At 44.1% G+C, this 72,089-nt stretch overlaps 1 protein-coding gene and 2 pseudogenes across 1 annotated transcript; 1 reads left to right on the top strand and 2 right to left on the bottom strand.

The window, feature by feature from the left end:
* Positions 1-8,875: 8,875 nt before the first annotated feature.
* On the bottom strand, positions 8,876-12,370 carry LOC112900509 (the record flags this gene model as incomplete). The annotated part of the gene is made up of 5 exons (XM_025969369.1): positions 12,049-12,370; positions 11,621-11,709; positions 9,940-10,525; positions 9,677-9,777; positions 8,876-9,259 (listed from the first exon to the last, which is right to left on the bottom strand). Coding segments are annotated over exons 1-5 (1,482 nt in total), but the record flags the coding sequence as incomplete, so codon positions are not given.
* A 7,142-nt stretch (positions 12,371-19,512) lies between these two features.
* Positions 19,513-21,332, top strand: LOC112900510 (annotated as a pseudogene).
* A 3,032-nt stretch (positions 21,333-24,364) lies between these two features.
* LOC112900511 lies at positions 24,365-26,962 on the bottom strand (annotated as a pseudogene).
* Positions 26,963-72,089: the final 45,127 nt, after the last annotated feature.

Here is a 72,089-nt window from a genome sequence, read left to right on the forward strand (position 1 = left end):
GATGATCGATGAAAGCATCGATTACTTTGGCAGAAGGATGATTCCTAAAGCAGTTGTCTTAACTGAGATGTGCTTAAGTGTTATCCTGGTTATCTAGGTGTGGTTCTATCGGCTTGATTACGTCAGCACATCAATTGAGTGACGTACCACCAATTGGAGTGTGGTTAAGGGTATGTGACCAATAGATATATAGCCGATTTCTCAGTCGATAAATCGGTTGATAGAAGTATGTGGATAAAGATAGGAAGACTAAGGATTGATCGGCTATATTTGACTGATATAGAAAACAACTAGAATCGGTTTGGATTGGCCGATAGCAAGAATCCTAAGATTGTGTGTGCATCTCCGATATATTGACTATGTGCAGCTGACGTAGGCCAGAATAACAGAACTGTATCGACAGTAGTTGATACTAGAAAGGTAACAATCGTATCAGCTAACTAGCCGATGGTAGAAGCATCGACTGATAGCTGTTACACAGGGACATCATCGACTCAAGGAAACGGATGCTTAGCGGCTGAACCAAAAGCTGATGTTGAAACGCAGCTGCAGAAATGTATAAGCTAAGCAACATATGCACATGAATTAACAAAGACCTTTACACGAAGAGAAACTTAAGGAAACGGCAATCAAGACAAGAATAACGTCTTGACGGCAAGGATATGAGCACCAGGAGGATAAGATCAACTAGATATCACACTCTATAATTTACCTTCCAGCTATATCACATGCATACAATATAAGGTACAAACAAAGCATTCATTCCCTAACATTTAACCTAGACCACACATCAAAGACTTTCACTCAAGATCACAATATAAAACTTGTAGATTTTGACCTAGGGTTTCAAACAAAACTGATTTTATACTTTTATGAACTTCTTACGAAAATCTATGAAATGTAGAAGTTCACAGATTTGAAATAAAGAAAGCTCTGGAAATCTTATAGAACATACCCTAGAACTTTTCTAAAACAAAGCAATTAAGTCCCTGGTCCGGGAGAATAGGTAACAGAATGTTAACGATGATATCCCGGCAAAGGAATCGCCGGCATTAAGAAGATTCAGAGAATCAGGGCAAACCTTGGGGTAGCCTTGGTCGTGCAGAAGAACACGCGGAAAGTAAATTCCCGCGGTGAATAGGATCGGCGATAAGATGAGCTCAACGACGACGAGATTCCGTGGTCGACGAAGAAGTTTGCCGGGAAGGGTTGCTGTGGGTGGAAGATGGCCGAAAGAGTAGTCTCCATGGTGACTCGTGATGATGGCGGTTGAGTAATCCACGAGGGTAAGAACTGTTGAATGTCGTGGATCATGGGACGAGACGATGGAGCCGAACAGGTTCGCTATACCGACTTTTCCTCGAACCCCCAGGATTTTCCTGCTCACGAGTTGAGCCGGCCACTGGTAGAACGCTTCCGCTCGTACTCGCGAACGCGCCGGTTCAGTTCCACTCGGACCTCTGGGTCCTGTAACTTTGCCGTCCTCTCCACATGTTGTGACGCTATCAGGGTTGACTTACCACCGCCGCCGGTCTTGCGCTGCGCGTCGAACCCGCGTCGCATTGCTTCTGCCCTGATCACCTTGCCGCTGTACAGCTACTCCTTCCGAATTCGCCGCGCTAAAACCGTCGCCTTTGCTTCACCATCTTTCCTTCCGACTCGTCGCTCCTCGTGCATCTCACGAGTAAGCGAGCTCGTGTCCTCCCTTCCAATCCGTCGGCCTTCGTCGTGCGTGTTCCATTTGTGGCGGTGCCCCAGACTGGCGGCCGTTTCCTTCTTGTGCCCGCCCGCGTCGGCGCCGGTCTGAAGATCGGGTTCCCGTCCCTGAACAGCAGCCGCCAGTGCCACCGCGGGCGTCACCTTGCCTTGTTTCGCGTGTCACTGCGGTGTCGCCGGGCGCCCTCGGCCCTTGCCGCGTTGCATCTACACATGCCCGATCCGCGTGCGCCTCAGCTCCACGCCGGCCGCGCCACCACGTGCTCGGGGCCGCCAACTCCAGCTTCTGCGTTTACGCCGCGCGCTGCTCCGCGTCGCCGCCGCACGCACGTTCACTGCTTGCTCGCGCCGCCAGCTCGCGCTTGCGTCCGCGCCTCGCGTGCCTGGCCAGTGCTCTAGCTCCCCTGTGCCGCACCTCACTTGGGCACGCACGTCACCAGCCTTCACGCCCGCTCACGCTGTCCGCTCGGCCTCCGCCTGCCACGAGCCGCCGCGCCGTCCAAGCCGCTTGCACACGCTCCAGCGCCGCTGCCAGCAGCTCACCCCCGCTTGCTTCCGCGCGTGCTCGCGCCCATGCGCTCGCTCCTGCGCCTCACGCCGCTCGGGCCGAGCCGCGCCGCCGCCAGGGCCGCGCCACCGCTCGCCCCGCGAGCCGACCGAGCCCGCGCCGAGCCACTGCCGCCCGCGCGCTGCTCCCGCCAGCCGCGCCGCCGGGGGCCGCTCGCGCCGCTGGCTCCCCTGCGCCCTGCGCGCGCCAGCTCGCCAGCGCCTCCTGCCGTGGGCCGCCGCCCCGCCCGGGCCTGCGCCGCCTGGGCCCGCTCGCTGCCCCTGTGCACCTGCTGCGCGCACACGCCGCCTGCCGTCTGCTTGCGCGCGCTAGAGCCGCTGGGCACCGCCAGCCGCCCGCTGCCACGCACCTGATCCGGCCCCGCCCCGCGCGCCTCCTCCCCCGTTTGCTCTGCCGTCTGGAACCGCCCTGTACCAGTGGAGGAAGGAGAAAAGGGGGGGGGAAGAAAAGAGAGATGTTGCTACCCGTGAATGAAGGAAGAGGCCAAATTGGAGAAGAACAGAGAGAAAAGAAGGAGGATTAGATTTCCCCAAGGACCTATGCATAAATACAGAAAACTGCAAGGGTCTGTCTGTAAAACAAAATTTCCCGTCAATCTAAAACCCGAATGAAGAAATGCCCAAAACGAAAGTTGGAGAGTTTTTCAAACTCTACAATATTGCTTTAGGGCCCAAGTTCAAAAACTCAACACTTATATTTTTACACGTGAATTTTTGAACAAAAGTCGGATTTGAATTGTTTTTGTCCTAAAGAATGAAACTTTATAAAATCTAGAATCTAAATGCAAGCATTTATGACACGTCATAATGACGGGATAGACTCGTCATAATGATTGGATAGACATGTCATGATGACTTGCACTTTTTACACTTTAGCCCTAAGTAATTTTGAAAGTTACTTTTGTAAATCAAATATTTGCATAAAAGGACTTGTACTTTTATAAAATTACATAAATACCCTTAATTTTACCATTTTACCTAAAATTTTTACACACTTCAACACATGCATTTCTAATGCAACTTTTGGATAAATATATATATCTTTTTACAGAGAATGAAATAAGAAAAACATGTTTACAAAACCACTTTTCACTTATTTTGAAATTACCCTAATCCAAATACATTTTACAAAAACAACCCTAGATTTTTCTGTAATTACAAAAATACCCCTTTTTACTTGCACTTTAAATTTTTAAAAACTTCACACAAACACACATAAGCTTTATACAAACAAACACATATTTCACACTAACAAAATATATCTAGTATTGCAAATACACGAACTGTCACAAATTAGGAACCCGATGCACCTATCAATCGGCTACACAGGCCAAAGTACACAACCCTAGATCAGTAAGATAGCACAGTAGATATGCCTCTGTTAGGCACGATCAAAGCATATCAATCAGCTAAACCTGATACATCCTCATCGAGTAAGGCCAAAACCAATGCACCAACCAATTAGATAGCTCAGAAACATGCTGATAATCCAATCGGCAAGATCCTTTCTTGTTCTATCCTTGAAGCACTATACCTTTAACATTCCTATCCATATCAGCTGATTTGACCCCAGGTGAACTCAAATCGGCTAATCTCTTCTGCTTATATACCGAAACCGTTTCTGCCAATTTCTCTTTCAAACAGAAATCAGCCGATTTCCTAAGGCAAAGTAGATAGCTCCTTCCTTTGCCAATTCTATCGGCTAAACCCCTGTTATTCCAATCGGCTCTGTTGTAATCTTCAACAAATAGCCGGTTCTAATTGGTTGTCCACCTAAAGCTCTATCTAAGTTTAGCTATAGATCTTTTTGAATGTTATGTATGTAGTATGTTAAATAAGTGTTAGATTGCAACTTTATTGTCAAGTAAGATAGTTTTATGTGCACACTTTGAATGTAATGTCGCATTGCATGTAGATACGTCTACTTCTGCAAACAGTACCTACAAGATCTCCTAGGAGTCTGCAGAGGATGTTTTTGAAGACCAAGGGAACGTCACCAAGGGATTATCTGAAGCCCCGAACCAAAGTTCGGAAGATCTTAACCTTACTGACTTTAGCCCCACCAGTAAAGGCAAGCCCCGGTGCACATCCCATTATTTCCAATTATTACAATTTCATTATTATAGTATATATATCTTGCATTACGTCTAGGAGTTGCAATGAAACCCTAGTTGCATGAGATCTTAGGAATCCAATGTATTGTACCCGAGTCCTTACCGTTTAGATGCTCTGCTAAGTAGGACCGGTAAAAGTCGGATGATTTCCTGTCACTCGCGCGATATAGGAGTTGCTTGTTTATAATTCTGCAACCACTATAAGGATGACGGACAGGGTCATGTGTTGTATCATGACCTGAAAGTTTACCCTGTCTGTTTTGTTAAAAGTGGTTAAGGTCGCAGCATGTGGTAGTGGTGGCTAAGCGTTTGAAAGTACTAACCACATACCGCAAAATATGGTAAGCGGTAAGCCTAGTACCCGAATGGCCCGGCAAATGGACACGTCTCCACCACTCGACTTTTATTTTATGTTTGCACGCACCGACGTGTGGGAGTACGTTCTGCATGGCAAACAGGATTACGGGTTTTGTAGTCGCGCTACAGATGTATGTCCTGCACAATTGGTGTATGTACGGTCCTGCAGTCGCTTGTGGTGGCCCTGATCCATAACCCGGAATATGAGGGAAACGGTTGCTTCGGAACGCCCTGTTGGTATTCCAAGCGTGTGTGTTAGGTTTACCTTGCAAGGTTTGAATTCGATTCAGAATCGTCCGCTTCCCATGAAGATTGGGACTGCTTATCCATTCTGCCACATCAAGTAAAAAGTGTGATTATCTAATGGAATGATTTTGATGGATGAGAATACCAAACTTGCTTGCTTAGTATAAGTGCTTACCTAGATGTCTACTCAAACTAGAATCTGAAAGCTAAAACTTGAAAGTAAGTTATACTCTTAGTTGCTTTTCAGCTAAAATAACCCAGAACCCTCGCAATACCTTCATGAGTCTAGTTACGGGCTAAAGTATACCCAATCCCGGGTAAGCCTTGCTGAGTATTAGTATACTCAGCCTTGCTAGTTTTATATTTTTCAGGTGATGTCTTTGAAGACCCTACTCTTCCTTTGCCTTGGCCCTGTGCTCTACCGGATGGTTGGTCCATGGAATGGGATCCATCCCCGACCAACGCTGATGGTCTCGAGTGATGTCGTGCCAGGGCTTAGCATGACATCCGTCTTGACGACGTATTGTAAATCATCACGCATGTTTTCCGCTGCCAAAAACCATAGCTTTAACGGTTTATACTGTACTGCTTTTGAAAACTCTTGTAATGTAATTCCCTGTGATGTAAATTATGGTGGTGACTGTATCTCTGGACTCACCTTCATGTGAGGTAACTCTATTTGATCCTATATCGGTGGTTTATCGGGACGCTACCCGACAGGCCAAGGGATTATACCGTTTGAGGCACGTTGGAGCCCTCTGGATTGGACTCGCGTACTTGGGCCGGTATAATTCATGTTGGTTCTGCCACAAAGAATTTGTTAAGGCATATAGAATTGGCAAGAGTCAAATCACGCTTGGTAACTTAACAACAATGAAATCAAAATTAGGGTATGGGTCCAGGGACTACATGTACTACAAGCAGAAGAGAAGTGCTGATGATCCTGTGGCAGCAACACTAAATGATATCGACTACGATGTTGATGCATTAAGAATGATAGATAGTAACAAGGCAGAGAGGGAGCTCAGATTACTTTTATCGAAGAATCCAGTAGCAGACCGATGTGTGGCCATAACACCAATTAAATCCAAAAGAGTTTGCTCAGATCATTATGAAGAAGAAGAAGTCGAAGAATCTGAATTAGATGCATACAAAGATTGGCTAGCTTATACGCATACAAGGAACCAAGCCATGGGTGAGTTATGATGAAGCCCAATATATACATGGATTTTGCAATGCGCTCATGACTGATATAATCGTTCCTTTTCAGAGTTTCAAGATATATACAGGGAGGACACAATCAAGACATACGAAGAATGGTTGGGGGTTGAAGGAAAACTTGATGACATCAGTAATATCCCTCTCCTAATTGTCAAACAAATTATCATTCTCTATCAAACTTCAAATTATGCTAGCTCATCATGTGACAATATTGTCTGCAGATGCATTTTTGGATTCTAGCAGTCACATACATTCCAGTCAAGATAGCAACCCAACACCTCCAGTGCAGCCACCATCTCATGCTCACCGTTGGAGAAACGGAAATGGTAAGTAGTGTTTATTAGAAATTAATTGTGTTTCAGTTTTTTGTGTCTGTATATCCATATATATTATGTCGTTTAATATCTATTATTACATTTTGTTCCCATGGAATAGGCTCAGAAAATGGGAAGAAAAGAGGATGTGGTCCCCTAAAGGCTTGAAGGCAATCTCCAAGAGATTCAAGGCGGGCAATCAGAAGATGAAAGTTGAGTTCTCTAGACTTGGAGGACCGGTAGGTGAGAACTACCGCACGTTCACTGATGAAATAGTAACATTTACAAGGAAAAGGGCGCCACCCATTGGAGTGAGATCGTGGAAAGATATCCATCAAGATGTAAAAGAGTCAATAGCATCTGATATATTGGTAATAATTGATATGAACGGGGGTGCCCGATCTTCTGTCAGGTGATGGAAAACTCGTTTTGGTCGGAATGCGACACACCGATCCGGCTTCAAGTCAGCAACTCAAACCCCGCAATCTTAGCACCACAACTCCTCTGGTTATCAACCATAGTCACAATCCGGTTGACCTCACCGAGAAGGCTAATCCCTGCCTGCGAAACGAAGAACACAAGCAAGAACTCGAAAGAAACGCAGCACTCAAATTGAAGTGACAACTGCAGATGATTGATTAAGCTCGAAAGTTACGGTTCTACAAACCAAAGGACGGCGATTGTTCAAAGATAGATTGATCTAAAGCAAAACCCAAACCCTAATGAGGGTGGCGGCTACTGAGATATAGGGAATAGGGCGTGGCTTCCCCCTGGATGCGCCCCTAATGGGCTCAACGAAGATACACGGCCCAAAGGCCAAAATACGATGTCGCAGCACCGGGACAGAATCTGGACGCCACCTTCCTCGGACAATTTCCGACGACTCAGATGGAGATTGGACCTGAAACCAATGCCAATAGAAGCTCCATGAAATTATCTTTCCGTCCATATGTGGATCATCGAATTCGGACTTCGGATGTGGCCTGGGCGTCCAATTTACATCAGGCTGCTCCTGGACTCCGAGGTGGACTCGAAGTTAAATTGGATTGGGTCTCCATGTGGCTTGGCGGCCCTTGCTGTTCCTCCAGACCTCCATGCTCCTCTCCATGTGCTCCCTGGACCTCTCCTTGGTTCCTAATCACATTGTAAAAATTAGGTAGCAAACCATTTTCACAATTATTAACAGAAACGCTTAGGAGCGAGCTCACCTCTAAATTTAACTGTCGCGCGCGAGCTCTTGTGAGTGGAGCTTGAATGGTTTGAATGTCCAGCGAAGAAACCTCTTGTATATCTATAGGAGTGATGTCCTCATCATCCTCCCCCTCTTGAATCGGAGTCGTCCTCGACTCAAGCACATCCTCTTCTCCCAAGTAAGGTTTCAAATCTGAAATGTTAAAGGTGGAACTAACCCCGAACTCGGGAGGCAACTCAAGTTTGTATGCATTATCATTAATTTTCTCAAGTATTTTGAATGGACCATCAGCTCTTGGCATTAACTTAGACTTCCGCAAATCTAGAAAATGTTCTTTTCTCAAGTGCAACCACACAAGATCACCCGGTTCGAGCTTTAATTCTTTCTTACCTTTGCTTAGTTGTTTCAGTCATCTTTTCAATATTTTGCTTAGTTGTTTCATGTATTTTCAATATAAATTCAGCACATTCTTTAGCCTCAGTATGAATTCGCTCACTAGTAGGCAAAGGTAAAATATCAATAGGAGCACGGGGGTTAAAACCATACACTACCAGAAAAGGACTTACCTTGGTGGTAGAATGTGTTGCTCGATTGTATGCAAACTCCACATGAGGCAAACATTCCTCCCACATCTTCAAATTCTTCTTTAAAACAGCCCTCAACATGGTCCCCAAGGTATGATTCACCACCTCCGTTTGTTCATCAGTTTGCGGATGACAAGTGGTAGAAAATAACAATTTTGTACCCAACTTGTTCCACAAAGTACGCCAAAAGTGACTCAAAAACTTCGCATCATGATCTGAAACAATAGTAGAAGGCATACCATGCAAGCGTACAATCTCTTGGAAAAAGAGGTCAGCAATATGAACAGCATCATCACTTTTATGACATGGTATAAAATGTGCCATTTTAGAAAACCGATCCACGACAACAAAAACGCTATCTCTCCCCCTCTTAGTCCTAGGCAATCCTAACACAAAATCCATAGAAATATCCGCCCAAGGAATAGAAGGAACAGGAAGAGGCATATACAAACCATGTGGATTCAAGTGTGATTTAGCCTTTTGACATGTAGTGCAGTGACTCACGAACCTCTGAACATCTCGCCTCATCTGTGGCCAAAAGAAATGGTTGGCCAACACATCCAACGTCTTTGTGGCCCCAAAGTGGCCCATCAAACCTCCACCATGTGCTTCCTGCAACAAGAGAAGATGAACGGATCCAACTGGAATGCATAGGCGGTTAGCTCTAAACAAATACCCATCATTCAGCACATATTTATTCCAAGCACGACCCTCTTTACAATTCAAGATCACATCTTTAAAAGCAGCATCAAGTTCATACTGCCCCTTAATCGACTCAAGGCCAAAAATGCGACAATCAAGTTGAGACAACATGGTGTAACGACGAGACAAGGCATCAGCAATAACATTATCTTTTCCTTTCTTGTGTTTAATGATGTATGGAAAAGATTCAATAAATTCAACCCACTTGGCATGTCTACGGTTCAGTTTATTTTGCATGCGAAGGTACTTAAGTGATTCATGATCAGAATGAATAATGAATTCCTTAGGCCATAAATAATGTTGCCATGTCTCTAAAGAACGAACAAGAGCATAAAATTCTTTATCATACGTGGAATAATTCAGAGTAGGCCCATTCAATTTCTCACTAAAATAAGCAACAGGTTTACCTCCTTGCATCAACAAGCCACCAATGCCAACGCCACTGGCATCACATTCAAGCTCAAAAGTCTTACCAAAGTCAGGAAGTTGCAGCAAGGGTGCCAAAGTAAGCCGCGCTTGCAAAGTATCAAAAGCTTGATCTTGTGCTGGGCCCCAATGGAAAGAAACACCTTTCTTCGTCAACTCATGTAGTGGGGCGGCAATGGTGCTGAAATCTCTCACAAAACACCGATAGAACCCTGCAAGACCAAGAAAACTTCGCACCTGTGTAATAGTCTGAGGAGTAGGCCAGCTCCTAATGGCATCAATCTTTGCACCATCCACTTCAATGCCCTGAGGAGTCACAACATAGCCAAGAAAAGCAACTCGAACGGTGCAAAAAATACACTTCTCAAGGTTAGCATACAAGCTTGCCGCTCTCAAGGCGTCAAAAACAGCACGTAGATGATCCAAATGTTCCGCAAGTGACTTGCTATATATCAAGATATCATCAAAATAAACCACCACAAATTTACCAATGAAAGCACATAAAACCTCATTCATCAAACGCATGAAAGTGCTAGGTGCATTAGTTAAACCAAAAGGCATCACTAACCACTCATATAAACCAAATTTTGTCTTAAAAGCAGTTTTCCATTCATCACCCAACTTCATGCGAATCTGGTGGTATCCACTACGCAAATCAATCTTTGTAAAAATTATAGCGCCACTTAACTCATCAAGCATATCATCTAACCGAGGTATAGGATGACGGTATCGAATAGTTATGTTGTTAATGGCTCTACAATCTACACACATGCGCCATGTACCATCTTTCTTAGGAACCAAAAGCACAGGTATAGAACAAGGACTAAGGCTCTCACGCACGTACCCGCGGTCCAAAAGCTCTTGGACTTGTCGCTGAATCTCTTTAGTCTCCTCGGGATTGGTCCTGTATGCTGCTCGGTTGGGCAAAGACGCTCCCAGAATCAAATCAATTTGGTGCTCAATACCTCGCAAAGGTGGCAACCCCGGTGGGAGCTCATTTGGAAACACATCCTCATATGCCTGCAAAATGTCAGCGACCGCAGGAGGCAAGGTGCTAGCTATATCACGAATAGGACATAAAGCATCCTTACATATCAAAGCATAGCACACAGTAGAAACATCCATATCATATAAATCAGATTTGGTGACAAGTATATTATGATTTTTCAATTTAATAGCGGCCTAGGTTGCAAGTGGGGCAGCAACATCAGGTGAAGCAAGTCGATCTTTATCAGCTTGTACAATTTCAGCAGGGGTCATTGGGTGCAAAGTGATTTTCTGGCCCTTATACATAAGTTTGTATGTGTTACTTCTACCATGGTGGACAGCATCATTATCAAATTCCCATGGACGACCCAACAAAAGCGAACATGCGTCCATGGGTACCACATCACAATCTGCATAATCAGAATATGGACCAAGAGAAAAATGCACCCGTGCAGTTTGATTTACCTTAACCTTACCCGAGTCGTTTAGCCACTGAACATGGTAAGGATGTTTATGAGGACGTGTGGCTAAACCCAACTTCTGGACCAAATCAGCACTAACCAGGTTGTTGCAGCTGCCTCCATCAATGATTACACGTGCACGCCGATCGTGGATCACAAATAAAATCTGGAACAAATTATGACGTTGCATCTTGTCTACTTGTCCCAATTGTGTACTGAGGACACGGTGGACAATACAAATCCGCTGAGAGCCCGCATCACCGGCACGCAATGAGAGACCCTCATTAGAAGGTGGGTCATCCTCAGTGTCGTCCTCAGCATCCGAAGTACTAACGTAGCCACCATCAGCAGTGGCAATGTATGTCCGCTTGCTTGGGCATTCTCGAATCACATGGCCAAAGCCCTGACAACGATGGCACTGAATGCCAGAGGAAGAGCGCACTGCTGGTGAGGCACTCTTGGTCGGTTCCTGCACACGAGACTTACCATCGGCGGGCGTGGTTGCTGGAGCTGGTGACGCCACCGTGGAAGCACCTTTGGGAGTAAAAGACTTAGGCATGTAGGATCTGTTGGAGGTGCTCCTGCTCTGAAGTGGTTGCTGTTGTTGGTGTCATCCCTGCAATTCTTTTTCTGCAAGCATAGCAAGCTGGAACAACTAGTTGGTGGTAGTAAAAGATTTATAGTCAACAATGTCCTGAATTTCACGTTTCAAACCACCATAAAAATGACACACTTTATCCTCAGCATCCTCAACTACACCACACCGAACCATGCCCTTTTGAAGCTCTGCGTAATACTCTTGAACAGACATATCACCCTGATCTAAACGTTGTAATTTCTTACGCATATCACATTTATAAGATGCAGGAACAAAGCGATCACGCGTTGCTATCTTAAGCGCGTCCCATGAATCAGGTTGGATATTTAATTGAGCACATTCTTGCCACCAGATTATAGCAAAATCTTTAAATTCACTAGTGGCTTGTCTAACCCTATGTTGGTCAGGAACAAGATGGGAAGCAAAATTTTGTTCAACAGTCATCTCCCAATCTAAGTATTCCTCTGCATCATAACGACCATGGAAAGAAGGTATGGTAAATTTGACTTTGACATAAGGATCATCATTACCTGTAGTGCGCCGATGTTTGGGTCCTCCCATACCTGTTTTATTCTTGCGAAGACGTTGACGATGGACCTTCTCCGCACGAGTCTTAGCCATATCAGGCTCGCCATCAGACCAAAAAATGATGTCATCATCATCCTCTAGCCAGTCATCATCGTCGTCTTTGCTCTTGGAAGGGTTGACTTCAAGACGTTGAACCCTGTCAGTCAGTGTAGAGAGGCGTTTGTTGACACCCTCAATCGTATGGCTGGCCCCTTGGACGTCTTGCGCCACCTTATTTATCTCCTTAGCAAAAAACTCCTTGAGTTCGTCCTTCATGGCCTGCAATTCACTAGACAAAACAGGCCTGTCGTCCGGCATGGTTAGTGAAACAAAAGGACCCTATGAAAGAGGTGGGTTTGTTGGTGGAATCACACCCTCACACGCGTCTTACCAAGTTCTTACCAAGTTCTTACCAACACAAGCAGTGGGATGGTACAACCGGTGGATGGTGAAAACCCTGTGAGAAGAGGTACCAAGATTGCAAGGGTCCTTCGCTGCACTGAGATGAAGTGTATGTATATGGAGCTGAAGGACAAGCACAATATGTATGTGTATGTGGAACAAAATCGAGTGCAGATGAGCAAAGTTCAATAAATATCCAAAGTACAAGTCACAGTTGCTGGCTAAGACGTGTCCTAGGTGTAGCACAACAAGTTGGAACAAAGAACAATGGAAGAAACTCACAGAACAATCAGAATGGCAGTACCGTAAATATTGTACTAGCAATGCCAAAAAGGCACTAGTGCAAAGCCTAGTTGATTTCGTTTTTCTTTTTTCAATGATTTTTTTGATATTTTTCGCAGCACAAGCAACACCAGAATAGGAACCACACCAAGTTGCACCCGAAACAGAGAGCAGATGTGGTCTACAGAAAATCAAATAGGTATGCCGAAAAGCGTGCTGGACAGAAACTGAATTTTTTAATTATCTTCCTGATTTTTTTTGAATTTTTTGAGATCGTCCTGACCGGAGAACCGCAAAATCATAGGTGCAACTTTTTGTTGCCAAGCTCCTGTAAAAATTTCAGCCAAAACGGAGAACCGAGCAAAAAGTTATGCCTGTTTTATGGAAGGTATCTCAAGTTAAGTTTTTGTTCGAAGACACAACCCGACAGATAGATCAGCAGCGGCTAGGGCACAAATTCTCCCTGGTATGCGCAATGGGTAATCGCCAGATGAATCCAAGGGGGGCTGCGGAGCAAGGCGGAAGGCACAAGGCGGCTCGCAACCTATCTAGGGCTGGCGCGGCGAGAGTTCACACAAGGCGGCTAGCGAGGGCAAGTCGAGTAATGGGATGGATCGACTTGGGATCTGGGTAATGGTGGATGGGATAGCGGCGGAAACAAAAACACAGCAACGGTGTGGTTGAACCACGACGAAGACAAACCCTAAACCAGCAACACGACTCGACAACGGACACAAACTGAACAAAGCGAGTCTGAAAACGAAATTGCAAAGGCTAACAAGGGTTCTAGGATAGCGGAATATTTTTTTGTATGGCAATTTTCTGGAGTTATAGGATGATGGAACAAACTAAGCTAGGTTAAGCCTGACGGTAATACCTGAGTCTCTGATTACCACTTGATATGAACGGGGGTGCCCGATCTTCTGTCAGGTGATGGAAAACTCGTTTTGGTCGGAATGCGACACACCGATCCGGCTTCAAGTCAGCAACTCGAACCCCGCAATCTTAGCACCACAACTCCTCTGATTATCAACCGTTGTCACAATCTGGTTGACCTCGCCGAGAAGGCTAATCCCTGCCTGCGAAACGAAGAACACAAGCAAGAACTCGAAAGAAACGCAGCACTCAAATTGAAGTGACAACTGCAGATGATTGATTAAGCTCGAAAGTTGGGGTTCTACAAACCGAAGGACGGCGACTGTTTAAAGACAGATTGATCTAAAGCAAAACCCAAACCCTAATGAGGGTGGCGGCTACTGAGATATAGAGAATAGGGCGTGGCTTCCCCCTGGATGCGCCCCTAATGGGCTCAACGAAGATACACGGCCCAAAGGCCAAAATACGATGTCGCAGCACCGGGACAGAATCTGGACGCCACCTTCCTCGGACAATTTCCGACGTCTCAGAAGGATATTGGACCTGAAACCAACGCCAATAGAAGCTCCATGAAATTATCTTTCCGTCCATATGTGGATCGTCGAATTCGGACTTCGGATGTGGCCTGGGCGTCCAATTTACATCAGGCTGCTCCTGGACTCCGAGGTGGACTCGAAGTTAAATTGGATTGGGTCTCCATGTGGCTTGGTGGTCCTTGCTGTTCCTCCACACCTCCATGCTCCTCTCCATGTGCTCCCTGGACCTCTCCTTGGTTCCTAATCATATTGTAAAAATTAGGTAGCAAACCATTCTCACAATTATTAACAGAAACGCTTAGGAGCGAGCTCACCTCTAAATTTAACTGTCGCGCGCGAGCTCTTGTGAGTGGAGCTTGAATGGTTTGAATGTCCAGCGAAGAAACCTCTTGTATATCTATAGGAGTGATGTCCTCATCAATAATAATATTTGCTTGTGTATACATTTTAATTATAAACTAACGTAACAACTGACCTAGTATTTGCATGTTCTTATAACTATATAACAGGCTAGGTGGGACATTGAGGATAATGATAATTCAAGGACAATTATATGGGACATTGCTAAGGAGCGTTACAAAGGATGGCGTTCAACTTTCAGTGCTACGGCCAAGGCATACAACAGCTACCACGAGAGAATGTTACATAAGCCTGCAGAATTAGATTTGTTGAATGGCACTATCTGTTGAAGTATTTTAGGACTGCAAAATTCCAGGTTTGTTCCACATTGTTACTATTATTGACAATACTAATTTCGTACAAATGGCTATGTCTGAATCATTAAGATTATTGTTCAAATCTATGCATTCTGTAGGCAAGGAGCATACAGAATTTTAGGATTCGATGCCAAAAAAAGACCACACATTTGTCAGGCTCCAAGCCTTATGCTCAGTGCAGCTATGAGAAGGTAATAACTAGAAGTGCACATCTACAGGCTTTTTTCTGGATGAATTACTAATTTGTTATGTTCTTGGCATATCAGAGAGACCCAAAAACTGGTGAGGAGCCCCATGATATGGAACTTTGGTTTATAACTCACAGTAAGGATGGGCAATGGAAAGACCAAGAATCTAGGGATGTCTATGTGAGTTCTAAATGAATTTGTACATAACTTACTGTAGTCCATCCAAATAGAGAATGCATGCAATTTCTTCTTCAACTAACTCCTCCATCTGTGCCTTGTAAATGTTAGGAGAAAGCAAGCAGCCTTATCTCTAAGGTGGAATCAAATGTAGAGGGAAACTTCATTACCCAAAAGAAAAAGAACGAAATTTTCCAGAAGGCATACAAGGCAGTCACAGCGTGCAAATCAACCAGGTTGCATGGTAATGGGTACCTGGCAAAAAACCCAACTAGAAGGCAGCTGCTGAATGCGGATTGCCAGGAACAAATTCGTATGGAGGAGCAACTGCATCAGGAGCACCTCGAGCTCATGGGATCATTTGGGCAGCTACAAGAACAAATGGCAACATGGGAAGCTAACAAGAAAGCCGAAAGGATAGAACATGCACGACAGATCGATGAAATGAAAAAGGCAAGGGAGGCTGATTTACAAGCGCTTAGGCAAGAGCTCCTATCGATGATGCAAGCAGCACATGGACATACAACGTTTCAGCAGGTACTAGTCAAGCTAGTTATTGAATGACTTTCTTTCCTTAGGTTCTATATCTAATTGTCTATACCATTTTATAGATTGTCCAACCAACAACATCTATCCAGGCAAACAACAATGTGACTGCATTTGCAAAGGTGGCGGCGGCTGCAACAAACATGAGTACTGAAGAAGTTGAACCAACCCCACAGCATGTGGTCCCTTCACATCAGGTTGTTTGTGAATTGACAACTTTTTAGTGCTATCATTAGATACTTAACAAAATGGCGCCTAATTATTTCCTTCCAACTTTTTTATTCCCAGGAAAAGCCTCAACGCAACCCAGAGCAATCTCAAGTCACTGATATACCAAGGGCAACCGGCATTCGCACTACAAGAAGTAGTACATCTGCAAGCAATAATGAAGCAAATACAGCACGGGCCCTGGCATTCATTACTACAAAACAGCTAAAGGATAAAGCTGCTAAAAGACGACAAGCTGCCAAAAAGACAGGAGGTGAAATTTTTGTTTCTCCACTACCTGTTGTAAATGTTTCTGTTTCGACTGTCAAAGTATTTACGCCAAGTGATTGATATTATACCTCCCGGGCCAGAACTTTTAGTTTCAGAGGGGGAATCGATCAAGCTGGATCAACCATTAACAAGCAATCCTAATGTCGGAGGGTTTGGTCAGGGGGATGCAGAAATAGTGCTTCAGGATCCATTGCGCGTCCAAGGCCTTTTGTTCTTCTTCGCATCTGTTATTTTGGCACAAGTTTTTTTGGTTCTCAAAAAGAAACAGTTTGAAAAGGTTCAATTGTACTAAATGAATTTCTAGATCCTGGGATTTCTTACCATTGTCTTAATTATTTGCTGTCATTCTATTAATTTTATGATGCGCAATGAAACTTTGGTTTACCTGCCTGCCGTTGTTGCCTCCTTTTCATAATTTCAGTTTACTTCATGCTAAAAATACTATTCTTTCTTTTCAGCAAACTAAGGCAGTTCGAATGGAGCAAACAAGTGATGGGACCATTTTGAAGTCACCCTTTGCTGATCAAGTGATGGGATCATCTTGAAGTCACCCATTGCTGATCAAGTTCTTCATTTCTTATCAAATTAGCCTACTATGTGTGTTGAAACAATCTGATGTTGCAAACTTATTACTATTTCAGTACTACGTGTGTCATGGAATTTTACAGTGAATGGTTGAATCTTGATTCATGAATGATAAATGCTTAATTATTTTTTGATCTTGTATTATATTGTTTTAAATTATTGGTGATACAAATAATTGAGCGTGGCATAATAGACATGTGGCAATAGCTACAAAAGTATAGAGGCAACACCATTCGTGGCAAATGAGAATTCATCCTATCGCAACCCGACTTTTTTAGTGTCACAAAGGGTCGTGCCAATACAAAGTTCCACATGTAGCAACCCACTATTATGGTGGTAATAGAGGCATGAACTTTTGCCTACCAAAATGTTTACGAAGCAATAGAGGAGATCACATCTAACAACCAATCAAGTTTGGTGGCAATAGAGTGCTCCACCTATATCCTCCAAACAATTTCGGTGGTAATAGAATGTCCCACCTATAACAACCATCCCTAATGCGTGGCAATAGAGTTGTCCACCTCTAGCAACCAAACGAACCTGGTGGCAATAGAGGGAACCACATATAGCACCCAAAACACTTTAGTGGCAATAGAGGTGCTTGCCCTGTAGCAACCACAACTAGAGTGTAGCAATACAATGCTTTGCAACGCAAGATTTTACACATTGCAATGTGTTGGGCACGATGCGATTGAACCTCTGGCAACAACAGATGCGTCGCAATAGGATAATTTACAACCAACACGAGCGCGCCCTTAGATGCTAGTTGCAATGCCTAATTGTGTTGTAATCGAGGTTGAAGGCTAATACCACGGGACCTTTTGCAGCACTTTTTTACAAAATTGTTTGGGTGCAATTGTGGGTATTGCACCCAAAAAGGGCATATTGCAACGCATTTCCTGTGTTGTATTAGGGGGAAATTCTAGTAGTGACAAAGGAAGTTGCCAAGCCCCAAGTGCATCCAGCTAGGGGTTTATTTGAGGGAAAACCGATCCCGGCCCTATATGCATGTGTACAAGTGGAGCAACTCTTGAAATCAAGCTTAAGGAAAATGAGATAGACATCCCTACTGCAGATGGAAAGAGTTGCCTTGGAGAACGTGTTGGCAGCTCCATTCTATAGCATAAACGAGATATCTTACTGGTTGGTCAGGTACCATTGGTTGCTCCGGACCATATCTCGCCAGCACCACCATAACAAGAGCAGCGGGCAGCACCAGAGCATTCACTACCGGCCCTACCGTCACCATAACCACGAGATGCATCACCAGTGGCTCCAGTATCACGTGAGCCATCACCTCAGGCTCTGCCATCACCAGCGGCTTCAGTATCACGAGAGCCATCACCAACAGCCTCGCAATCACCGCCAGCTCGAACATCACCACCACCACGAGAGCCATCCCCACAGGCCTCGGTATCACCACTGGCTCCGCCACCGGCCCGATCACTGTTGCCTCGAGTGTTGCAATATTACCAAAACGAGAAGGAAGGGTCAGAAATTATGAATAGATGGCACGCCGCAAACAAGAAGTCTGATGAAAAGGCTAAGAAGGCTAAGTCAAAGGATAATCCAGCAGATTGTAGTGCCAGCAGACGGTCGGACTTTTCTACGCCCCGCACTAACACGGAGCACGAAAAGGACATTAGGGTTGATGAACTTCCAGACTTAGATGATGCTTCTTTAAAGTTTCAGTATAGAAAAAACTTGCTACCGGACTGGGCACTAAGGGATTGTCCTAGTTTTATGCGGAGGTTTCATAATTGGTACAAGAGGGCATGTATACTTGGGCTAAAAACTATATATGCTCCGCAGCATCGGATGTATTCGGACCTAAGGGACAACAAATCTTTGATATCATGTTCGATTTTGAAGATATGCAACATATGTTCCGCCTCCAACAACTTGCTATTGAAATGGTTCGACTCTGGTGCATGTAAGTGCCTCATTGATACTAATTTGATTTATATTATAACCTAAAGTACTGTATATGCATAAATATTTAATTATGATATATTATATTCTACGGGATGCAAACAATGGATGCCATTATTTTAAAGAAAAAGGTACGGTACGTTGACCTCGTAGCGATTTGTGAGGCTAGGCACGCTGGGCCAAAATGGATGAAGGACGACGATGACTACCTAAAGCCATTTGCAACAAAGAAGAAAAAACAAAAGGAACCACATAAATTTCACCGAGAGACTATGAAGAGGTTGCGGCCTACATATCGCATATGATGACACGATGTCATATTTGCACCATACCACATCCAGTAAGTCTAATATCAACCATTTGATATAATAACCACTGGATTGCTTACAAATTGTACATAATATTTTTTTCAGAAATCACTAGATTGCTTTCAAATTACAGCCAAAGCTTGGAAGATTACTCGTATTGGATTCCTTGGATTGGTCAACCAAGAGATACCAAGAATTCATAGAAATTCTACAATTGTGAGTGAATTTCTTATCTTCCCTATGCACATCATGATTATTTCTCTATAGCATATATAAATTAAGTTTCCATCTCTTTCATTTTAAAACAGTGCTTACCAGTTTTACATTCATAAAGGATCAATTCATCCCGCCGGCAGACCAGAGAAAATGACTATACGCACAAGGTTCCCGTGCGAATAGCAACCCGCGGGTTCCATGTACTGTGGGTACTACATGTGCGAGCATCTAAGGGTGCAAGGGAGATATATTACTGATCCCGAACGTGTAAGGCGCTACTTTTTATTAGGGAAAGATGCATATGTGTACATTAGTTTTTTAATGTAACTAGCACTTGGTTAATTAATTTTACCATGGATTCAATAATTGCAGATTCACCCGGAGCAAAACCGTGTCCGGCTCCACGAGAAACAACTTCTAGATGTAGTCGACGATTTGTGCCGTTTTATTATGGATGAAGTGCTCAACATGAGGGGCAAATTTTTCACGAAGCACAAGATTTGGCAATGGAAGATAAATACATTGGACTTCATGAGTGGGACAATCAACGGCACCGTGCCGCCTCTAATAGTGTTCCTAGGGAGGAATAGAGGAAAAACATGTATCCAATGTGCACTTTAATGATGTATGTACTCTAATGATGTTTGATTTTCATATAATTTAATTTTGTACGCATAAATATTTTTAGTTTTCGAACATACTCCGCGTCACGATGGCGAACTAGATTGAGAGATCAAATTTGGCGGGAATGCAAATCACAATCACGATCGCGAACTAGATTGAGAGATCAAAATTGGTGAGAACGCAAATTGCAAAAAATAGCGGGAACTAGATTGAGAAATGGATTTGCAGGGACGGGTAACGCACCCAGCCCTGCAAATTGTTATTTTTAGCTGCGAAAACTAGCAGCGGGTACACTGTCCGCCTCTAAAAATACGTTTTTAGCTGCCCGTAGAAATGCTTTTTTTATAGCGTTCGGGATCGGCAGAGCAAAGGAATCTTTGGATCGGTACCCTTGTTCCTAGATCGCATGGCGCAGAGGTAGCCTTCGGTCGGAAGCTTCCACGATCGGAAGCGCCGTGATTCCCCGGGCCTACACCAGCTCCTTCCAAGGAGGGAAATGGCGAGCCGTCGGGTCCCACCTTAGCCGATGGAACAGGTGGGCAAGCAGTGGGCCCGCCTTCCTCCGCTCACGTCAGCTTCCTCTCCCCATCCGCTGTATAAAAGCCAAGCCCCATCTCCTGCTCCCGGCACACCCAATAATCGATCCACCACTAGCTAGCTCCTGTAGCAAGAAAGAAGCCATGTCGGGCGTGTGGGTGTTCGAGGACGGGATCGTTCGGCGCGCGGACAGCGACCCTCCCAGCGGCGCTGGCGCAGGCGGGTCGCGGCCGAACAAGGTGCTGGTGCACGTTCCCAGCGGCGAGGTGGTGACCTCCTACGACGTGCTGGAGCGGCGGCTCCGCGAGCTCGGGTGGGAGCGCTACCTCTACGACCCCTGCCTGCTCCAGTTCCACCAGCGCTCCACCGTGCACCTCATCACCGTGCCCCGCGACTTCGCCCGCCTCAAGCTCGTCCACATGTACGACGTCGTCGTCAAGACCCGCAACGTCTTCGAGGTCCGCGACGCCGCCCCACCAGCCTGACCGTCTACGCCGCTGCTTTCGTCCTCGTCGATCGGACTAGCCGGCGCTGGCCGGCCTGACCGTCGCCACCGCCGCCCGCCGCTGTATCAGCATACGTACACAGGTATTGACGTATTGTATGATTGATTGCGAGATAGAGTGGAAGTAGAAGAGTACGTGTGACATGGCGGCGCCTGCTCGCGTGGCTGCTTTGCATGGACTACTACGTTGTTTGGCGCCGATTACATATATAAACAGCGCGCCACGGTATGCTTATATTGAGGGCGTGTTTCTTTCAGAAACGATTGTTGTACCTGTATCGATCTATTTGTAACGTAATAATAATGTATATGGTTTGTTAAATAAAGCTGCTTCTTTTTCAGTTTTCTTTCAGGGTTGTCAGATATTTGATGATCGATAGATTTCGTCTTTTTAATCAATTGTTTATGCATTACATATGGGTTATGAATGTGAAATGAACGAGTTGAATTTTACTATGGACGATGCTTTGATTTCGATCCCTTGGTTACTTTAATTTTTTTCCCAATATCATATGTCCTATTCAATTAATTTTAATGTTCGAATATTCTTACTTTATTATTTACAAAAATAGTTACCGAAAATAGTGATTGGCCAGGTAAAATAAAATCAAGTAAAATATACTAGAATAGATTATATGCAATCTTAGAATTATATATATTGAGAAGTCGACTGGGACACGGGTGACAACTACCCTCTTGTGCTGGATAGGTTTGCATCTAATAATAGAACAATTTCACACATCCATGCTTTTTCTACCAACAACTTTGTATGACACTGACATCAATATATTAGAATTCTCTGCCAGGATGTTGGAGGAAAACTATATTAAAATTCTTGGAACACATTGTTGTATTTTCAGAATGCGTTATTTCATGGTAATCATTATTTTAAAATTACGCGAAAATGACAGTTATTTTTATGAGTTCACGAACAAACTATATATCTATGACAAGCCACTAAACTGTCACAGTTGAACATATATATTACTGGTCGTCATTATTTAAGAAAATCTGCTGGAAACAAGCACAATGACTAATAAGAGTACTTTTCTGTTGGCTTGTTGCTGTCAATTTTTGCTCCATTCGTTATCATAAATTGCATAAGTATGCACCTGTAATGATGCGCTTCCTACATTACATATGTAAATGCAATCTAGTTTGTTACATAAATGTATACTAAATGTCTAAATCATTGTTTTCTGTAACAGTAGTACAATGCTTCTTCCAAATAACAAAATTCACACTCCACCAGTGTGAAATAGATCTTTGTTACATTATATTGTTGTTTGAACTTTTTTATAAAAAATTATAACAATTGAAGGGGTAACTAGATTTAATATTACATTCACCATCTGTGTTGTACATGTGGTCATTCTAGTTAGATGTGGTTTTCATTTTTAATTTGATGCAAGCACTGGCTCCCTCGCCCCGTACCAGCTATTGTTGGATGGAAATCCGTAAAGGACATATGGAAGATAGACACATGTAAAATCTCTATGTGCTTGCAGCATCGGATTTCTTGTGTGTGTTTCATCTCAGTGGTTAATTAAGTGATAAACTTCATTAAGATTGTTGATACAATGCATACTACGATCAACTTGCACTTAATGTAAATGAGTAAAAACTGAAGCACATAAGGAAATAATATTAAATCTTACTGTATTCTACAAAAGAAATTGTTCATATATTTATTGCCAAATTAAGCATGTGGAGGAATATAAATTATACACAATTATACTTCCCATGTAACAAAAGCAATTGTGTGCTTTGATCCTTGTCTATAATCTGTATGAATACTAGTAACAATGCCTGCACGGCACGCGCGTGCTACAAGTTGATTTGATAATAATTAAAACTTTGATGTAATGGAACAATTCCTTTTTTACTCCTTAAATATACAAAAATCAATAACCTTGGATTCAAAGAAACATGAGACGAATTGAAAACATAAATGTTTCCATAGAAAAAACTAAATGGAGTCATGGAAATAAATCTAGGGTACTACTAAAAAATAATATGCATTAAAGATTGTAAGTTATACCTGGCAACCTAATAAGGGAGAATTTGGGCAACGAGTACAAATCATATAGTAAAAAAATATACAAACAGGTTACAAGTTATATCTTCGAGTATAACCATTAACTGCTCCTAGTGTTTTCCATAGGACTAGAAATATGCCTCTATGATGGTGTCAGGTTTAACAGCAAGCTTGAGAGAGACGCGTTCCTTCTCATCATTCCTCTCTTTGTCTTTTGGAGTCAGTACCTACCTACAAATGAGTCAGGACATAGCACTAAGGGACTATACTACAAATGAGTGAGGACATAGCACTAAGGGACTATGAGATGGATGTCTACAAACGAGTTATAGGTACCTACCATCAAATAAGTTTTAGGTACATACCTGCAAATGAGTTATAGGTACCTACTTGCAAATGATGTGTACATGAGGTGGATGGAGAGGATCTAAGCAGGGAACAAAATCAAAGTGGCCCTTAACATTAATAATCTTTTCTATAGGAAGTATAAATCGAAGCATCACTATCATCAGAATAAATCAGAAAGTTGCATACCACAATCAACCTGCAGGTGGAAAAAAGACAGCTACGGCCTACATGTACATCTTGTTGCTGGTCACATGACATGAAAGCATGTAGCCACAAAACATGGTGAATACACTATGATCACAAAATTTATCCACCACGAGTAACTCTTCCTGATGATAGTTTTCTACTTAACCCTCCCTCCATCAGAACCTTACAAAAAGGCATCATAAATAAACAAGATGGTATGTTTGTCTGAACTATGATGTTCACCATTTCCTACCTGCAATTCACTGATAGTTAGAGAATGTGGAGTCCGACTATGATTGTCAGTGTTTTTTCTGACTATGCATGGCAATAAAGCCAAACCAAACAACAACACAATATAAAATTAAAAAGTGGCAATATTCCAGTATTTGAAATATCTAATCATATCACAAAAGCATATCTACATGTCCACATGGGTAAATTTAGCATAAGGAATGATTGATGTCTTCATATATGTCTCTACATATCTAGATGGGTTAATCTAATCATATCACAAAAGCATATCTACATATCCAGAATGTGTAAACTGTATGGTATAAGTTGCCTACCTCTATTACCAGAAGAGCCTTCATCAACTCATCTTGAGATGCTACTGCGAATAGAATGAACATATTCAAATAAGGTGAGTCAGTTGGAGGAAAACAGTATACAAGTACTGCAAGGGTCAATATGTTGCTTAGATTGATTGACACCAAATCTGGGTATTCCTTTGATTGGAAAGCCATTCAGAAAAGCACCTTTTGCACGAATCACACAGCATGAGTCTTGCGGCTCCCTCCATGCTGCTAGGGTACTTACAAATGCTTGAAATTAGTCTTTGCGATAATTGATACATCACTTTGATTTTTAGGCTTAATTCAAAACTTTCAGAGAAAAACAACCCCACAATTAGTTTGATTTCAATAAAATTAATAATAGCAAAAAAATGAAGCTTCAATGCAGCAACTTGTACCTCAAGAGGAATATCATAGTTCACGTAATTCTTTTTTGCCAAGTAAGGCAAAGACTCAAGTTCGTGCAAATGCAAAAGAAAATTAGTTCTTCCTGGATTGAAGTACTACAAAATGCTGATAAGAAATATAATTGATTGGATTGGTGCTAGCTTAGCCTTATTTTTAGGGTTAATCTTAAATGCACTATTTCCTCACCTGCTTAGGAGCCTCACAGGTGAAAGGCTTTAAAGCATCCAGAGTGACAATCCATGGCGATATTGTGGTACCTAGAGAAATTGTAAACGTAAGATCACATTAAAGTTTCAGACCGAATCCAAAAGCAAAAAATGGAAGCACATATCTTAAGCAAGATATGTGCAGGACTTCCAGTTTTTTGCAAGGCATGGCTTAAAATTTTTTTCCCCAAAAAATTCCTAAATTTCGAGGGTTTCAGATGCCTTACCGAAGCTTTTCAAGAAAGATCCAAGAGGTAGTCTCCCAAGCCTGGATATCTCTGGCTGGTATATTACATACAGTTCAGTATAATCACATAATGCAACATTAGCTATAACAAATGAAAGCAGAGATGAATGCAATACCACTCCAATCATTCATCAAAGCTAGGCCAAAAATATGGTCTTTAGCATTATCCCAATTCATTCTCTGGACAACAATAGCAGCCTGAAAGCAACAAGTATTGTGAATAATATAGTTAATCAAGGAAAATTATCACTGATTAAAGCACAATTTATCTACACACAGTGTTCTCTGATAATTCTATACCAAAAATAATTGAAACTCTGAAAGTGACTTGACAGCTTAGGAAGGTACATTGATTACATCCACAATAACAAGTAAATATAAGATTTATAAGAAACTAACCATCTCAAGTTCAAAATCAAGCTTCTAAGATGGACCGAAATAAGGACCGGAGTTTCCTGTTGGATGTCCTTGTCCTCTTAAAGCAGAGAAATAATCAATCAAAAGAGCAAAAGATGACACACAAAATAGAGATTTGAAACTGGAAACAACAGATAAAACTCTTTCAGTAAGTATTTGGTGATGCACATCTGGGTTGAATGCAAAAGATTGAGCATAGTAACAACTAACAACCAGTGCTATGGATATTCAGAATTTAATCTTATCAGTCAGATTAATATGATCTTGGCGAGAACATCCACGGCAAGATATCTTGCTCCCACTTTACAGATAAGTTAATTGTTTCCATTATACAACTTAAATGAAAAATACACGACAATCACTACCCAAGCTCATCTGATTTATAATTTTTTCAAATCTCAATGAAGCCCATTGTCTAAGAAAATGCATTACCAATTTGGATTGACTGGAGTCTGCGGCCCACGGAAGATAAACCCGCAATTCCTGCCATCGCGCACGGAACAAAAGAAGTCTGTGTAGCCTCCAACAGTGATTGGCAGGACCATCTCTATATCACTCTGCACAATCAAAACAGAGCATTAGCGATCTGATCAATGATCCTGTTGCTAGCTGCAGAAAGAGATAACAAGGCAGGCTCATGAAGCTCACCAATGGAACAAGACACTTGTTCCTAAGGGCCTTGTTGTTACGCAAGACTGGTTCAGCAGCAGCAAAGCAACACCAGAAGAAAAGTGAGAACAAGTTTCATCCTGAATTGGTATTTTGCAGGGAACAAACAAGCACTTTTTTTAGAAAAAATCTTGACAGGATCCTATGTATTATCACAAAACTGTCAATTTTATAAAAATTTGCAGACCTATTGTGGCGGAAAAAGCAAGAGTAAGAAAAGAAACCGGATAGGATATTTTGGAGCGTGGCGCGTGCCTCCTTCCACACTGGCCGGCCCATCCCCAAGAACATGTTTAGCGTCTCCTGCACAAAGCATCAAGGGCGCCAATTATTTTCTACTATACGTACCAGCAGAGCCAGTCACCGCGACCGTCTCAATCGCCTGAATCCTCTCAATCCCTAGTTACTCCCACCAACCCCGCTTTTGGAGAGCTAAACCAAGCTGATCAACCCAATCCACCATTGGAGCAGCCGAATCGAGGGTCCGAGAGTGTAGGAGGGCACCTAGTGGAAGCACGGGGAGCCGGCGAGCACGGGTCCACCAAAGAGCCCGGCGTTGGTGACAGTGGCGAGGTCGAGCGCCAAATCCCCGATTGCCACCGTGGGAGCGGCAGCGCTTGCGACCATCACCGGCGGAAGACCCCGAAGGGTAGGTTATGGATGGGGAAATGTGTTCCTTGTCAACTCACCGGGGTCGATGAAGAACATGGCGGCCCCGATGCGCGCGTCCATCTGCGCGATCCCATCCCCAATCCGCTTCGAGCCGAGCCCAATGCAGGCCTCAATCTCCGTGCTCCCATCTCAATCCCGCTTCGAGCCCAGTTTGGCGTGCGCATCCCCGGCCGCGGTGCTCCCGCCCCCGACACGTGCCAAGCTCGACTTCCCCGCCATGGCGTCGACCCCCGCGAAGGCGCCAGCCGAGAAGGAGAACCTCCGCCCTACGGAGGCAGGGGCGCGGGGTGGAGGAGGAGAGAGCATGGGAAGGGCAGCACGATGCGGATCAGCGGATGGTAGGACGTCACAATGCGGATGGGGAAGAGAGGAGTGATGGGGACGGGCTGAATTAGCGGGATCAGAAGTTTCGTGTGGGTGTGCAGGGGCGTGATCGGCGGGGTGGGTGCAGCGGGTGGGTAAGCCACCACCCATGGTGTCAACAAGTTTTTGATTTTGGCGGAACCATTTTAGAACTGCCTATTTCCATCGGTCTGCACCCGAGCATGGTGGTCCTGCACCTGCCAGGTGGGGTCATTGTGAAGGGTATAGTTAATTTTCCGCGGTAAAATATGTTCTTAATTGTTTTGGATATTTATAGTATAGATTACAGAAGGTGTGGTGCATATTTAATTTTTGATTAATGAAACAATCTGAGAAAAAGGCTTCAGGACATGCAAATAAATTAATTAAGAGAGCTTCTATAGTACTTAATATTCCAGAAATTGTATGAATAGTACAGAAGGTGTTGTGCATATTTAATTTTCCATTATGAAAAAGATTTTCATTTGTAGTAGTTGCTGAAAATATTGTAGATCATAGGAAGCTTGTACAGCGTGGAATACAAAAATCTTAGAGGAAGAAGTTGTAATATTTTTCATTACTGGCCTGCCACAACGTTGGTAGCTAACCAAAGGTGCCCTAAGATTATTCCACTTACAGGAAGTATGGCTGAGGACAGAAATATATGTAACTTGTAACAACCTTTGTCCCTAAGATGCACGACCCGTAGATGAGAGGGTGGATGTCAATTCGCACTCTTCCTCTCCTACCAGTTGCGCGTCACTTGTTCATGCATGTACCTGTCTTGGGCCCTGCAATGGTACAAGATATAGCCATGTGATTGAGTGCAAGAATATTGTCCATACCTGATAGTACCAAATGTGTCTTACTTATTTCCCAGCCACAAGGCTATAAAAACATTTCTTAGCACGGATTCATTGGCTCACAGCACCTGTGATACTAGTCTTAACAGGGACCTTCTACCACCACTAGATAGGTACCCCTACATTTTTGGCACATGTAGCGGCAGCTGAGCGCAGTATTATGTTTTTCATCTGGGACTTGGACATTATACAGAAATTCGCAGAAGGAATTCGTCTTGATCGATATTGGCAAATTAAACAAAATGGTGCATGCACCTCCCTCTCTCCTCCATCCATGCCATTGAATGCATGCATGATCGCACATATATAAACCTCTCTATATCTAGGTAGGAACACATAGCTGGATGGTCTCGCCATAACATGACAACCAAGATATCTGAGAACAGTGACTATTGTAACTATACGGGGAGAAGAGCATGTGCCCTGCAACAACGTACCCTAGCAAACAACCAAGGGCACGAGTAGTTAGTACTCAACAAAAAAGAAAGAAAGAAAGTTGAAGAAGAAGAAGAAGAAGAAGAAGAAAACCAGCACTAGTAAAAATACTCAAGACATGGTAATTTGCTATCTTAAAACATCAGTTACTGGGGTTTTACCGTGATAAAGTAGAGAAAATAAATATTTTCTATATATGATCTGACACACTTAAGTGCTTGATTTAAATTAAATAACTTTGGCAGTAGGTAGTAGAGATTATTATATCCATGAACAATGTGAGCGTAAGATAATATATGTAAGTTTGGAACTACGGATTGCAACCAATGACCCAGGAAATATAAATAACATATACAAATAAACTAAGACCATGTTTGTTTCATGGTCAGATTATATATTCCAGATTATATATGCTAGATTATATAATCTGAAATAAGCATATAGTTTATAGGATTATGATAATTTAAGGGTATAGATTATATAATCTGTTGTGTAGGTTGTTAATGTGAGAGGGCAAAGGATACGTACCCCCTCCATTACATAGAGAGAGAGGCCAAATAACTTAGAATTCAACGTTAAATTAATTATTATCTATTCGCAAAAATATTTATTATCTATGCGCATAATGGAGGCATTACTACCGTAGGTACTATTCACGTAAACGCTATAACCACACAAGAAGAACGAGTGCGCAGTGTTCACATTTTGCTGTTCACGTGAAATTGGCCGCCTTTTCTCTCTTTCCTAAATACGACTATTCACGTGCAATCGCAATAGAATCATACACATCGCAACAGGACCATACAATGTTGACGTGGCAAGCATGTGCACGCGAACTGTATTGCTTTCTTAATAAAAAAATAAGAGATATGTCATTATAAGGAGAGCAAAGTTTAAACAGCGAACAAATCACTCCTAAAAAAAAGTTTGCAGGGACGGATAAAAATGTATTTCTATAGACGGGTGCGGTACCCGCCCCTACTTCTAGCAGCTAAAAATATAACTTTTAAGGGTGGGTAACGCGTCCGCCCCTAAAAATAATTTCTAGGGGCAGGTTACGGTATGACCCACTCCTATAAATCGATTTGTAAGGGCCTGCAAATCGATTTCATCAAAATAAAAAGTTAAAAAATTAAAAGCAGCAAAAAAACAAAATGTTGCAGCAAATCGGCCACCATCACAAGCCCCTGTACTATCGAGTTATAATTTTTTTATAAAATATACACACTTGCATCACCCGGGTTTCAAACCGCATACCTCAAGCCTTGCGCATGCCTTTCTCTTCACTACACAGTCATTTGTGAGTCTACAGGGTATGTTATTATTCTATATTAACTCTGAAAGTCCCATAAATATATTTTTCAATTTTAATCCAAAAATTTATTTGAATCTTTACATATAGCAAAACAAATAAAAAAAAGTAAAACTTCTACACTATGGTTATTGTGAACTATAGATACAAAAATAAATATGCCAATTATATTTCAGTATAAATAAAGGTTAAAATTTTTAAAATCTCAAAGTATGACTTGACTTGTATGAGATACTATATAGTTATAGCCATATGTAAGTTCATAATAACTTTTTGGATATATAAATGACCTTAAATGAAAACGTTATCAACTACAAGTTTTAGATCTAGCCATTCTCTACAATTTTGATATAAAGTTTGAGTTCATCCGAGATCATATGAAAAGGTTATGAATTTTTTTGCGTGGAATTAGGGGCGGGTCATACCATCACCTGACCCGAAAAATGTAATTTTACGGATGAGTGACACCATCACCCGCTCCTAGAAATGCCATCATTTTCAGTGGTGGGTGGTGACGTTATCAGCCCCTAGAAATGCTATTTTTAGGGGCGGGTGATGCCATGATCCACCCGTAAAAATGATGCCCATTTGCAGGGGCGGGTGATGGCGTAACTCGCCCCTAAAAATACTTTTCTAGGAGCGGGTCAGATGTTACAGTACCCCCGCTCCATTTGTAGGAGCGAGTTACCTTTTGACCCGCCCTTAGAAAAAATAGGACGTTGCTACAAATTATTTTTGTAGTAGTCAATTAAAATAAGCTGAGACAATGGTTGGATTAAAAATGGTTCTCCCTTATGGGGTAGCTCTAAGCCAGCTGAGAGAGTTTTTAATTTAATCGATGGAGTGGAAAAACTGATGAGCTAGCGCTCCGCTCTTCTCGTCTGGTTCTAACACTTCCCTATGCATTTCCCTTTTACATGCCCGTTTTACCTAGCACTTGCTTGGCCTATGTACTACTGCGCCGGTGCGGCCTTAGAGCTATTGCAGGCTCTAACCGTTGGACACGGCCTTAATTTATTTCGACTTAAAATCAATTGTATTGGTGTCTCTATCTCCATCTATTATTATTGGCATAGATGTGAATCTTTTGGGAGTGGTCAATAAATTAGCCAATCAAGGTAAGCTAAGATCACCTAGGCACATCCAAAAAAACTAGCTTTTCATACCTCTCTTTTAGTAAGTGATCTATGCATATATCTGTAACTTATGAAATTTCATATGTAGGTATTTATATCAATCATCTTCCGCATTCCCTTTCATCTCAGTTGCATTGCTTATTAGTGGCGCTACCTCGAATATATGCCATATAGACCTATTGCTCATATTCGTACTGCTTTTGTTGGTCGGTTTGCCTACAAGATAGTGTCCAAGTGGCACCCCAGTTGCTTAGATTGTTGGTTCTTCGTACATGTTCTTCTTTGCCTTTTAGAGACAAATAGTTAAATTATTGTTAATGTTAAACAGAAGAATTATTCTAGCACTTATGTGCATACAGAAGCTGCAGTAGAGGCCGGCAAATACAGCGTATAAACCCTAGAAATCCAACCGTCCAAAAATGCGTGATTTATTTTGGGAATACATAGACAGATAGTTTCCTCTTTCAGTCTACTGGTTGATTTTTCTGTCCTGTTGACAAACCGGAGAAACGAATAAAACCGTTATCGTCCAGCCGAAACCTTTCCCACCTGGTGGCTGTGGCCGACCGCCGACGATGGGGATGACGAGGGGATCGGAGCCGCCAGCCGGCAGCAGAGCGGCACTTGGACGTCCACCTCCGCACGCGCGGGCGCCCACCGTCCCTGTCGCCGCGCACTCGCGTCGCCGTCCGACTCGACGTCCCCCGCCCGGCCAATCGTTGCCCAGAACGGAAATCAACTTTCCGGCCGTCCCGTGCGCACGCCCACCCACCCGCGCCGCGGCCGGCCGCACGTGAAGGGCCCCGCGGCGGGGCCACGGGAGGCGCCCCCCGCCACGCGCATGCACGCGCGTGCGACGGCGCCACCGCGACGGCGACCGCGTGCGTCGTGCTACAGGGGCCTGCGGGCTGTGGTGGGCGCCGTCCTGTCACCTCCGACGTGACGCGCGCCCCGCCGCCGTCCACCGGAGCGGCCGTTCAGCCGAGGTAAAATCGACCATTGCAAAGTAACCGCTGCTTGGGGCCACGAGAACTCGCATGTGCCTGCCGTGGTAATTCAACCGTGTCAATGGCTGGCCGTCGGTGTCGTGGGCAGGACCACGGATCGCCATCCGCCGGATGACTACGGACCTTGTCCTCACAGATTGTCAGTACTGGCAGTGCAAGAAATCTCGGAGAGAAAATCTGCCGTTAATGGGCTCCACAGACATGCACAAACTTTAACAAGATGCAAGAGGAAAATATATATATATGTGTCTATATATATATTATATATCATCTTTTCTGCAGAGCAATGGTAGTCATACAACGTTGGCTTTATTTTCTTATTATTATTATTATTATTTCAGGTACAGCCCTGATCTTATTATGCTATTCTATATTTGCAATAAATTGTATCATACAGTATCACTTGCTTACAAAATAGCCTGACAAAAATAGCGGCTTAAAAAGAAAAGAGCAATAATCATTTTATTAAAACTTTAGTTAAGATAACTTCCTTCATGTCAATAATTAGTAGTGTCAAATTAAGGACATAATTATCACCCAGCCTTTACATTTAAATTCCTAGGAGAACATCATACTACAACATTGAAACAACATTGAAACTTCATTCCTACTAGTGTCAAATGCGCTAATCCCGATGGGTAGTATGATGCACATTAATTTTGTGCCACATAGGATTTTTTGCTACCTTAGCATTAAATTAATAAGTGGAAAGCTACATTATTGTGGAGATACATCTTCGACACCAAATCCAACTATTAGAAACACTACATATATACTTGGGACGGAGTTCTTTTCATCGGTACTTATTTTATATCCACTAGCATAAACAGACAATAGCTTACAGAAATGATCGCAAGAGTGATCATACTTATTTTGCTCATCATATACACAGTAGTATAGAATCCCCTAGTACTCCCAGTTCCCAACCCTCTTTAGTCCCGGTTATGGAACCTAGGACTCCAACCCGAGACCCCTAGCCTCACGCATAACTTCTTTACCACCCAACTACACAGCACATGTGACTTTGAACGGGATACCTTCATTTTAAACTAATCCGTGAAGGATCCTTTAGTCCGGGTTGGAGCCACCAACCGGGACTAAAGGGTCATCCTTTAGTTCCGGTTGGTGTTACCACCGGGACTAAATGTTTCGGACTTTTAGTCCCAGTTGAAGCCACCAACCGGGACTAAAAGGTGACTTTTAGTCCTAGTTGGTGGCTCCAACCCACCTTTTAGTCCCGGTTGGTGGCTCCAACCGAGACTAAAGCTTCCCACCGCCCTTAGCTGTTGGACCCGGAACTAAAATCTTTATTAGTCCTGGGTCCAAAATTAGCTGGAACAAATAAGGTGGACGAAAGATTGTTTCTGTAGTAGTCACATATTGTTTGGCCAAAAGTGATTGCAAAAGTCTAAACGCATTCAAATCAACTCCGCAATCAATTGTGATGGCTCAAGACAGAAAGTGAACTACTACAACCCTTCGGTTTTCTCTTGCCCTCGTTGACTTGATGCCACAAAATAGAGTGTTATGGCTTGCCTACGGATTCAGAGCAAGGCTCATAATTAAGGATACATACCTAGGCGTGTCATTCGATTGGGTCCTTCTCCCCCTACTGCTTTTGCAATTTCCTTATATACCACGAGAAAACTCATAATTCCTCTTATGCTATGGATATGTCTATGACACATGGGTCTCCCCATATTCGCTGACAGTGCCATATAAGAGAGTTAGGGTTTAACTGGCATGTGAGGGATTTTTCCGTTTTAAATTCTTGATGGAGAGACAATGTGGAAATCGACCAACAGCTGAACTGATGGACCACTATCCAAAGTTGGGAAAGAGATTCCTCTTAACATTTTGGTTCAATTTAATCGATTCCGATTCTGACTTTTGTGATGAGCTGCTTCCAAATTCCGGGTACAACTTGTGAAAACAAGAGGAAGTCCATTTCTGAAGCTTCGTGAGGGTTGAACAAGGAAAGAAAAAGATGCACTGGCTACCTTGGAATTGGCTTTCCTCGCGGAAATTCCTTCGTGGTTTGGGATTTAGAGATATTCAACTTTTCAACAAAGCCATGGGTGGAGCCTTCTGACATAATCTGATTCTTTATGTGCTATTTTCCTTTCTCCAACTTTTGGCATGCAAGCTATCCTGGAGACCTTGATCAGCTTCGTATACTAGGCACACATTATGTTTGAAAAATTGGAAATAGAAAATCTATTGGAACAAACAAAAAAAAAGATGGGTCCCTGACAAGATGCTTGGTGTTGTCACTCTAGTGTTTCGATTGCCTGAACTGTAAAATGATGATGCTTTTATCAATCCTGCATCATCATAGTGGGATGAGGACATGTTAATGCTTCTTTTTTTGCACCCAATACGGCAGCCAAAATCAAGTAGATAGCCATTGCAAGAAGTGAACCAAATGTAGTGAATAGTCTATTATTAAAGGCACTGTGACCGCTTAAGAGGGTTAGGGATTCTAAACACTAAGGGTCAACATTGCATATACTAAATGGGCTAAATGATCACTAATCAAGCCCTAAGCCATCTGCTAATTGCTTTTATATGTTGGGAACCTTGCCTATAGCTTCTCTAAGCTCTAATACACATTAAAATGTGACTGTGCGAAAGGGCTATCAACTACTACAGACTCACCCTTTGCAAACACCCCATCACCACCGGTTTAGTCCGAACCGGTGGTAATAGACGACCTTCATCGCGGTTCTGGATTAGGTGGTCATAGTGGTCGTTGGAGTCGGCAGTAAAAGTAGGCATCATCACCGGTTCGTATTACAAATAAACCGTTGTGATGCTCCCATTCACTGTTGGTTCGTATTACAAAGTAGCAATAATGCCTGAATAGTATAAACCTTCCCGCCTAACTTCTTCACCCTAAAAGGCACCCTTTTTCCCACCATTATTGCAGCCGTTTTTTTGCCAAAATTCTCATGGAGTCTCCTCATTTATATATAGAATACACCAACTTATTTTAAGGTTGGTAACTAGCAATCCAGGTGATTGGTGCCCTTTTTATTTGGATTAATTATGCATTTTGTGATGAAATGATCATGGCCTTTTTCTTCATTTTAGGACAATTCCTCATCAAAATCCATCATGGAGGCTCCTCATTATTTATGTGTGACTACATCATGCATTTCGTAGGTCATGGAGAGTCTCTTTCTTCATGTTAGGACCATTTCTTATAAAATCCATCATGGAGGCTCATTAAATTTTGAGGGTTGGATTTCACAAACTTGAATTCAAGGTTAGTACCTAACTACTCATGGTTAGATCATTAGTGATGTAGAGTCTTTGTTCTAAATTTAGAGGGCATTTTTCAACAAAACGCACATGAACCACATATACTAAATTGGTAGTCATATATACATTTATAGATTCACTAGTCATGAAATGTTTAAACCAAAACTCTAATAATTAGATAGTTTAGATTAAAACTCCAATCAAATTTATTTAAATTGGAATTCTAGAATTCTTAGAGTATGTCTTTTTAAGAAATTGAAGGCCATAGTTTAAAAGTTCATTATTCAAGAGATTGGATGACGTAGATATATATACCATACTTTCATTAAATCGATATGCTAAAATTCTTAGAGTATGGTTTTCATGAAGAAACTTATTAAATTGAAAATTTATATCTAGAGATGATGTTATTTGTGGCAGAACCGTCTGAATTATTCCGGTTCAAGTGCGCAGACCAACGCTATACAGGCGATAGGATCTCAACGTACTTCAAACGGAACAACTCATTGGTCTGTCGGGTCACTGCCCGATTCAACCACGGTTACACAGGATCGACGTAGGTTTACCTCACACGAAGACGAGTCCAGCCTTACAACAGCTCGCAAGTTTTACACCACAGGATAATTAAACATTATTGCACAGGGGTTTTATTTCATCCTAGCCAATACAAATTTATACAAGCATTATTCGAAACTTCAAGTTTTAACTGACATTATTCAAAGGGGCAGCGGAAAAGATACAATAACGCGACTACTCGTCGCAAAGCAGGCACCATATTTAGCCCAAAGCATGGCGTTATTCCAGGGACCAACCAGGCGGTAAAGCGTAGGGCCAAGGAGAACTAGCCACTAAATCCTCGAATGGCATACCTGAAAATCACATTACTAGCAAGGCTGAGTATACTAATACTCAGCAAGGCTTACCTGACCTTTGGGTATACTTAGCCCATAACTAGACCATGATAGGTTGAACGGCTCTAGTTTTGTTTTGCTGAAAAGCAACAAAGAGTATGTCCTTACTTTTATATTTTAGCTTTCAGATTCTATTTTCTTTTAGTCAGTCTAGGTAAGCACCTATACTAGTTAAGCAAGGTAGATATTACGTATACATCAATATTATTCCATTAACTGTTATTGTTATTACTCTATGTGGTAGAAGTATCAAGCAGTCTCAATCTCCGCGAGAAATGGATTCTAAATCGAATTTCATAACCTTGCAAGGGATCCTAACTCACACGCTCGGAAACTGTGACACCCTAGGTGTTAAATATAGCAAGCAAATAGGAAGAATATTTTGTATGTTTTGAATTGTGTAAAATTTGAGTAAAGTTATGAAAATAAGAGTATTTATGTAATTTTATAAAAGTACAAGTCCTTTTATGCAAAATAATTGAAGTACAAAAGTAATTTTCAAAGTTTGCTAGGGGTCAAAATGTAAGAATGCAAGTCATCATGACATTTCATGAACACTTGCAATTATGTCCAAAACTACATAAAATTCACCTTAATAAGGACAAAACTTTATTAAGTTTGATTTGAGTTCAAAGTTGTAAAATAAAGCTCTGTACCTTGGGTTTTTGAACTTGAACCCTAAAGCAATGTTGTAGGGTTTGAAAAATTCTACAACTTCTATTTTGATCATTTTCTCATTAGGCTTTTGGATCAGTGCGAAATTTTAGTTTACAGTGAGGTCCCTGGACTTCTCTATTTTTGGAAACCAGTCCCTCGGACCCCCTCCTCTCTTTCTTCTTCCTCTAGCGCCCCTGCTCTGCTCCTCTGCTCCTCTACTGCAGCGCCGCCGCCCGCCATTTCCGGCCGCCCCTCGCCATCTCCTGCTGCGTTTCACCTCCACGCGTCGCCCCCAGCTCGAGCGCCGCCCTAGCCTCCCCTCTTCTGGCCTCCCCGCGCTTGCCACGCCATTCTCCCCTCCTGCCCGAGCTCCCGTCAACACCACCGGGCTGCTGCCATGGCAAATGTCGGCGCCTCCTCCCTCCCCTCACTCCTTCTTAGTTGCCGTGGTCTTCTTCAGCTCGTGCCCCTCCTATTTCCCTTCTTTTTCCCTTGCCACGCACACCCGAGCCCCGAACACCACTGCCGCCCCCCTTCCTCCACTCCGGCGACCCCCTGTTCACTGTGGGCCGCTGCAGTCTGCCCCCCAATGCCCACTATGACCCCTTGGAGAGCTTCCCCGTCGCCCCCTCAAGCTCTCCAGCCCATCCCTACCCCCGGACTCTCACCGGAATACCCTTGCCGTCGAGCTCCTCTCCGCCGCCGCTTCGATCCGCTGTAGGGACCCCACCTCCGGTCATCCCCTCCCCTTCTCAAGACCCCCAGAAGGTGCACCTTGAGCTTCTGGTACTCACTGACCACTCCTTCTCCACCCCCCGCCGCCCCCACGCTGGAATTTGGCCAGCGATGTCCGTTCCCTTCTTCCCCGACGAGCCAGGGACCTATTCGCTTTGATTTGAAAAGTTTCAAGGGCCTTCCTGCAAGATTCCTGAGCCGCCCCCCCCCCCCAATTCAAGGCTGTGAACTTCAAAAATATATAGTAAATTATAGAAAATTCAGAAAAATGTCAAACCAGTTGGATTTGAATCCTTGTGTTAAATACTACAACTTTTGTATTATGATCATGAGATGAATATGTTTATTTTGTGCTGTGCTTAAATTAGTATATAATGGGTACTTTAATTAGATCTTTTAATCCATAGCAGTGCTGAGGCTCAAATTTGAAACATGAGATGTGTGTGCCATAAGTAGAGTTGTGTAAATTTTGGAGGCTCAGCACAGTCCTCTAGCTAGAATGTTTAGATAACTTTGCTTTATGTTGATAAGAGTTTCATGATTTAAATTCCAGATGCATCTCTTCATTTTTATAGCTGAAAATTTTACCTTAGCTTTGTTTCAGCATTTTAATCCAAGATAAAATTTTGAGAGTCAGAACCCTAGTGTAACTTCAGTAATGAATTTAAGCTTAGATTCAAAGGAAATTCATGAACAAAAATTATAGTTCATGAAAAATTATGAAAATAAAGTAGAATGATGCCTCTGAGTAGTGTAACCGGTTCACAGAATTTCAGAACAAGATCTTGTGTATATCTACAGTTATAAATAACTCTTAATCTATTAGTGCTGTTTTTGTTTATTTTTGTGGCATAGTTCCTATGAAGATAAAATCTTGATAAATTTACAGTAGCTTAGAAATAGCTTTATCTATGGCTGATAAAAGTTTCCACCCTAGTGCTATAGTAGTTTGTTCTACAAAAATAAAACATGTTTTAGGTGTTAACTGTTTAAAGTAATTCTTCTGAAGTATTTACTGCATAAAGTATTTTGAAAATTTTAGGGTAATTTTGATTTTGTTTGTTCTGTTTGTTATAATTTTTATAGCATCAGATCTTAATCTTAAGATCAGATGCTTATAGTGTATAAACCATATCTGTAGGTTAAATGAAACCAGCCTTAGTTAGTTTATGAAATTAAATATGTTGTTTAGTGCAGTTAACTCGGTTAGTTTATACTCGATAAATAACTGCCCAGTAGAAGAGTGAATGATATGTTTGATGAGTGAACTATGTTTTTGTTGGATTGCAACTTTATCGTGAAATAGAATAAAAGTCTATGCATCTTCTAAACTGCATTGTTTACATCACATGTAGACTCAACGCTTCTCGCCGACGGAGATTATCAGATCCTCCCGGAGCCTGAAGTGGAAATTTCTGAAGACCCCAAGATCATCGTCGGAGATTTAACTGAAGCCCCGAACCCGAGTTCGAAAGAATTTATTAACATCTCTGACCCCAGCCTCTCCAGTGAAGGCAAGCCCCGGTCATAAACCCACTACATTGTAACACTGCAATTCATATATATATCTACTTATATTTACTTGTGCATTTAAGTTCCTAGGAGTTATAATGAAACCCTAGTTGCACATTGTTAGGTACCTATGTATTGAATAGAATCTGAGTCCGACTAGTGCTATGCTAATAGGACCGGTAGAAGTCGAGTGATTTCCTGTCACTCGCGCGATATAGGAATTGGTTGCTTACAATCCTGCAATCACTATAAGGATACCCCGTCTGTGTTGATGAATTTGGTTAAGGTTGCAGTGTGTGGTAGTGGCGGTTAAGTGTTTGAAAGTACTAGCCACATGCCGTGAAATATGGTAAGCGGTAAGCCTAGTAACCAATCGTCCTGAGAAGTGGACTCGTCCCCCACCACTCGACTTTTATTGTATATTTACATGCACCGATGTGTGGAAGTACGTTCTGCAGAGCAGACGGGAATACGATCATACAGTCGCGCTGTAGACATATGTCCTGCACATTGGATGTGCGTATGGTCCTGCAGTCGCTTGTGGTGGCATTGTTTCACGACCCGAAATGAAAGGCAAATGGTTGCTTCGGAACAACCTGTCGGTGTTCCAAGCGTGTGAGTTAGGTTTACCTTGCAGGGGTTGAAATTCGATTTAGGAATCATCTGTTTCTCGCGGAGATTGAGACTGCTTGATCCCTTTGCCACATAGAGTAATAAGAGCAACTTAATGATGATGAAAGATGACGTTTGAGTAGCTATAGTTGCTTGATCCCTTGGACATGTTTGAGTAGCTATAGTTGCTTACTTCGAATGAATAATCCACTATAACCTGAAAGCTAAAATCTGAAATTAAGGATCTACTCTTTGTTGCTTTTCAGCTGAAATTAAACCCAGAACCATTATAAGCCTTCATAAGTCTAGTTACATGGCTAAGTATACCATGAAATGGGTAAGCCTTGCTGAGTATTAGAGTATTCAGCCTTGCAATATGACTTTATTTCAGGTAATGTCTCTGAGGACCCTACTCTTACCATGCCATGGCCCTATGCTCTTCCTGATGGTTGGTCCATGGAATGGGACCCATCCCTGGCCAACACTGATCATACCGAGTGATGTCATGCCAGGGCTTAGCATGATATCCGTACTGGCGACGTGTATAGTTGTCATATTTTAAATTCCGCTGCCGTGAACTTGAAACTTTAAACTGGTTTGTAATAATTTCTATCAGTTTGGAACTTATGCTACTTTTGGAAACTCTTGTAACATAAATGCCTGTGATGTAAAATATGATGGCGATTGTATCCCTGGACTCGCCTTCGTGCGAGGTACCTTTTTGATCCTACTTTCGGTGGTTTATCAGGAAGTTACCCGACAGGCCAAGGGGTTACACCGTTTGAAGTACGATTGGAGCCCTTAAGAGAGGACTTGCGTACTTGAGCCGGTGTAATTCAGGTTGGTTCTGCCACAGAAACTTTCCTTTCTGGGCAACCGTTCCCATCTTATTCCGGGATGTGGATCAGGGCCACCACAAGCGACTGCAGGACCATACACACATTCATTGTGCGGGACGTACGCCTACAGCGCGACTGTATGGCCATACTCCCATCTGCTATAGAGAACGTATTCTCACATGTCGGTGCGTATGTGAAAAAACCAAAATTCGAGTGGTGGGGTAAGTCCACTAGCCGGGCCAATCAAGTAATAGGCTTACCGCGTACCATATTTATGGTATGTGGCTAGTACTTTCAAACACTTGACCACCTCTACCACACACTGCGACCTTATCAAAATTAAACCAACAGAGACGGGGTATTCTTTCAAGTCATGATATCATACATAACCCCGTCCGTTATCCTTATAGTGATTGCAGAAAGATAAACAATCAACTCCTATATCGCGCGAGTGATAGGAAATCACTCGACTTCTGCCAGTCCTATTAGCAGGGCAACTATTCGGTAAGGACTCGGAAAAACATTTATGTTGATAAGAGTTTCATGCATTTAGGGTTTCATTACAAATCCTAAAACTTAATGCACAATATAGATATATAATATAATGAGTGCATAATTTGAAAAACTGGGTTATGCACCGGGGCTTGCCTTCTTGGGTGGGGTTGAGGTCAGGAATGTCAATAACTTCCGAACTTTAGTTTGGGGCTTCAGTAAGATCTTCGGCAACGTTCACTTGGTCTTGAGATATATGCCGCTCGGTTTCCGGGACCAATTCGTAGGTTCCGTCTTCAAGCGTCATCGATTCTACATGATATGCAATGATTTGAGTTAAGTGATTTATTAAGTCAATAATTTTCCTTCATGATAAAGTTGCAATCCAATAACTCACATTCAAAGCATCACAAAGCAAGGATTTGAATTCCCAGAATTTCAACTTACTTATGGTACATTAAACCAATTAACTCTACTAGCATCATAATTAATTTCTATAGCTTCAAGCATAGGAGTACTGAGGTTAGGAATTTAGCTACACATACCTAAAGTTAATACAAGACTATGTTAATTTTTCATATTTTTAAACCTAACAGGATAGTAGTATAAAAATGGACAAATTCAAACTTAAGATAACAAGTTTATTTTTATTTTGAAATCTACAAAGGTTCTAGCCTTCAATTTTGATAAATGTGTTCACCTCTATCAGATGAGCTTGCCATAAATTTTTCATAAATTTCAAGTTTAAATCAAATCCTAAGGCAAAATAGTGCTATAAAGTTATTAAAAATTTACTATGAATTACTCACCATCAGAACAACAAATGGTAAAAAGATTTAAGTATGGAAGCATCTGTAGCATGCTTGAATAAATTTACTTGATTTCAAACTTACTTTGCACAAGTTTAAATTGGTTCAAGTTAGAGTACAGTACTGGTGGTTAAATTTGCACACAAGTTCACTCATATCACATACAAGTTGCATACCAAAAATCTCTTGAAATAAAGCTAGCATGCAAGAGATACATACGAGATTCCCTTTTGTTAAACATTAAAATAACACTTAAAGCATTAAGTTTCAAACTAAACTTTAGTAACAAAAGTTGTAGAACTAGACTTCTAGAGTATAACGGAACTAGTTTGACAATTTTTGGATTTTTCTACAAATTTCTACAGATTTTCAAAGCTGGCTGATTTGAATTGAGGAGGATACTGATATTTTGCAGAGAGGACCTTAGAAAGAAAAGAAGGTCTGCAATTGGGTCCTTGGCCGGTTTGAACTGAGGGACAGCAACAGCAGCGATCAAATTCCATCGAGGAGGATCACCGGTGGCGAGGGGGAAGTGGGGGAAAAAGTTCAGGAGCTCACGGCGGGCTCGGGGGTGGCTGGAGTCGAAAAAGGAACGTGGGGAGACGGCGGTTCGACGGAGGACCGAGCCGGCGGGGCGAGGTCCCGAGGCGGCGGCAGCGTTCCGGCGGCTGGAGTGTAGGATGGCGGCGAAGAAGTGGCTAGAAAGCTTCCACGCATAGATGTAGTGCTGGTGGTGAGCTTGGTGAGGGCCCAAATGGGGTAGAGCGGCGGGATGACGGTGACACCGAATGGCGTCGGTGGACAGAACGGCCGGCACGGCGTTCTAGTGGCGTGAGCATGAGGGGATGGAGAAGAACTGGTCAGGGAGCTTTAGTGGGGTGTAGTGGTGCCGGTGGAGCACGGGATTGTGGGCGTGGGGCGGCGGAGATGGTTGACGACGGTGAGCAGAGCCGGCGCCGGTGGTGTGGCGGCGGTGCTGAGCGGAGAAGAAGCCGAGGGGTGAAAATGCAGGCGCGTGAGAGTGTAAATGAAGTCGAGGAAGGCTCATGGACGTGCTGCAGGAACAAGAAGTGGCACGGGCGAGCTGGAGCAGGTGCTGGCGACCGGCGGTGCGATGTGGCGGCCTCGGGCGATAGCGGCACGACGTGGCGGGGCAGGGAAAAGCCAGCAGAGGTCGGGCGAGCGGCGGGCGGGTGAGCTGGAGGGCCAGGTGGTGGGGTTAGAGCGGCGAGGGGCAGCTGGCAGTGCGGGAGCTCGCTGGCGGGGGTGGCGGTCGGTGGAGCAGAGCAGCAGAGAAACAAAGAGGGAGGGGAGAGAGAGGAGGACGACGAGGACTTCTCCGTAATTTTCCAAAAGAGCAAGGGGTGCACTATAAAGTAAAATTTTCTTTCAAACCATAGCCTAAATGAAAATATGCCCAAAAGCAAAAGTGTAGAGTTTAAAAAGATCTACAACTTTGCTTTAAGGGTCAGCTTCAAAAGAGTTAGGGTTTTGAAATGTGGCAGAACCGCCTGAATTATTCCAGTTCAAGTGCGCTAGTCATTGCTATACAGCCGGTAATAACTCAACGCACTTCAAACGGAACAATCCATTGATCTGTTGGGTCTTCGCCTTATACAACCACGGTTCAATAGGATCGAAGCAGGTTTACTTCGCACGAAGGCGAGTTACAAATACAGTACAGCTCATCAACTTTTAATTTATAGATACAAACCTTGTTCAAACTTAAAGTAAAATTTATACAAACAGTGTTTAAACCGACAAGCTAAACAGCTTGTCCATGCTCACAATAGAAGGAAAGTAAATACGCGACTACACACGTTGCAAAGGTGGACACCATGCTCAGCCCAAGACCTGGTGTCTCTCCGGAGGGTCACTGCCAGCCGGGGACGGATCCCACACCACGGACCAGCCATGTGGAACAGAAGTTGGCCATGCAGAACTATCCGTGGGGTTTTCGAAGGTTATGCCTGAAAATGATACTAACAAGACTAAGTACTCTAATACTCAGCAAGGCTTACCCGGGATTGGGTATATTTTAGCCCGTAACTAGACTCATGAAGGCATGGTAAAGGTTCTGGGTTTATTTTCAGCTGAAAAGCAACAAAGAGTATGATCTACTTTCAAATTTTAGCTTTCATATTCTAGTTGATTATCCATTCTAGGTTAGCACCTACACTAAGCAAGCAAGGTAGAGATTACCATTCATCATGATTAATCCATTAATGGTTACACTTCTTACTCTATGTGGCAGAAGGAATAAGCAGTCTCAATCTTCGTGAGAAACGGACGATTCTGAATCGAATTCAACCTTGCAAGGGTAAACCTAACTCACACGCTTGGAACATCCAAAGATCATTCCGAAGCAATTGTTTGCCTTTCATTCTGGGTTGTGGAACAGGGCCACCACAAGCGACTGTAGGACCGTACGCACACCAATTGTGTAGGACATACGTCTGTAGCGCGACTACATAACCGTATCCCTGTCCGCTGCGCGGAACGTACTCCCGCATATCGGTGCGTGAGAAAAACCAAATTACGAGTGGTGGGAGGTATGTCCACTTGCCGGGCCGATCGGTTACTAGGCTTGCCGCTTTACCATATTTCACGGCATGTGGCTAGTACTTTCAAACGCTTAGCCACCACTACCACACACTGCGACCTTAACAACTTCTATCAAAACAGATAGGGTAGACCTCCAGGTCATGATACAACACATGACCCTATCCATTATCCTTATAGTGATTGCAGAATAGTAAACACGCAACTCCTATATCGCGCGAGTGATAGGAAATCACTCGTCTTTTACCGATCCTATTTAGCAGAGCGTCTATGCGATAAGGACTCGGGTACAATACATTGGATTCCTGAGATTTTATGCAACTAGGGTTTCATTTCAACTCCTAGACGTAATGCAAGATATATAATACCATAATGAAATTGTAATAATTTGAAATACTGGGGTATGCATCGGGGCTTGCCTTCTTGAGTGGGGTTGGGGGCAGAAGTGTCAGAGACTTCCGAACTTTGGTTCGGGGCTTTAGTTAGATCCTTGGCGACATTTATCGGATCTTCAGAAAACCCTTGGTCTTGTCCCAAGACCAGCTCGTAGTCTCCGTCGTCGAGAGTCTTTGATTCTACATGACATGCAATAATTTAAATGAAATGGTGCTTGAGTTTAAGAATTTTATTTCACAATAAAGTTGCAATCCAACTATTAACACACATGAATTCATGAAACAAGGGGGTTTAGTTTTGAATTATATTTAAGTTATAATTATAGTACTGGATTTACTGAAAACAAAAACTAAAACATTTGAATTTGAATTCAAAATTCAAGTTTAAATTCAAATCTTAGGTAAATAGAATTATAAAGTCTTGAAAATTTAATTATAGACTAATTATCAACACATTAGATTATAACAAAAAGATCTAATTATTTAAGTCTAAGGAACATGCTTAATTAATTTCAAATCATCTCAAATTTGAATTGCCCAAATTCAAAAGATCTTAAACTACAAAACAGTGCTAAGTTTGAAACTTTTACACAAGCTCACACATGACCTCTAGAAGCTACATACCAAAAATTACAAGAAACAAAGTTAGTATGTGAAAGTTATGCATCCTATACCCTTTTACTTTGAGTTTAAAATAGATTCAAAAATATTAAGTTTCAAACTAAACTCCATTAATAAAAGTTGTAGGGTTTGAAATCTAGTTTCCAACAAAATTGGTTTGACAATTTTTGAAATTTCCTACAATTTCCTATTGATTTTACAAACCAGCAGCCTTGCTCACATAAAATAATAAAGAGTTTTGCACTGGGGTCCTCAGATTCTTGCACCAAGGCCCTTGGAATAGAAAGGGATATCACAGATATGCCCTTGCCGGCTCTCGACGGTGTCCGGCATTCCTGTCTCCGGCGTTCTCGCTGGCGGCGAGGTTCGGGGTGGGAAGGAATCGGTGCTACATGACCTACAGAGGCTACTGAACACGATGCGAGGTGATGTGCTTGAAGGGCAGTAGCGGAGCACGGCCGGCGACGAGCAATGGCGGCGGCCATGTTGGGGCGGCGTCATTCCCGGTGAGGGGCCGGTGAACATGTGGGAACAAAGCGCGCATGAGCACGGGGGGAGTGCGGGGATGCTTTCCCCGAACTCAATTTGGATAGAAGCAGGCCGGAGAGGGGTGGTCGACGGCAGGGTGGGCGTCGGGTTCTCACCAGCGATAATGGCGGCCGGCGTTCTACAGGCTTGGGGGACGGAGGGCGATGGAGGAGGGGCTGGATGGCTTCAGGAGGATGATGTGGTGCTGGTGGTGCTGTTGATCGAGACGGAGAGGCCCTGTACCGATGGGTCGATGGGAGGCCGAGCGGCGGCGGAGGAAAGGGGCTCGTCGGTGCTACGGTCCAGTGATTCTGGTGGAGGAAATGGGGATTGGATCACTTGGTGAGCTACGGTGGATCGTGGGGGTGCTGATCGCACTTCGGATCGAGAATGGGGAGCGGTGGTGGGGGCTGCCGACGGTGAGCCCGAGTCGCAGAGGAGGTCCGGTGAGCAATGGCGGACGGAGCAGTGGGAATTGGATGGAAAAGAAGTGTGCAAATGCCAGAGCATGTGCTAGAGGAGCTAGAGAAGGTGCTCGGGGTCCAAAAGAAGCTGTGCCCGTGCTCAAGCAGGTGCTGGCGCCTCGGCGGCGCGCGTGGCAGCCGCGGCGGAGCTCGGGCAGGAGCTCTGCAACGTGGAGGCCGCACGGGCAGGCCAGCACGGGGTCCGGAGGGCGGCGGCACGGCAGAAGAGTGACATGTGGAATGTCAGAAGGCAGGAGGTCGCGCGGGAGATGCTGCGACCGCAAGCGGTGGCGAAGTGCAGCTCGAGCAGAAGGCGAACGACGTGGCGAGGGCAGGGGGTGGCCAGCGCGAGGGCGGAAAGTGGCGGGGCAGAGGCCGGGTGGCACGTGGCGAGGTCCTGAGCAGCACAGAGACGGCAGGGGCGGCGCACATGGCCGGTAGAACAGTGGCGGCGCGCGGCAGAGGAGAACAGAGGAGAGGGAAAGAGAGGTAGACGAAGAGGGACCCAAATGCAATATCACAGAACTGCAGGGACCCTACTGTAATGCATTAATAACTTTTAAACCAGTGCTCAAATGGAGATGGGCCCAAAAGCAAAAGTGTATGGTTTTTCAAAATGTACAACTTTGCTTTAAGGTTTATCCACAGAAGAGCTAAGGAGTTGGAGTTAAAATAAAATTTAGCAAAGATTCTAAACTTTATACAAACCCTATTTAAAAACTACACTACAAATATATCCAAAGGGTAGTTTCACCTACTTTTGCGATTTAAACACAAGTTTTTGACTTTTGCAAAATAACCCCCATACATTTGAATTCTACCCTCCGTGTTACCCATTTAGCACAAAAGGACCTTAATTAAAATATAATTATATAAGTAACACTTTTCCCTTAGCATTAAAATCCTTAAATACACTTTTACCACAATTTGCACATAACATTGCACTAAAACTTAGAGTTTGACAATACTAATTACCTGAGTGTCACAGCCTTTCCCTCTAAAAAGAATCTCATCCTGAGATTCCGGAACAGGATGGAATTGAATGATCAAGTTCGGAGGTTGGCTTGGAAAAAGTCTGGAAAATTATGCTGAAGCTAAGATTCGGTTTCCCATGTTGCTTCTTCTTCCGTATGATGGTTCCACTGAATCTTGTACATTCTGATGGTTTCTCTACTAGTGCTTCTTTCTTTAGTGTCCAGCACTCTAAGTGGATGTTCTGTATAGGTCAGTTCAGGTTCAATTTCGATGGCTTGGGAATCAATGATCTCGGTAGGAACCTTGAGGCATTTCCTAAGTTGGGACACATGAAAGATATTATGGATGGCCATTAATTAAGGATGAAGTTGGAGACGGTACGCTACGGGTCCACAGATTTCAAGGATTTCAAAAGGTCCGATGTATCGAGGAGCAAGTTTCCCTTTTACGCCGAACCTTTGAATACCTCGAGTAGGAGATACTTGAAGATATACGAAGTCTCCGGCTTGAAACTGTAATGATCTTCTCCGTATATCAGCGTAGCTTTTCTACCGAGATTGGTCTGCCTTTAGATTGTTCTGTATAATCTTTACATTATCCTCTGCTTCAATGACTAGGTCGGGTCCAAAGATTTTACGCTCACCGGTTTGTGACCATCTTAAGACTAGTCTGATAGCTGTTATTGTAAGAAAATTCTGCCAGTGACAAGCATTTATCCCAATTCTTGTCATACTGAAGGACACATGCTCTAAGCATATCTTGCAGAATCTGATTTACCCTTTCAGTTTGTCCATCTGTCTGAGGATGATATGCAGAGCTTCGAATTAACTTAGTTCCGAGAGCATGTTGAAGTTGCTCCCAGAACCGAGCAATAAATTGCGCTCCACGATCGGAAATGATCATCTTAGGTATTCCATGAAGACGAACAATTTGATCCAAGTAAATCTCGGCATACTTCTTGGCATTATATGTAGTATGCACAGGAAGGAAATATGCGGTCTTGGTCAATCGATCAACGATTATCCAAATAGAGTCATGTCTCAGAGAAGTATTAGGCAAGTCAACAATAAAGTCCATACTAATATCCTCCCACTTCCAAGAGGGAATTGGTAGAGGTTGAAGAATACCAGCAGTTTTTAGATGACTAGCCTTAACTCTTTGGCAGATATCACATTCTGAGACATAGTTGGCAATTTCTCATCTCATACGAGTCCACCAAAAGTTTTGTTTCAAATCCTGGTACATCTTCGTACTGCCAGGGTGCATAGAGAATTTGGATAAATGGGCTTCATCCAGTATCTGTTTACGGAGCTTATGGTCCTTAGGTACAACGATACATTCGTTGAACCATAAAACTCCTTCTGGATCTACTCGGAAGCATTTATACTTTCCTTCTCCTTGTGTTATCTTCTGCTTAATAATTCTGACTCCTTTATTGCGCTGCTGAGCTAGAACAATACTATCCCTAAGCGTGGCTTCAACTGAGAGATGGTTCAAGTCACCTTGGGGAACGATTTCTAGATTAAGCTGTCTCATTTCCCAGCAGAGAGTCTCATTGAAAGCTTCTACAGACAAGCAAGAGCAATGTGCCTTGCAACTGAGTGCATCCGCAACGACATTGGCTTTGCCTGGATGATAGTGTACTTCCAAATCGTAATTTTTGATAAGTTCTAGCTAGCGTCTTTGCCTCATATTCAAATCTACCTGTGTAAAGATGTACTTGAGGCTTTTATGGTCAGTATAAATGTGACATTTCGTACCCATCAGATGATGTCTCCAGATCTTCAAGGCATGAATGATTGCTGCGAGTTCAAGATTATGGGTAGGATAGTTCTGTTCATGAACCCTGAGTGCTCGTGATGCATATGCAATTACTCGGTTGTCTTGCATAAGCACACAACCAAGTCCGGTTCCTGATGCATCACAATAGATGTCAAAGGGTTTTGACACATCTAGTTGAGCCAAGACTGGAGCAGTAGTAAGATGATCTTTGAGGGTGTCGAATGCATCATCGCATTTTTGATCCCAAGAGAATTTAACACCTTTCTTTAGTAGTTCGGTCATAGGTTTGGCTATTATGGAGAAACCCGGGATGAAGCGATGATAATAGCCCGCTAGACCAAGAAAACTACAGATCTGATGGACTGATGTTGGAGGTTTCCAATCCATCACTTCTTGTACTTTGCTGGGGTCAACGGATATACCATCACCAGAGATGGTATGGCCCAGAAATTTCACAGTATCTAACGAAAACTCACACTTGGAGAATTTGGCGTATAAATGGTGGTCTCTTAATCGCTGAAGAATGACATGAAGATGTTTGGCATGATCTTCTGGATTTTTAGAATAGATCAGGATGTCATCAATAAAGACCACAACACATTTGTCGAGTTCTTGCATGAAGACAGAATTCATAAGATACATGAAATATGCTAGAGCATTGGTGAGACCAAATGACATGACTAGGTATTCATACAGAACAGATCGAGTGCAGAAGGCCGTTTTTGGAATGTCACTTGGCCGGATCTTAATTTGATGACATCCGGAACGGAGATCAATCTTTGAGAATACCTTAGCTCCAGCTAACTGATCGAAAAGAATATAAATGCGGGGTATGGGATACTTATTTTTGATAGTTACCGCATTGAGAGGACGGTAATCAACACATAGCCTTAAGCTATTGTCTTTCTTTTTCACAAATAAGGCCGGACAACCCCATGGTGATGCACTCGGATGAATAAAACCCTTGTCAAGGAGGTCTTGGAGTTGGATTTTCAACTCGGCCAACTCGTTAGGAGGCATATGGTAGGATCTCTTAGAGATAGGGGCTGTGCCAGGTTGGAGTTCTATGATAAACTCGATATCTCTATCTGGGGGCATTCCAGGCAAATCGTCTGGAAAGATATCTGGATACTCGCAGACAATAGGGATATCTTTTAGCTTGATCCCAAATGCAGCATAGGTGCAAGAGTTGAGGTACTTCGGTTGTGGAAGATAGAGAATGGTAGGTTCGTACGCAGGTGAATCTATCTCCACAGTTCGGGAAGAGATATCTAATGACACATGGTGCTGGATCATCCAATTCATACCTAAGAGGACATCCATTCCTTCGAGATCTAGTAGAAGCAAGTCCGTTTTTATTAATTGACTACCCAGCTGAAGTGGTACCTTTCTACAGATTTGATTTGATAAGATTTTTCCACCAGGAGTTGCTATCTTATAATCTCCATTAGTAGGATAGATATCCAAGCCTATTTTAGTTCCATACTTTGCACTGACAAAGCTATGGGTGGCACCAGAGTCAAAAAGAATAATAACGGGGTGATGGTTGATAGAAAAAGTACCCATCATTATTGGTGTCCCTTCAGGGAGTTCGGAGAGAGTGGTGAGGTTCACCCTTCCTTGGCGGACCTGGACCACTTGCCTCTTGCCTTTGCCCTTGCTGGTTGGACCAGATGTTTGCCCTTGGAAAGACTTCCTAGGTTGAGGGCAATCCTTGATGAAATGGGACGGGCTTATGCAGTTGAAACAACGATAGTTGCCTTGATTGATGGGCGGAAAGCTCGGCCGCGGACCTTGTTGTTGTTGCTGCTGAGGTTGAGGTGTTGGTGGTCGGTTGAATCGTGCCTGTTGGGGTGGTCTAGCTACCCATCTGCCAGGAAAATTGCTTCGAGGCGGGGCTCGAGGGGCAGTGCTCGGGATCAACCGATACCTCGACGGTTGCGTAGTTGTAGGCCCTGTGGGTGTCTTCCTCTTCTTTTCTGCTCTGTGGGTTGAGATGCAGTCTTCTTGAGTGATGGCCATGTTGACCAGCTCATTGAAGTTATCAGCCCTAACCAAATTCAGTCGTTCTTTAAGTTTGGTGTTCAGGCCTCGGCGAAAACGTTCTCTTTTGCGGGCATCACTGCCCGCATGGTATCCCGCGTACTGGCACAAGTGGTTGAAAACTTGTGCATATTGCATGACGGTGCGAGTTCCCTGAGTCAGGTTCAGAAATTCATTGAGCTTTCGCTCAATGAGTCCCTCGGGTATGTGGTGCGCTCGAAAGGCAGTCCAAAACTCGTCCCAGGTGACGAAAATGATTGGCAAGCTGCATGGCGTGAAAATGATCCCACCATAGGCGAGCTGTGCCACGGAGTTGCTGGGCTGCAAAGAGCGCCTTGTTCTCATCCGAACATGGGGCAGTCAATAGGGCAAACTTGGACTTGATAGTTCGAAGCCAAGCATCGGCGTCAAGGGGCTCATCCGCCTTATGGAATAGTGGAGGCTGGGTGCTGAGGAAGTCTTGATAACTGGCCGATAGAGGTTCATCCCGGCCTCAGGATTGCTGATGGAAATGGCCCATCTGAGCCTGCACAAGCTGGTTGAGGAGTTCGATTTGTCGGGCCATGACCTCGGCCAGATTTGGAGGTGGCGGTGGTGGTTGCTGAGAACTACTGGCCTGATCTGCCCAGAATCCTTCCGGGGTTCCGCGAGTAGCTCCAACCATCTGTAATAAAGGAGATATCCATTATCAACCATATTCTTACTCCAATTTCAAATGATATACAATTACCAAATGGAAATGTAATTCATATGCTCCATTCAATCCATTCAGATCAGATGCAAGGATATTGAGCAAGATAATAAAACACAAGATTTAGATTACTACTCAAACACTGGTGATCCTTACATCTTACATCAGTGCACTTTAACCACTACAAGCCATTGCCTAAGTACACATGCCACATATAACACAACAAGTGGCTCTTGATCTAAATATACTACACACTACCTATGTCACATCTTTCTACACTAATTACAGCTAGACTATCACCCACCCAACCAAAACTAAAAGTCATCAAAGTTGCCCACTGATGACTGACTGCCAGAAGAAGAATGATGGGGCTGATAACAGGATCTCCGTGCTCAGAATCGATCTCGGAGACTCCTTCGATTTCTTCAGGATCTTCTTCTTCTTCAGGAGCTGGTACAGCAGGAGGTGCTGGTTGCTGTTGAAGTTCATTGATCTGGGCTTGGGCATCATCAACCTCGAGAATGAGGTCATGGATCTGTTCTTGGAGAAACTCAATGATTGTGTTGCATTGGGTGATTATCGCATCTCTATCATTGATTTGGTCTTCCCGGTGATGAATAGTCTCTTCCCGGGCAGCGATGATTTCTTCCTTCTCTGTCACCGAAGCTTGAAGCTGCTATATTTGGGTGACTTGTCGGTCAGCATTCCTAAAGTGACCTTGCGCGATACTGATCAATTGACCCATACCGCGACGTAGTAAAAGCTGATAGTGATGTTGAACACTCATGAACCGCATAGTACCCTGAAGGGCTTCTTCTATTGAGCCTTCCAATCTGTGACCTTCAGGGACTACCCTGAGATTCCACTTAGGATCGTTGGGATCTGTGGTAGAAAATAGTCCGATAGGCTGTCCTGCAACTTCCCTTGGGTGCTGGTTGCAGAACAGATAGATGGCTTGCAAAGCTGCTCCCTCAATCGTATCCACTATACGGTGACCCACCACATTAACTTCAATGGGCTGCCATTGGGAGCGAAAGGGATGTTGAGGAATAGTCATTCTAACTCGGCATCGACGAACACCTTCTTCCTGATACTCTACCGCGTCGTACTGTGGAGGCTCAGTATAAAGGAGCGAACGCAGTGACTCCCAGAGAAGGCGAGGGAAACCCTCCCAGTGCAAGGCATTTGTGTGGAGATGCCCTGCCAGATCCCAAAAGACGTTGGAAGGGGCTGTCATCTGCAACAAGAATGCAAATGGTGAGACTTATTTACCTTGCTGAGAAATCACAAGATTAATGGAATAAGATAATCAATTCTGATAACAGCAAAAACTGAAAATTAGATGGATACTTAAGATACTCCACTTAGAACTACCACAAAAATCCCACTAATCCATTCTAGAGATAGGCAACACACTATTCGTCCTTAATAGAACAAACATACATTGCATTCATGTATTTGATGATGATTTATGCATGTACGCACTATTCGTCCTCACAACCAAAAACAACTGCCGAATATGTTCCGACTTACGCGGTTAATTTTGGTGGCAAAACACATACGACACTCCCTAATAACTAGTCGATAAATCCTATTAGCCCTAACTTCTTAATCGTGGTTAGTGTACCTGCATAAAACCACATATACATATCATGAACCTTTCATAGCAGCACGACATGAAAGCGTCTCCAAACAGTATTGCTTACTATTAAAACAACATCTGTACAATTACCGCCGTACAGACAATGTTAACATACGTCGTTATACAACGTATTCATGGGGGTACCATAAAATGCGAGGGTATGAACAGCGATCGCCATACCCTGCGCCGAACCATATACTCCCAATATAATCATCCTAAGTTGATATATTGGCAGCATCTCAAGTAAGCCACTGCCTGAGAAACAGCGTTCGGTTCGCATCACCGACGGGAAGGCTAACTCCCCAGTTAGCTGAGGATCCTTACCTTCTTACCTCATGATCGCAGGTGTCATTACAGGAAGTAAGGTTGGGTTGTGCATGAATTTAAGTTTGGACACAAAGTAGTGCTGCAAGTCAGAGCTATCTATACATATATATATATATATATTATATTCTAGCAGCCACCTGATATTTCCCATATAATTCCCTAGGGTTTTGCGTTCTAACACCAACCTTAACGAATCCAACGCATGTCTGTAGTTGTAAAAGTAAACCTATAGCTCTGATACCAGCTGTGGCAGAACCGCCTGAATTATTCCGGTTCAAGTGCGCTAGTCATCGCTATACAGCCGGTAATAACTCAACGCACTTCAAACAGAACAATCCATTGGTCTGTCGGGTCTCCGCCCAATACAACCACGGTTCAACAGGATCGAAGCAGGTTTACCTCGCACGAAGGCGAGTTCACAAACATAGTATAGCTCATCGACTTTTAATTTACAGATATGCAAATATTATTACAAACCTTGTTCAAACTTAAAGTAAAATTTATACAAACAATGTTTAAACCGACAAGCTAAACAGCTTGTCCATGCTCACAGCGGAAGGAAAGTAAATACGCAACTACACACATCGCAAAGGTGGACACCATGCTCAGCCCAAGACCTGGTGTCTCTCCGGAGGGTCACTGCCAGCCGGGGACGGATCCCACACCACGGACCAGCCATGTGGAATAGAAGTTGGCCACGCAGAACTATCCGTGGGGTTTTCGAAGGTTATGCCTGAAAATGATACTAACAAGACTGAGTACTCTAATACTTAGCAAGGCTTACCCGGGATTGGGTATATTTTAGCCCGTAACTAGACTCATGAAGGCATGGTAAAGGTTCTGGGTTTATTTTCAGCTGAAAAGCAACAAAGAGTATGATCTACTTTCAAATTTTAGCTTTCATGTTGTAGTTGATTATCCATTCTAGGTTAGCACCTACACTAAGTAAGCAAGGTAGAGATTACCATTCATCATGATTAATCCATTAATGGTTACACTTCTTACTCTATGTGGCAGAAGGAATAAGCAGTCTCAATCTTCGTGAGAAACGGACGATTCTGAATCGAATTCAACCTTGCAAGAGTAAACCTAACTCACACGCTTGGAACTTCCAAATATCGTTCCGAAGCAATTGTTTGCCTTTCATTCCGGGTCGTGGAACAGGGCCACCACAAGCGGCTATAGGACCGTACGCACACCAATTGTGCAGGACATATGCCACCCTTTTACTTTGAGTTTAAAATAGATTCAAAAATATTTAGTTTCAAACTAAACTCCATTAATAAAGTTGTAGGGTTTGAAATCTAGTTTCAACAAAATTGGTTTGACAATTTTTGGAATTTTCTACAATTTCCTATTGATTTTACAAACCAGCAGCCTTGCTCACATAAAATAATAAAGAGTTTTGCACTGGGGTCCTCGGATTCTTGCACCAAGGCCCTTGGAATAGAAAGGGATATCACAGATATGCCCTTGCCGGCTCTCGACGGCGTTCGGCGCTCCTGTCTCCGGCGTTCTCGCCGGCGGGGAGGTCCGGGGTGGGAAGGAATCGGTGCTACACGACCTACAGAGGCTACTGTACACGATGGGAGGTGATGTGCTTGAAGGGCAGTAGCGGAGCACGGCTGGTGACGAGCAATGGCGGCGGCCGTGTCGGGGCGGCATTGTTCCCGGTGAGGGGCTGGTGAACATGTGGGAACAAGGCGCGCGTGAGCACCGGGGGAGTGCGGGGATGCTTTCCCCCAACTCAATTTGGACAGAAGCAGGCCGGAGAGGGGTGGTCGACGGCGGATGGGCGTCGGGTTCTCACCGGCGATAATGGCGGCCGGCGTTCTGCAGGCTTGGGCGACGGAAGGCGGTGGAGGAGGGGCTGGATGGCTTCAGGAGCATGATGTGGTGCTGGTGGTGCCGTTGATCGGGACGGAGAGGCCCTGTACCGATGGGTCGACGGGAGGCCGAGCGGCGGTGGAGGAAAGGGGCTCGCCGGTGCTGCGGTCCAGTGATTTTGGTGGAGGAAATTGGGATTGGATCACTTGGTGAGCTGCGGTGGATCGTGGGGGTGCTGATCGCACTTCGGATCGAGAATGGGGAGCGGTGGTGGGGGCTGTCGACGGTGAGCCCGAGTTGCGGAGGAGGTCCGGTGAGCAATGGCGGACGGAGCAGTGGGAATTGGATGGAAAAGAAGTGTGCAAATGCCAGAGCGTGTGCTAAAGGAGCTAGAGAAGGCGCTCGGGGTCCAGAAGATGCTGTGCCCGTGCTCAAGCAAGTGCTGGCGCCTCGGTGGCGCCCGTGGTAGCCGCGGCGGAGCTTGGGCAGGAGCTCTACGACGTGGAGGCCACACGGGCAGGCCAGCACGGGGTCGGGAGGGCGGCGGCATGGCAGAAGAGTGACGTGTGGAACGTCGGAAGGCAGGAGGTGGCGCGGGAGATGCTGCGACGGCGAGCGACGGCGAAGTGCAGCTCGGGCAGAAGGCGGACGACGTGGCGAGGGCATGGGGTGGCCAGCGCGAGGGCGGAAAGCGGCGGGGCAGAGGCCGGGGTGGCACGTGGCGAGGTCCTGAGCAGCGCAGAGACGGCAGGGGCGGCACTCATGGCCGGGAGAACGGTGGCGGCGCGCGGCAGAGGAGAACAGAGGAGAGGGAAAGAGAGGTAGATGAAGAGGGACCCAAATGCGATATCACAGAACTGCAGGGACCCTACTGTAATGCATCAATAACTTTTAAACCAGTAGTCAAATTGAGATGGGCCCAAAAGCAAAAGTGTATGGTTTTTCAAAATGTACAACTTTTCTTTAAGGTTTATCCACAGAAGAGCTAAGGAGTTGGAGTTAAAATAAAATTTAGCAAAGATTCTAAACTTTATACAAACCCTATTTAAAAACTACACTACAAATATATCCAAAGGGTAGTTTCACCTACTTTTGCGATTTAAACATAAGTTTTTGACTTTTGCAAAATAACCCTCATACATTTGAATTCTACCCTCCGTGTTTACCCATTTAGCACAACAGCACCTTAATTAAAATATAATTATATAAGTAACCCTTTTCCCTTAGCATTGAAATCCTTAAATACACTTTTACCACAATTTGCACATAACATCACACTAAAACTTAGAGTATGAAAATACTAATTACCTAAGTGTCACATGAAACTAATTTGAAATCCGACAAACTATCAAATTTCACATAAAACCTATTTAAAATTCACATTCCAATTGAAACCTTACGGTGATTCTACTTCTTACAGTTATTTAAAAGTAAATTCTTTGCCTTTACAAAACTAACCTTCATACAATTTGAAGTTACCCTACCTTCAAACATATTTAGCAAAAGAACCCTAATTTTTCCATAATTACAAAAATACCCTTTAACTAGTATTTAGGTTTTAAAAGCATTTATCAAAGCATCACACACTTCATTCTAACAAGCACAACATATACTAGAATTTAGCATGCCTATCTCCTAAGTACCTGAATGTCACAGCCTCCCCCTCTAAAAAGCATCTCGTCCCGAGATTCTGGAACAGGATGGAATCGGATAATTAGATATGTGGATTGGCTTTAAGAAAGTCTGGAAAGTTGTGCTAGAGATATGATTCGGTTTCCCAAGTCGCTTCTTCTTCGGTGTGATGGTTCCACTGAATTTTAAACATCCTGATGGTCTCTCTTCTTGTGCTTCTTTCCTTGGTAGCCAATATTCAGATCGGGTGCTCAGTATAAGACAGATCTGATTCGATTTCGATGGCTTGTGAATCGATGATCTCGGTAGGGGTTTTGATGCATTTTCTAAGTTGAGATACATGGAAGACATCATGAACAGCTACTAGTTGAGGAGGAAGTTGAAGATGATAAGCTACGGGTCCACAAACTTCGAGAATTTTAAGAGGTCCAACATATCGAGGAGCGAGTTTTCCTTTTATTCCAAACCGTTGAATACCTCTGGTAGGAGATACTCGGAGGTATACGAAATCACCAACAACAAACTGTAATGGTTTTCTTCGTTTGTCCGCATAGCTCTTTTGTCGAGATTGGGCGGCCTTTAGATTACTTTGAATGATCTTCACTTTCTCTTCTGCTACAATAATAAGATCGGGTCCAAAGATTTTACGTTCGCCGGTTTGAGACCAACTCAAAGGAGTTCGGCATCGGCGACCGTATAATGCTTCAAACGGAGCCATCTTAAGACTCGACTGATAACTGTTATTGTAGGAGAATTCCACCAAAGCTAAGCATTTGTCCCAATTTTTGTCATATTGGATTACACAGGCTCTAAGCATATCCTCTAGGATTTGATTTATCCTTTCTATTTGTCCGTCTATTTGTGGATGATTTGCAGAACTTCGAATTAATTTGGTTCCAAGAGAATGTTGGAGTTGCTCCCAGAAATGAGCAATGAATTGTGCTCCACGATAAGAAATGATCATCTTAGGTACTCCATGGAGATGAACAATTTGGTCAAGATAGATCTTGGCATACTTTTTAGCATTGTAAGTTGTATGCATGGGAAGGAAATGAGTGGTTTTGGTTAATTGATCAACAATTACCCATATAGAATCATGCTTTTGGGAAGTGTTGGTTAAGCCAATGATAAAATCCATGCTAATATCTTCCCACTTCCAAGAAGGAATGGATAAAGGTTGAAGAACACCAGCAACCTTTAAGTGACTGGCTTTAACTCTTTGACAAATGTCACATTCCAAGATATACTTTGCAATCTCTGTTTTCATGCGAGTCCACTAGAAGTTTTGTCTCAAGTCTTGGTACATCTTGGTATTACCTGGGTGCATAGAAAACTTGGACAAATGTTCCTCGTCCAATATCTGCTTGCGAAGCTGGTGGTCCTTGGGTACAACAATACACCCATTGAACCATAGAATCCCTTTGTGATCCACTCGGAAACACTTGTACTTTTCTTCGCCTTGGGCTAACATTTGCTTGATGATTTTGACACCGTCATCATGCTGTTGTGCCATGACGATGCTATCCTTAAGTGTAGCTTCCACTACGATATGATTTAAACTTCCTCGAGGAATGATCTCGAGGTTGAGTTTTCTCATTTCCCCACAGAGAGTTTCACTAAAGGTTTCTACTGATAAGCAAGAGCAGTGCGCCTTGCAGCTAAGTGCATCCACAACCACATTGGCCTTGCCTGGATGTTAGTGCACTTCTAGATCATAATCCTTTATAAGTTCCAGATAACGTCTTTGCCTCATATTTAGATCTGCTTGCATAAAAATGTACTTGAGGCTCTTATGGTCAGTATAAATATTGCACTAAGTACCCATCAGATGATGTCTCCAAATCTTAAGTGCATGAATAACAGGTGCAAGTTCAATATCATGTGTTGGATAGTTCTGTTCATGAGTCCTGAGTGCTCACGATGCATAAGCATTTACTCGGTTGTCTTGCATAAGTACACAACCAAGTCCAATGCCCGAAGCATCACAATAAATGTCAAAAGGTTTGGAATTATCTGGTTGAGCTAAAACTGGAGCAGTAGTTAGATGTGCTCTAAGGGTGTGGAATGCTTCTTCACATTTCTCATTCCATGAGAATTTAGCTCCTTTCTTCAGTAGTTCTGTCATGGGCTTGTCTATTCCAGAAAAGTCAGGGATGAATCGATGATAACAACCAGCTAGACCAAGAAAACTGCGGATTTGATGGACTGAAGTAGGAGGCTTCCAATCTAGTACTTCCTGTACTTTACTCGGATCGACGGATATGCCGTTACTGGAGACGGTATGACCTAGAAATTTAACTGTATCCAACCAAAACTCACATTTGGAGAATTTGGCATATAAATGGTGGTCTCTCAATCTCTGAAGAACCACATGGAGATGTCTTGCATGATCTTCTAAGTTTTTGGAATAGATTAGAATATCATCAATAAATTGCACAAAAAATTTATCGAGCTCTGGCATGAAGACTGAGTTCATAAGATACATGAAATATGCTGGTGCATTGGTAAGGCCAAAAGACATAACCAGATATTCATAGAGTCCATATCTGGTGGAAAATGCCGTTCTTGGAATGTCACTAGGCCTAATTTTTATCTGATGATACCAAGAGCGAAGGTTAATTTTGGAAAATACCTTGGCTCTGGCTAATTGATCGAATAGGATGTCAATACGGGGAAGAGGATATTTATTTTTGATGGTTACCGCATTAAGAGGGCGATAGTCTACACATAGTCTTAGACTATTGTCCTTTTTCTTCACGAATAGGGCTGGGCATCCCCATGGTGAAGCACTTGGACAAATAAAACCTTTATCAAGGAGGTCCTGAAGTTGAATTTTCAATTCTTCCAGCTCATTGGGTCGCATACAATATGGCCTCTTTGAGATGGGGGCTGTGCCGGGCTGTAGCTCTATAATGAACTCAATGTCTCTATCTGGAGGCATCCGAGGAAAATCATCCGAAAAAATATCTAGGTACTCACATACAATAGGGATACCCTCTAGATTGATTCCTTCTACAGCATAGGCACAAGAGTTGATGCACTTCTGTCGTGAAAGATAAAGAACAATAGTGGAGAAAAACAAGGAAGAAGATAAATACTGCTCGGGAAGAAATATCTAATGATACTCGGTGCCTAGTCATCCAATCCATGCCTAGTAGGATATCCATTCCTTCTAGATCTAACACAAGTAAATCTGTCTTTACCAGATTGCTACCGAACTGAATTGGCACATTTCTACAGATTTGATTTGTGACAATTTTACCGCCAGGAGTTGCTATCATATATGCTTCTTTAGTGGGATAGTAATCCAAGCCTACTTTTGTTCCAAACTTTGAATTGATAAAACTATGAGTTGCACCAGAATCAAAAAGTATAACTGCGGGTTGATGGTGTATAGTGAAAATACCAGTCATTATTGGTGCACCCTCGGGAAGTTCGGAGAGAGTTGTGAAATTCACCTTCCCTTGGTGGACTTGCACAACTTGCTTCTTGCCCTTGCCCTTACTGCTTGGGTTGGATGTCTACCCTTGGAATGATTTCCTAGGTTGAGGTCAATTCCTAATGAAATGCGACGAGCTGCCACAATTGAAACAACGATTGTTGTTGTTTCCCTGATTGAATTGCGGAAAGTTCGTCCTTAATCCTTGTTGTTGCTGCTGCTGTTGGGGCTGAGGCACTGGTGGCCGGTTGAATCTAGATTGCTGAGGAGGTCTAGCTACCCATCTTCCTAGCTGATTATTTCAGGGTGGGGCTCGTGTAGCTGTATTCTGGATTAACCGATACCTCGGTGGTTGAACACTTGAGGGTCCAGTATCTTTCGCTTCTTCTCAGCCCTATGGGCTGATATGCAATCTTCCTAGGTAATCGCCATGTTGACCAGCTCATTGAAGGTATCTGTCTTAACAAGATTCAGTCGTTCCTTGAGCTTGGTGTTTAGTCCACGACGGAAATGATCTCTCTTCTTGGCATCGGTGTTTGCATGGTAACCCGCATACTGACATAGCTGATTGAAAACCTGTGCGTAGTGCATCACAGTGCGGGTTCCCTAGGTAAGAGCTAAGAATTCATTGAGCTTCCGCTCAATGAGTCCTTCAGGAATATGATACGCCCTAACCGAAACTCTTCCCATGTGACTACATGTCCTTCTGGCTGCATGGCATAATAATGATCCCACCAAATGCGGGCAGTGCCACGAAGCTACTGTGCTGCAGAGAGTGCCTTATTTGCTTCTGAACATGGCGTGGATAGTAACGCAAACTTGGACTCAATCATGCGTCAAGAGGTTCTTTAGTCTTGTGGAAAAGTGGAGGCTGTGTGCGGAAAAAGTCCTGATAACCAGCAGATGGTGGTTCATCCCGGCTGAAAGGATCGATGGACCAAGAGGGGGGGGTGAATTGGGCCTTTTTCAATTTCTGAAACAAGATAAAACAACCTTAACCTATGCAAAACTAGAAAGGCACCAATTCACCAACCGGATAGCTAAACAACCTACACAAGCTAGTTAAGATGAAAAGAGATAAAGCCTAGCAAGGTAGAGCTAACTAGTGATCCCTAAATCAAGCACATGAACAAATTGCATGAAAGATAATGCTCGAAATAAGTAAAGTGGACAAGGGACAACCGGATTTTTTCCCGTGGTATCGATGTGTTGGCACACACCCCTAATCCACGTTGTGACACTCACAAAGAGTATTGTCACCTCCCAAGTCACCAAGACGAGGGCGCTCACTAAGAGTCTCCGTTCACCATCCCGGTGTGGTGGAGATCAAGCCACGTACAAATCTCTTCTCCGGGCTTCCACAATCCTTGGCAAGCTCCGCGAGAATCACCTCGATCACCAAGATCGCCTAGGTGATGCCAATCACCAAGAGTAACAAGCTAAGGCCTTCACTTGAGCAAGAACCAATCACAAAGAATGGATGCACACAAGCTTCTCTCTACTCAAGTCCTTAATCTTGCTTCTTGAATGATTGAATGAACAAGTGTTTGAAATGTTGAAGCTCAAGGTGGCTCTTGACTAAAGTATGTGTGTTTGGATGTTGCCTAGTGTCAAGAGTAGTAGAATGACCCATTGGAGGGGTATATATGGGCAGCTCACACGAATAGAGCCGTTGGAGAAAAAGCTGCCAGAAAACTGCGTAGCGCCGGTTAATCCGACGTCGCTCCAATAGTCATCGTCGGTTTAACCGGTGAATGTAAACTGCCACTTCTGAAAACTAGCCGTTACAGCTTGGGCAGATTAACCGTCGTTGCATCGGTTTAACCGGTGAGTGTAATCATCCATTGATCAACAGAGATACCAAGTCACTGGACAACTGCACCGACGTCCAATTTCAAATAGCGTCGGTTTAACCGGTGAGTCTATTTGTCCACTGATCAACTGAAAACCGAGTCTCTGGACAACTGCACCGACGTCCAATTTCAAATAATGTCGGTTTAACCGGTGTATTGACTTGTCCAGACCTGGTGACCTCGTTTAACCGACGTATATAAAACTTGAAGCGTCGGTTAAACCGGTGAATAGGATTTTTCTGATTTTGCCTATTCTGACTTGAGTCTTGAGTGAAATCCAAATATTCTTGAGATATAAGTTGAGAACCACTTATTTGAGCTTCTAGAAACCTGAGTGACTGTTGTGTGCATCCATTTTCAAATGACCATGTCCATGCTCAAGTTACTAAGCCTAAACCCCTCTTAATAGTGCGATCACTACAAAACTATAAAACCTATACTAACCTAAGTGTCCTTCTCAACCTTATGACACTTAGGACTAGAAAGATCCTTAGTCTTGACACATTATAGAGTTGAATGCCGAGATCGCCTTTTTGAATAAAGAAAATTTGGGGGCCTCTTTTAACATATAACCAAATGAGCAATAATGATCTATAAGGCTGCACAAACTCATTAGTCACAATAATGGTTGTCATTAATCACCGAAACATACCTTAAAGGCCTAGATGCTTACAATCTCCCCCTTTTTGGTGATTGATGACAACACAGTCATAAATAACGAGAGAGCGAGAAAGATATGGCAAGAATAAACACAGGCAAACTCGAAAGAAAGGAGCCAAAGAGCTCAAAGGCTCAAACGAAATCCATAGATATGTCTCAAAAGCTCAGCATGCTCAAGTGACAAATGTACATATCCATGAGCTAAAACCAAATATAAGACAATATATACATATCCATGAACTAAAACCAAATATAAGACCAAATATAAGACAATATATGATACAATAAGAAACAACAAAGTCCTGATCGAGCTCTCTCTAAAGCTACCCTCCCCCTGACTCCCTCTCCCCCTTTGGCATCAAAGCACAAAAAGGCTACTGATCTGGGTGCCGCGGGACGGCGAGGAAGCGATCCGGGTCATCGTCGTCGTCGTCGTCGTCAGACGGTGGATCCTCAGTGACTGCCGGTAGCTGCTGATCGGAAAGACCTGCTGGTGCTGAGCTGACGGGAGGTGTGGCTGTCGTCGAGGCAGTCGTCGAGGCCCTGGTGCTGGCACTGCCTGGGAGAGGGTCCGTGGAAGTAGTAGCCGGCTCAGCAGAAGATGTGTCAACATCTGAAGTAGTGAGTGCTGAAGCTGCCGGCTGTGACGACTGCTGGGCTAAGGACACCTCTCCGCCTCCCCCTGAAGGTAGTGGCTGTGGTACTGCGGGGAGGCCAACGGACTGCACCGCTGTGGGTGACTCCTGGAAAAGTGAGGTCGCAGGCAGTGGAGAGAAGAGAGGACGACTCGCAGACCCAAGTAATGCTGACAGTGAGAACATGATCTCCGGGGTCGCAGAAGAAGCTGGAGCAGTGGAGGCCGGAGCAGGTGTAACTGCAAGTGGTGGTGCTCCGGCGCCCTGAAGGCCTGTCTGTCCTGGCTGCTGAGGGGCGAGTCCGGTGTGAGAATATAGCTGTGAAATCATCCCGAACATCGCCATCATGCCCTGCTGCATCTGCTGAAACTGAGCGTCCGTCCTCTGAGAGACTCTGTCAATAAGGCCGACGAAACGCTCCTCAGTCGCAGCTCGCTCTCGGGCGGCCTCCCTCTGGATCTGTGCAAGCTGGGCCTCATGGGCTCTCCTGGCCTCCTCCTGAGCACGGCGATCCTCCCTCTGCTGTGTGACCAGCTGCTGTAGTAGTGCGGTGAGCTCAGACGGCTGAGACACCTGAGACTCAGAAACTGTAGCAGTAGCAGCTGTCACTGGAGCTGGCTCTCCTGAACCTCCTGCCTCATGATCATGACTAGCTGGGGCTGGTGCAGGGAAGTACTCCTCATCCTCGGAGGAGTCTGACTCTAGGTCTGACCAGTGAATCTCATCATCTCCTCCGGGAAGCTGTGCCTCAGCAGCAAGCAGTGCCTCGTCCTCCTGGGCCACTCGGGCCTGTACCTCCGGTGACAAACGTGCCATGGCAGCTCTATCAGCCTGCCTGCCTCTCCTCCGGTCCGAAGGTGCTATCGGTCTGTAGACGGGGAACCAGGGAACCTCGTCCTGTCTGTATACGGCACTGACGGGGGACTCAGCTGGCACAATCATAGAACAAATGAAGCTGATCCAGTGAGCATATGGAAACTGACGCACGACACCCATCCCGTCAGTGATGACATCCTCAATCTCAGCCAAAATGAAGTCAACAATGTCGAACGGCTCATGAGTAAGGATGTGAAGAAGCAGTAGCTGCTGCAGACCTGTGAACCCCTCTGGGTAGCCACTCCTCGGGAGCAAAGTCCTCCGGAGTGCCATGTGAACTGCGTAGGCCTCAGGGGTCAGCAGGCTAGGGACTCTGGCGTAGGAAGCAGGGAATGGCTGACGGAAACACTGAGAGATCGCCTCGTGAGAAGGTGCAATCCCGCCAATCATAGCCCTGCGTGGTGGATCTGCATCACCGTAGACCATCTCGTGCAGAGAGACGTCAACAAGGTCAACTCCAAGTATCCCAGCAAGTGTCGCTCTGGACAATCCAAATACCTGCCCCCCAAACATGAAGTGAACAGCTCTGCGCTCTGGGGCTATCCAAGCAGTGGCATAGAAAACTCTGACCCAGTCCTCAATGTATCTGTTCCTCTCAATCGAGAGCAACCTGGGCAGACCTCTGAAGTGCTCAAAGTGCTCGCGGACATCTGCTCCCCCTGCTGCTGTCCTCAGTGAAACCCAGTCAAGTACTCTGTGCGGAAATATCCTGTGGCCCCGCCTCTGGTAGGTCTCGTAGAAACTGGCCTGTAGAAGTGTCCAGAATCTGCGATCGACCCTGCTGTCTCGTGTCACAGGAAACCACTCCTCCTCCTGTACACTCCACCTGAGCCTCTTGACCTTCGCCGCATTGGCCTTGGTCAAGTTCTGGAGCAGTACGCCTGGCTCCAGACGCACGACAGTGTCCATGCGGAACACTGCGCGCTCGGCCGCTAGGGCCTCGGCTCGACGAGCTGCTGCTGCTGCTGCTGTGGACCTGCGAGGCTCCTGTGGCTGGTGGCCTCCTCGCGTCCTAGGTCCGGTGCGACGCTCGGTCGCAGGTGAAGTCTCCTCTGGGGGACGTCTGCCGAGTGCGGCCAGAACGTCGTAGAGCTGGTGACTGAGTGTCCTGCCCCTGTGACTGCTCGGACTGCGCTGTCTCTGTATCTGAATCGGACTCTGCCGCTGAGACTGACTGCTCTGACCCAGACTCTGCTGCTGCTGCTGTCACGGCTCTGGTGGCCCTGGCACCTCGGACTCTGCCCATGCCTCTGCCTCTGCCTCTGCCTCTGCCCCTGGCTGCCGGATCTCTGATCGCGAACGGACGAGCACGTCCGGACGCCTGCTCCTCGGCGGCCTTAGCCACCATCTCGGCCCTCTCGGCCTCTCTCGCTGCGCGAGTCCGCTTGCGCGCGGGCTCCTCAACCACGATCTCCTTACCCTTTCTCTTGTCACGACCCATCTCGATCACACACGACGCGGCGCAACGAACTAGGTCAAGCAAATGGAAGCGCGGCGTGAATGCGGTGTAATGCGGCGGCGAGTGTGTGTGCAGAGGATGCGATGGCACGGCGTGGAAGGTGGCAGTGGTGGAGACACAATGTGTGGGCGTTGCTCGGGCGCAGGTGCGAGTGCGCGCGGGCGGTGATGTGTGACGGCGCGGAGGTGGTGCACGGGCACGGCTGGCGCGCGGTGGAAGGCGGCGGCGGCGCAGAAGGTGCGCGGTGGAAGGCGGCGGCGGCGCAGAAGGTGCGCGTGCGCAGACGACGGCGGTGCGACGGGCGCGGGAACGCGGCGGCGCACGGATGGCGAGCAGCGGCGGCGCACGGACGGCGAGCGGCGGCGGATGGCGACGGTGTGACGGAGGCGGTGGCGAAGACGAGGGGTCGAGCAAAAACACGAATGCGAGAGAGTGGGTCATGAGCCGGCAAGAGAGAAATATGACATGTGGACCCCGCAGTTTTTCTTATCGCCGGTTGATCCGACGCTTAGGTTTTGAACACCGGTTGATTGCGTCGGTGCAGTTTACCAGAAACCCTGCCAAATCTGTGTCTGTACGCCGGTTGAACCGATGATCTGAAAAATGAACTCGTCGGTTGAATGATGCAAATAACAGTTGATTTTCAGGTCAGAATTGTGTTCTGTTCATCGGTTGATCCGATGCTGCAAACTTTGTATACGCCGGTTGAACGCCTGAAATGACTGAGCTGAGGCTGACACTTAGTAACGCCGGTTAAACCGATGGGTATAGATCCATTGAACGTCGGTTTAACCGGTGAACCCAAAAACCCACTCTCAGCTCACTTTTCTATGCTAAGTCCAATGAACTTATAAGATTCAGCTAAACTCAAGTTAATGGACTTGCATAGGCGACTTTACCCCTCAAAATAGGATAGCTTAATAACTTTAAATAGTTTTTCTTTTCAAGATCATGGTTAAGTCGCAAGAGAGACAAAGCGCCAATTTAAAATGTATGAGCCATGTCATAGGAATATTGAAGGAGGAAAGCTTCAAACTCACAATGACATTGCTCACTAGGCAATAACGCACCTAACACTTTACTCTTTTCACTTCTCAAGAATTAAGATCTTGCACGTAAAACAAGTCTCATTTTCATCAAGTGATCTCCTTTGTGACTTTTACGCATGCAATGATAATGCAAATTACAAACACATGCGAAAGACGGGTAAACATGAGATGCACAACTATATGGCAGGAAATGTCATAGCGAGAATTTAAGATCTACTTGTCAAATTTGATCCCGCGGAAAGCTTCATCATGATGAGCCTTTCTACAAGCCTAGAGGAAAACAAGTGGACCACCACCTCTAGCTAAACCCTTGCTCATCACTATCTTACCATGGTTAGACAAGTGTCCTATATGTATGCATTTTTCTATATGTCATGACAACTTACATGTCGTTTGCCGCATCTAACACATTTAGCTCATTTCTCAGCCTAACAAAGGTACTCTCGTCTAAAGGTTTTGTGAAAATATCCGCCAATTGTTCCTCGGATCTCACACCTTGAAGGGAAATGTCCCCCTTGGCTTCGTGATCACGCAAGAAGTGATGGCGAATATCAATGTGTTTTGTGCGAGAGTGTTGAACCGGATTCTTGGCAATTTTTACGGCACTTTCATTGTCACAAAGGAGTGGTATTCTTCCTAGTTTCACACCAAAGTCCAAAAGGGTTTGCTTCATATATAGAATTTGGGCACAACATGCACCGGCTGCTATATATTCCGCTTCCGCGGTGGACAAAGCCACGGAATTTTGCTTCTTACTCGACCAAGAAACTAGAGAACGCCCAAGCAAGTGGCAACCCCCGGAGGTACTCTTGCGATCCACACGGCTTCCGGCAAAATCCGAATCCGAGTATCCCAAGAGATCTAAGCTAGCGCCTTTGGGGTACCACAAGCCTATGCTAGGAGTGTGCTTGAGATACCGAAGGATCCTATTCACAGCAGAAAGATGTGATTCCTTAGGGTTAGCTTGAAAACGGGCACACAAGCACACACTAAACATTATATCGGGCCTAGATGCGGTAAGGTAAAGCAAAGACCCTATCATAGAGCGATAGAGGGATTGGTCAACCGGTTTACCGTCCACATCCAAGTCGAGATGCCCATTGGTTGCCATGGGTGTCTTGATTGGCTTACATTCATCCATCTTGAACTTCTTCAAGATATCTTTAGTATATTTTTCTTGATAAATGAATATCCCTTCCTTCATTTGTTTGACTTGAAAACCAAGGAAGAAGGTCAATTCGCCAATCATGGACATCTCGAATTCCCTAGACATCATGGTAGCAAACTCATGGCTTAGTAAATCATTAGTTGAGCCAAAGATAATATCGTCAACATATATTTGACAAATGAAAAGATCCCCGTTGACGTCTTTTGTGAACAAGGTGGTGTCCACCCTCCCGATCTTGAAGCCTTGCATGATTAGGAAGTCACGAAGCCTCTCATACCAAGCCCTTGGAGCTTGTTTGAGCCCATAGAGTGCCTTGTGCAACCTATAAACATGATTAGGATTCCTCGGATCTTCAAACCCGGGAGGTTGCTCAACATAAACAAGTTCGTTAATAAAGCCATTTAAGAACGCACTTTTCACATCCATTTGATATAACTTAATATTATGATGTGAAGAGTAAGCAAGAAGGATGCGGATAGCTTCAAGTCTTGCGACCGGAGCAAAAGTTTCACCAAAGTCCAAACCTTCGACTTGAGAAACCCTTTTGCCACAAGTCTTGCTTTGTTGCGTACTACCACCCCATGTTCATCTTGCTTGTTTCGAAAGACCCACTTTGTGCCGATGATGTTCTTGTCTTTTGGAGGAGCTTCGAGGACCCAAACTTCATTGCGGGTGAAATTATTCAACTCTTCTTGCATGGCCATCACCCAATCCGAGTCCTCAAGTGCTTCTTCTATGCTAGTGGGTTCGATACAAGAAACAAACGAGTGATGTTCGCAAAATGAAGCATGCTTAGAACGAGTTCTTACTCCTTTGGAAGGACTACCAATGATTTGACCAATTGGATGATCCTTGGAGAAGCGACCATGCTTCACCAGCGGTATTTGCGTAGATGCTTGTTGGGGTGGATCATGAGTGACTTGTGCTTGTGGTGGAACGTTTTGCTCTTCTTGTTCTTGGACTTGGGGTGTTGGCGTTGACACATTTTCTTGAGGTAGTGGATCAACTTTATCTTGATCTTCATCCACTAGGGGTGCCGTGGAGGTGCTTGGTGTAGATGAGGAAGGTCCTCCCCCTTGATCATTGCCTTCATGCACCTCTTCCGGCTTGATATCCCCAATGGACATCTTCTTCAAGGCTTCTTCAATCTCTTCATCCCCTACATTCTCATAGCCAACAACCTCCTCTTGGGAGCCATTAGATTCATCAAACTCCACATCACATGTTTCTTCAACTAACCCGGAGGTTTGATTGAATACTCTATATGCTTTGGAGTTTGATGCATAACCAAGAAAGAAACCTTCATCACATCTACTTTCAAACTTACCGAGCCTTTTCTTCTTATAAATGAAGCATTTGCAACCAAAGACCCGAAAGTATGATATATTTGGTTTCTTCCCGGTGATGAGCTCATATGGAGTTTTCTTGAGGAGTCGGTGAGGATACACTCGGTTGGATGCATGACATGCCGTGTTGATTGCTTCCGCCCAAAACTTCTCGGACGTGCCATAATCATCCAACATTGCTCTTGCTAGGGTGATGAGTGTCTTGTTCTTTCTTTCCACCACACCATTTTGTTGGGGCGTGTAGGTGGCGGAAAACTCATGTTTGACTCCTTCTTCATCGCACCATTCTTCAATCTTCATATTTTTGAACTCGGTGCCGTTGTCACTCCGGATCTTCACGATTGGAGAATTATATTCCCTTTGAGCTTTTCTTGCAAATGTCTTGAAGATTTCCGGAGTTTCACCCTTATCGCCTAGAAACATGACCCAAGTGTAACGTGAAAAATCATCAACGATTACTAGGCAATAGAGGTTACCACCAATGCTCTTGTATGAAGTTGGACCAAAGAGATCCATGTGTAGTAGCTCGAGCGGCTTGGAGGTAGACAACATCGTCTTGATAGGATGATGAGTTGCAACTTGCTTCCCGGCTTGACACGCTTTGCATAGCTTGTTCTTGTCAAAAGTGACGTCCTTTATGCCGGTGATCATCCCTCTCTTGTGGGCTTTCTTGAGGTTGCTCATGCCAATATGAGCAATTCTTCTATGCCAAAGCCACCCAAGAGACGACTTGGTGAAGAGGCAAGTCATGGTGCTTGTTTGCTTTGAAGAGAAATCCACCAAATAAATATTGCCATGCCTAAACCCCGTGAATACCAATGACTTGTCTTTTTCATAAGTCACTACAACACCATTCTTGTCAAAGGTACACGTTAGTCCAAGATCACACAATTGTGCAATAGAAATGAGGTTAAAACTAAGTGCTTCTACAAACAAAACATTTGAAATGGATAAATCTTTTGAGATTGCAATTCTACCCAAACCTAAGACTTTCCCCTTTGAGTTATCACCATAGGTGACATGTTCATGATCGCCGGGGTCTTCAAGTGAGGTGAACATGCTATCATTGCCGGTCATATGTTGAGAGCAACCGCTATCAAGTACCCAATGTTTTCCACCGGCTTTGTAGTTCACCTACACACATGAGAATTTATTTTTGAGTTTTCGGAACCCAAACAGCTTTGGGCCTTGCACATGTGTGACAAGAGCTTTTGGGACCCAAAGTTGCTTGGGGAGCTTCTTCTTCGACTCCTTAGCAATTTTGCCAATGAACTTGGCCTTCACCTTGCCCTTCACTTTACTCAAGAGAAAATGATTATTTTGAAACATTGATAAGTAATTCTTGGGTAATTTAGGAAGAGGACGTGATGGTAAAGTGCACTCCCTAGTGTGGTGCCCGGTGACTTGGCAATGTTGGCAATATGACCCAACTTCCTTGATGAAGCTTGTCTTGATCTCCGGAGAAGGAATTGTAGCCATGTTTGGCTCCGGAAATGAACCAAGACCTCTCTTGCCATAGTCACGGGCATTGTTGAAGAGAATCTCCTTGTGGATGTATTCTCCCCTTGAGAGTTTCTCCACACTACTCTTGAGGCTTGCCACTTGATCCATCAATTCCTTTTCCCTAGAAGAGGCAAGCTTGGGCACAACATTAGTGGCATATGCATCAATGAGTAGGTCATCACATGAGGTAGAAGCATTGACCTTTCAAGAACAACTTTCTCAAGACTTGGGTCAATTACTTCATAAGCAAATTCAAGTTCTTGATACTTGTGAGCCAACTCCCTATGCTCTTGTTTGAGCTTTTTGTGGCTCTCTTCAACTTGCTTAGCAAGTACAAGTGACTCATTATGCTTTTTGAGCAAGTCATTGTACTTACTAAGTAAGTCGGAGTGGGCAAGCTCTAACTTAGCATGAGTGCTCTCAAGAACTTTAACTTTGCCCTTTTCCCTCTTGATGATGGATGTATACTCATTGATGAGGTTAGTAAATTCATTAGGATCAAGCTCTTCATCACTGTCATCTTCACTATCTACCTCACATACCTTGGTGTTACCTTTTGCCATGAGGCACATAGGAGGTGGAGGTAGAGAAGGTTCTTCATTGGTGAGGGCGATGGTGACAATGTCTTCTTCATCACTTGAGTCTTCGCTTGATGAGACATCGGTCACCCACTCTTGTTTCTCCACCAAGAAACTTTTCTTGGTGTGCCCTTTCTTCTTTGGGAAGAGCTTGGTCTTCTTGTCATGGGTCTTCTTCTTCCCAAATCTCTTGTTTTTGTTCTTCCTCTCCTCTTCTTCATCATCGCTTGAATCATGGCGATGCTTACCCTTGTTATCCCTTGCTTCTTTTGTCCGGCTTGGGGCAATTTGGACGGATGTGTCCTTTTTCGCCACAATTGTAGCAAATCTTGTTCTTGACATCCATTGGCCGGAACATTCCCTTC

Source organism: Panicum hallii, chromosome 7 (assembly GCF_002211085.1).
Source record: "Panicum hallii strain FIL2 chromosome 7, PHallii_v3.1, whole genome shotgun sequence".
NCBI lineage: Eukaryota > Viridiplantae > Streptophyta > Magnoliopsida > Poales > Poaceae > Panicum > Panicum hallii.